The sequence below is a fragment of the Bos taurus genome, chromosome 24, assembly GCF_002263795.3.
Source record: "Bos taurus isolate L1 Dominette 01449 registration number 42190680 breed Hereford chromosome 24, ARS-UCD2.0, whole genome shotgun sequence".
Taxonomy (NCBI): Eukaryota; Metazoa; Chordata; class Mammalia; order Artiodactyla; family Bovidae; genus Bos; species Bos taurus.
In genome coordinates this window covers 679,353-748,058 of record NC_037351.1, presented here as the reverse complement: position 1 = coordinate 748,058, position 68,706 = coordinate 679,353, and the positions used below count along the sequence as shown (strand labels likewise).

The following is a 68,706-nucleotide window of genomic DNA, read 5'->3' as shown; positions in this document are numbered from 1 at the left end:
GGGCAGGTGGGAACCAGCCTGGGATGGGACGCAGCCCTCAGATGTGTAACCAGGGCCCAGAAATGCCGGGGAGCCCGCACCTGGCGGGGAACAAGGGAGGTGGGAGGCACATCTGAGCGGTACCGGCGGGGCCTCCGGCGAGCTGTCCAATTACTGTCCGTGTGGGAGGCAGGTGTCGTAATGGAACACCGCAGGCGCACTCAGCCGCTAATTAGCTGTGACCTTGGGCAACTTCCCCAGGCCTCAGTTCCCCACTAAGGGGGTGGGTGACGGGGTGGCCGGCTCGGAGCAGCCAGGTGTGGGGGTCGGGGGCTAGCCCCCAGGACCCTGGGCCCAGGAGGATGGGGACATGCTGACGGACACCAGACACATCTCACAGAGCTGCTCATGCAAATGGTGGCCCCACGCCAGCCACTGGGGGCCAGTGAGGCCTGCAGACCCCTGGCCAGACTCAGACCTGAGGCCCCAGAAGCTGTGTTCAGATAGGACCCACTGCTCCCAGCTCCAGACTCACCTGCCTGTCCCGCCCACAGGCCCCGATACACCTTCGTGGGGACCTTGACACCCCTTCTTTGCCTCAAGTTGGTCCTCGAAGAAGTGGTGCCTCTGCCCTGGCCTCAGGCTGCCAAAATCGGTGCCCCAGACCCTCAGCGGACAGCAGGCTGGGGATGGGGGTGGGGGGTCACGTCGCCTGCCGTCCTGGCCCCAGTGCCCCAGTGCCACACGTGTGGAGTCCACCCTGCTCCCAAGATGTCCTTCGGAATTGATGTTTGGGGTCTGGCCCAGCCCGTGGACGTGGCATCCCGGGGCATCAAGGTCAGCGTGGACAAGGGCTGAGGGCCTTGTGTGCAGTGTGTCCGCCACATCCAGAGCCTGGGCAGGCAGCCCTCAGGGATGCACCCCACGCCCACCAGGTCCTTTCACGGAGCACAGAGCAGGGGGCCTCCTTGTTCACAGGTGGGAACTTTTCAGAAGCATATTGGCCAGGTCAGTGATCCCGGGTTCTCCCAGGAAGAGTCCTGCTCCATCATCAGTGAGTGGACTGTGCACCTGGCCCTCCCTGCCTCCCCGCCCCACCTCGGGCCAGTGTCCAGGGTCCAGCGAGGACCAGTGAGACCTGGCTTCCTAAGATGGAAAAACTTGTATGGACAACATGTCCACAGCGTGATGGACTAAACACTAGTAACCACACTTCTCACCCGTGAACTTGACATTCTTCCTATGGAACATCAGATAACTCATGGGGTGGACACGGCCATTGCTCCAACCCCAGAACCTGCCTCGGATGCCACCATTACCTCTTGCAGAGCCAGGACTGCCCAGGTGGGCCCTGTCCACAGGCTTCCAGCTGCCCAGGGACAGATGGAGGGTCATGAATTGAGCTACGAGGATGAGGGTGGCCAGGGGACACGTGGTCCACACCCATCAGCAGGAGCAGGGCAGGGATCTCCAGAGGAGGGCGGTCCATTCATCTGCCAACCATTAGAGTCAGATTTTTAGAACTGGGACCCCAGCAAAGGTAATCAACTGCTCAGACCGGCAGTGGCCAAGGCCGACAGACACACAGGGCAGCATGTTGTGGCCCCTTTTTACAGATGGGGAGACTGAGTCCCAGAGGAACCCAGTGCCTGCTTGAAGCGGAGAAGAAAAGAGGGCTTTGTCAGGGGTGAAAGGTCTGTGCTGTAACCGCACCCAGCTGTTTTATCCACTTATTTCTTTGCCCTAAAGGCCATGCTGATGAGAGAGGTGGCTGCTCTCCAGCCCTAACGTCCACAACGCCCGCAGCTGCAAGCGGGGAGGAGAGCATCCGGCTTCTTTAGGCCGGGGGTCAGGGCGCAGCCGGCCCTGGGAACTCGCGGTTCAGAGGCCTCCCTTCTCCACCCTGACCCCCAGGACAGCCCCTGCCTACCAAGGATGCCAGAGAGCGGGTAGGGTTTGCATAGTTTGGCGGATTTTTTGTGTGTTTTTTTGTGTTTTTTTTTTAAACCACTGGGCAGATTCTATGGTCAGACTGAAGGGTTCAAACCAGCAGAGTGAGCCCAGCACAGTTCCTGGAATGTTCCCTCTGTGAATTCACCAGGAGGAACACCTAGAGATTCCATAGTCATGTCTATAATTGGCCAGGAAAATCAACCCCTATAAAGCCAATGTTTTGTTTGAACTGTGCCTTATTCCATAAGAATTTCATTAAAGCAATTACACGTTAATCAGTGTGGCCAGGGTTATGGATGGCACCTCACCTCACAACAGACCCTGTGTACCACAGCAATTAGCAAGCAGCAAACGAGCAGGACACGGCCAACTGCAAGGCCTGCGTAATGTTTTCATTACAGGAGTCGCTAATAATCTATTAATCTCCCTCTAAACACCCAGCAACATGCACACATTCCTTACCTCCAAGTCGGTTCTGTGAAATGGCTTTAGGTAAACAAAACGGGATGCAGGAGGTGGCATGTCAGTGGATGACTTATGGCGTGAATTGAACACCTTTGTGAGAATAAAGCCATAACTAACCCCCAGGAGCAAATTGTCATATCATCAAACAGCTTCCCGCGAAGCGGGCCCTGCAGCGCCTGTCCATGGCCAACGCTGCCTGCCCAGATCCGTCCCTGTGTCAGGAAGGTCCACGCTCCCAGGGACGTCCACCCATCCAGGCCTGTCTTTCTTGAGAAGCCTTAGCCCTTAGTCCCAGCGGACAGGAACTTGTCTCCTCAGCGCCTAGATGACCCCCAACTGCAAGTGAATCCCCAGCTGGGTGCCCACAGAGCTCAGGAAGACACACACGAGGGGTTCATTGTCCAACATCCTTGAGGGTGGGAAGTCCTATGGTCAAACCTGTCAACATCTCTGCAATGAAGCAGTTTTGTTACAAGCAGGACATGAATAAAGACTCAACAGGCCACACTCATCTCTGGATGCTTGTTCCACCTGGACCAGTCACGGCCACTGACTTCTAGGCAAGCTCCCTGCGCCTCTGTGGCAGGTGGGCTTTTGGGCCAGGAGCTGCCCCATCGGATGACAGCAAATTAAATATCATCTGTGGGACGGCCCTCTTCCTCTGTGAGGTCTGAGGCCTTCTGGTCCTTGTTCTGCAACAGCCTGTACTGTCCACATCCCAGCCTGGCCCTGGGTCTGTACGGAAACCAGGACCCCAAGAGCATGGGCAGCCTAGCTCTAAAAGGTCCTGGCCACTCCAGATGCTTCAGGGAAGCCAAGGTGGCCCATGAACAGTGAGAACCCCCCCCCTTCCCCTATGACCCCTCATGTCCTCGCTCAGTCCCAGGTCCTGACCAGCTCACTGCAGGACGCTAAGCCCTCACATGTCCTCGGCTCATCTGGGCCGAGACGATTTCTGAGACGTCCTGTGTTCGATGACCCATTGACCTCAGGGAGAGTCGGCCAGCTGTCTGGCACAATGTCCCTCTCTTGGGACCTCGCTGTTGTTTTCCTTGCAATGACGCTGGGCTGATGGGTTTGGCGACGAGTTCTGGTCAGACTGTATCAAAGGTGAGGCTCCCTGGGTCACCTGACTGCGGCGTTTGTCAGGCATCTCCAGGAGCAGTGACCAGGTGGGAGTAACACTCTCCCTCCTGAGAGGGGGTGGGGAGAATCCACGGAAATTCTTTGGCATTCTTCTGCACAGGAGATGTGTCTGTTCTCTCCCTAAATTTACTTTTTGGCTTAATAATAAGTTTTTAAGAAAGTCATTGGGTAGTCTTCATTAGAAACATAAAGGTAATTTATTTTTTTCTACCAGAAAATGCAGAAAAACGAGTTCTCCTTAGGTGTCCTGCTTGCTGAAGTGGGGTCACCGGTCACCGCATGCTCCGCCCCAGGCACCCTCGCCAGGACTCCCAGGACTCAGAGCCTCGGAGTGAGGAGCCTGTCCTACAGGGGACGTGGGTGACCGCAGGGAGCCATGCCTTCACTCCCCACGGGGACAGGAGCTACAACCTGTGATGGGGCCACCCGCTGAGCACACCCTGAGGGAAGGGGGCCCCACCAGGACCCAGATGTCGGAGGGCGGGGCCTCCCCGGGCTCTGCCCGCTCCCTCAGGGCCTCTCCCCAGAAGCCCTGATGGGAGAACCGCTGGAGGCCCCAGCAGGTCCAGAGTGGAGGCTGGGGGCCTGCTCACCCCAGGGCCTCAGCCCAGGGACACCCCTCATGCCCGCCTACAAGGGAGTTCCCGCTCAGATAAGCAGGCCCCAGGGCTGACACAGGGAAGGCAAGCAAGCCTCCCCCATCCCCGCCCAGACTCAGGCTTCCCAGCCGGGAGGCCCAGCTCCCAGCGACCCTCCAAGTGAGATGGGCTCAGGCAGAGGGAGGGAGCCTACCCAGTGGTGCCCAGTGGACACTGGCCTCGGGACCTCTGGCCCACAGAGCCCAGAAAGGGGTCACTCGGGGTCGATGCTCGGCCTCACGGGGTCCAGGAGCAGCTGTGGGCGGGAGCGAGCGGACACCGTAATCTAATATTTCCCTTCTGGCTGCAACCATCGCACGCTAAGAGCCGCTCTCTCTTAATTAAGCTCAGCTCCCAAATCCTTTTAACCACGCAACTTTAAAAGAAGAATGCATCTTTCCCAATTAGCCTTGTATCTACGAATAATAAGACAGCAAGAGTGTGTTAACGAACTTAGACGAGCTCCAAGGGCCCATCTGCAGGGGGTTTATTTGCTTCAAAGGAAACCAGCATCCATTACACAGAGAGGAGCTCCGGGGCCGCTGGCCACGCCTCCCACATCCTCACCGACTCTGCAGCTCAGACAGAGGCTCAGAGAGCTGGCCGCAGGCTATGGCAGCCTGGGGTCTAGGTTGCCTGTCGGTGTTCAGTTGCTCAGTCACGTCCAACTCTTTGTGAGCCCATGGACTGCAGCACACCAGGCTTCCCTGTCCTTCACTATCTCTCGGAGCTTGCTCAAACTCATATATATCGAGTCGGTGATGTCATCCAACCATCTCATCCTCTGTCGTCCCCTTCTCTTCCTGTCTTCAGTCTTTCCCAGCATCAGGGTCTTTTCCAAAGAGTTGGCTTTTCACATCAGGTGGCCTGAGTCTGCCCTAAATAGCCTCCAGTATATTCCAAATGACATGAAGGTTTTTCTCCCAACATGTGCTAAGGTCACATGCAGACTCTGTCTAAAATAAGTGCCTTTAATTGAAAAAGTCAGGAGAGAATCTTGTTCCAAGAGTGGGATTTTCAAGGTACAGGAACTGGACTCTGGGCCTTTCAAGGGCCACTCCTGGCTCCCGCCTCGGGCCTGAGACCCAAAGCCTGTGTCTTGCCTGTGCCGGGGGCAGGCCTGGGACCAGCAGGTTTCCTGAAACAGGTGGCAGGTTGTGTCCCAGACCACCGGGCACAGGGGTGTTTGGAGCGCCCGCTCCCCACCCCGCCCCCGCAGTGAGCACCACCACCCAGCTCCTCCTCTTTCTGTCCATAGAGCTGAGCGGGTCAGCCACCTCATTCTGAGAATCTGAGCGCCGTGAACGGACTAGAATCAAAGTGGGAAACTTGGAAGAGGAAGAGGCCATGAGCCGAGCACAGTCAGAAGTCACCACCCGTCTCCCCAGCGACGCCAAGTAACCATGACACTGGTCTCAGTCTCGAGAGAAAACTCTAGATTCTCCTTACAATCCACCAGTGGAGGAAACACACAGACACCCCCTCCCCCCACCTCCTGGAGGCCAGGGCTGTCTTAGGTCCTCAGTCGTGCCCAGGTCGGGGGGAGCCAGGCAGCCCTCTGGAGGAGCACCAGGCTGCCAGGCGGGCGCACGAAGGACCAGGCTTGCAGGCCACTGGTGCCGACCACCAGGGCAACCTGACAGACAGACTGAGAAAGTGAGAAGAGCAGCCTCAACCCTGCGTCTGGACACCGCGGGCTCTGGGTGTTTGCACCCTGGGCTGCAGGTTCCACCGCTCAGCTCCTGAGCGGGCAGCGCCCCCAGGAGGGGCTGTGTGTCCTGCGGCCTCCAGGCCCAGCAGACGGGCCCCTCCTCAGGCACAGGAGACGGACGCGGCCGCCGGAATGAAAGGAAAGAGAGGATGCTGAAGGGAGGAAGATGCAAGATCAGCCAGGAAATGGGCCGGCCGGGGTGGTGGGGTGCGGGGGGCACAGCTGGGCCAGGAGGAGCAGGCAGACAGTGAGCTGACCGGAGCCGGGAGGCAGATGACAGGAGAACAGCCCCTGAGCAGGGAGCGGCCTTGGACTGACATGGATAAACACAGCGGCCCGGGGAGCAGACGGGACCCTCTCCTGAAGATCTCAACCTCTTGAGAGCGAAGGGCGTTTGCAGCGCTTCACACCCAGCTCTGACAATGCCCCTGGTTCTCAGTGCCTGCTGTCCCAGAAAGGTGGGGGTGTGGGGCCTGGGCCATCGACAGAAAGGGGGTCAACCCTGAGACAGCCCAGGGTTTCTACACAGCATGGGGTTTTGGGGCTCCCCCCGCACTGACCTGGGGTGTCGTGTTTCATGAACAAGGAACGAGGGTCCAGGGATGCTAAGCCACTTGCCCAAATGGCCACAGGGGTCGCTACCAGGGCCAGGCCCTGTGACCCTTGACCCCTGACCCCAGGGCCCTGGCCTGTCCTCCGTTCCGCTCTGATTTTTTTAGACCACCGACAGCAGAGCAGCAGGGGCTGGGCACGGTCAGGGGTCTGGGGGCAGGGCCGTCTGCACAGAGCAGCACTGCTCGCACCAGCTCCAGGGGTCGCCGTCCTTCCTGAGAGGGCGAGGAAGCCACACCCGCAAAGCGGCGGGGCCAGGGTCCCAACCAGGGTCTCAGATGCCAGGGGAAAGGCCGGCCGGGGCGTTTGCACTTGGCTTTGATGGAGGAGAGGCTGCGGGGTGTGGCTGGTCTTCCTGAGAGAGGAGTTATTCATATTTCCCAAATGGGTCAAAGTAAATAATCTATTGTTGCTCCCTCTGTGAACAAAGACGAGTCTGCTCACCACCCAGGCCTTCCCTTTGGGGCCACGTGTCAGCGGGGACGTTACATGCCGGCACCTCGGGGACCAGGGTGCGAGCATCAGGGCTCGAGGCCATGGAGCAGGCCCATCTGGGGGACCCGGAGCCCTTGCGGCCCAGCATCCAGCCTCCAGCCGCACTGTCACCGCATGGGGTCAAGCGTGCCCTTTAAAAGGGGGCCTGCAGTCAGCGAGGGGGGCACAGGGGGCAAGCCGGCGAGAGCCTTGTCCCCCGTTACCTCCACGACGGGACTTGGCTGTGGCGTCACCGGCGTTGGAGGAGGACCCGCGTAATGTGGAAAATCTTATGTGGATCAATGCGAGTGCGGCCCTCTCCACTCCGGCTGCCAGCGACTTTCTGATGACACCGCAGCTGACGGGACTCGTCTGGAACATGAATCCTCTGGCTGTACGGCAGAGTGCTTTCCATAACCTGGAAAAAAATTTTAAGTTGACAAGTAGATGGGACCCCATCTTGCAGCAGAATGCAATGCCAACGAGAATCCGAAAGCTGCACCGTTATCAGAACTTCAGCAGGGTGGATGCCGACAGGAGCCCCACTGCTGGTCTTAAACACTCTCGTAACTGGAAGGGCTGCTTTCATAACCAGAAGACAGACTCCCACCTGGTGACACCAGTTAAATTTAACATCAGTTGAATTTGGCTTTCGTTGCCTGATGAGACTTCATTTTAAGGAAATCTCATATTCAAACATCTCGGTGAACAGAACATAGAAATTAGAGAATTTCATTGTTTTCCTAACACGTCCATCCTTCCTCCCAGAGTCTCTGGTGTAATTAGACTGTAACTAAACGAGACAATCTAGCAACCTTATACTTCCGAACTGCTTTTAAAAGACACTGCTACAGTGTAAATTCAGGAACATTTTTATTTATTTTAAGCAAAGGTTGATAACCACAATTGTTATTGCAATGACAGATATGCTTGATTTCATGATTTTTTAGCAGCGGGAGGGGAGGGGAGGCAGGGCTGACAGGGGTGCTGGTCCAGGAGCCCCGTCTCTCCTCTTGGGGGCTTCTCAGTGACCTTCAGGCAGCACCAAGTGCCCCCAACACATCCACGTGCAGATGAACCCAGCCCTGGGGGTGGGCAGACGCTGGCTTCTGGAATTTTCCAGAATCACCTGTGTGCAGAGGATAAAGGTGTCCTGTTCCTGGCCTGTGTCCCTGTCAGCCTATTGGCTCTGAGGGCAGACCCCTGCCTGGGGCTGAGAATGAGAACTGGGCGTGAAGGACCCCGAGGGAGCAGTGAGTCCAGCAGCATCACCTTCCACAGTAGGAGATGAGGAGGAATCGGTCCAGACTCTGTGCCCACGGGATAGGTTGGCCTGGCCTGGCCCAGCCCCTGGGCAGGGAGGCAGCCCGGTGCACAAGCTCCCCTTCCATCAGTGAGGCTGAACATGGAACCTCTTCCAGAAGAGTGCCTACTAGATCTCTCCAGTACCGGGAGACCCGCACTCTCAAGGCCAGGTGCTGTCAGAAACCCCCTCATGATGGCAAGTGAAATCAGCCTCAGAATGAGGTAGAATCCGGAGGCTTGAAAAAAGCAAATGTTTGCTGTCATCATTGAGCTGCTGGATCAAGCCATCCCTGAAGCCTGATCCCCTGGACCTGTCAGCTGTAGGGGCTGATCAAACTCCTTAACGATATCATTATAAAAATGAACTTGAATTGACAGTAACCTAACTGACGCAGTGGGTATACATTGGAAGGTAGAGCTCAGTTTCACAGAGCGTTGAAGAGCCTGCCCAGCCAAGTGACGCCTAGGTGAAGTCGAGTCAGGGAAGCCCTCCCCCAGAGCCCCGCAAAGACGTGCAGCTCCACAGCCATGGGAGGATGGCTTTTACGGGGCGGCTGCGGCAGCACCACCTTCCTTCTCCACGGTAGAGATTATGGACTTCAGGACAACAGATCCGCCATGGGAAACCCCGTTTTTATGAGATTCCTATCAACAGCCTCAGTCTTAGTATTACAGAGAATATTTAGGATATTAAAAGCAACAACATCATGCTTTGGGGAGCAAATAGCTGCCAGAGGCCAACAGCGTGTTTGGTAAATGTTGAATCTGCACACTTGTGAAGGAGCTTTTAATTAAAATGTGGAACTCCAGGAGGCCTGGGGTCCCAGGGGACTTTCCAGGGTGAGTATCTACGCTGCTAACATGTCTCATCAGCGGAGAGCTGCTTCTGGGGAAAGAACAAACAATAAACCAACCAAAAGTACTCATGATTGATCCAAGCTTCCCCTTTCAGAGAAAAACCGGAAGTCCCCCTTCCGCATTCCTGTGGAAACCCTGGCAGGTGGGGGGCATGGGGTCGGGATCTGGGGAGCAGACGCCCCGCGGAGGCCCTGCTGCCCTTGACTCACAGCCGGGCCCCCACGAGGAACCTGCACATGCACCCTGGGGAGGTGGTGATTAAACCCTGACTCAGCCCATCCCTCTGTGCTGGAACTTGAGAACGTTCGTTTTTCCTCTTGGAAAAGTACAAGAAAGGCAAAGCGAGATCAAGAAAAAACCCGTGTTTATAGGCATGCTTGGTTCTGCCAACACATTTGGAGATTTACACAGATGCAGCCCTTGAAGGGGACTTCCCAGGTGGTGCTAGTTGTAAAGAACCTGCCTGCTGATGCAGGAGACACAGGAAACATAGGTTTGATCCCTGGGTCAGGAAGATCCCCTGGAGGAGGGCATGGCAACCCACTCCAGTATTCTTGCCTGGAGAATCCCGTGGACAGAGGAGCCTTGGTGGGCTACAGTCCATGGGGTCTCACAGAGTCGGACATGACTGAGCCCGCACGCAGCCCATGATGGAGTGAGGGCCCAGCCCAGGCCTGGACAGATGATCTACCTTCCGCCCTCTCTGGGATTAGGCAGGATTTAAATCAGTCAACAAGGCTGCCTCTTTAAAATCTGGTGCCTTTCACCTTCTGAAAGGCCTCTTCAGGTGGATGGAGCTCCCGGCCACAGAGGCCTGGGGACAGACTCCAGAGAGTTCTCGGAGCTCTTTCATCTCATGACACAGCCTCTGAGGCACACCAGCCCCCCAGGGGCTCCGCTGTGACAGCTGGTCCACATTAGCACTCACACGACCCCCGGGGAGGGAGCTGTCAGCCCCCAGCTAAGTATAACTGCCCCGCGGCCTGGGGCCACAGGCATCAGAAATCACTGTAGTTTTCCACCCACTTTCGGGATCTGCATTTGAGAGAAGCCTGTGTTTAAAGGCCCCTAACAGACAGCTGGCAGCGTGGACGTCCCCGGGCCGGCCTGATGTGAAGCCAGCTTGACAGGCTCGTTGGGTCCGGCACTGGCCATTTGGCCGTGCAGACCGGCTCCACCACTCGGGGTGACAGCCGATTTGTGAGGAGCCAGTGCAGTGACCAGTCAGTGAAGCTGCTGTTTCTAACACCCAAATAAGCAGGTGTCAGGCATCCACTGGAATTCTAAACCGGAGATTTGACCTACTCTCTTATAAAGAAGTCTGAGTAATGAAGAATTGATGCTTTCAAACCGTGGTGCTGGAGAAGACTCTTGAGAGTCCCTTGGACAGCAGGAAAATCAAACCAGTCAATCCTAAAGGAAATCAACCCTGAATATTCATTGGAAGGACTGATGCTAAAGCTGAAGCTCCAATACTTTGGCCACCTGATACGAAGAGCCAACTCATTGGAAAAGACCCTGATACTGGGAAAGATTGAGGGCAGGAGGAGAAGGGGATGACAGAGGATGAGAAGTTTGGATGGCATCACCAACTCAATGGACGTGAGTTTGAGTAAACTCCAGAAGATGGTGAAGGACGGGGAAGCCTGGCGTGCTGCAGTCCCTGGATTCGCAAAGAGTCGGATACTACTGAGCGACTGAACAACAACAACTTCTGCATGCAATCAGCTCCCAGGGATGCAGAGCCAGGCTGGGGTTCAGAGGAGGTCAGGTGACTGGGACCTCAGAGGGTGAAAACCTCGAAGTGACAGCAGAGGCTGAGCCAGCAGAACACCCTCCAGGGAAACTGGTGAGTCCATCCAGCAGGAGGCATCCAGATGGGAGAAGCAGGTGGCGGCCGGGGCCTCTGCGCTGGGACGGTGCTCACAGGGGACGCTCCGATGGCCCTGGGCCTTGAGAACGGCTCCCTGGACAGACAGACAGTGGCTACCCCTGCGGACCTTGGGGGTTCCAGCAGAGCCTGTCCACATAGTCCTGGCCTCATCCTCACTGTATCACTGGGCTTCAGACAAAGTGAGGCAAAGGGGTGCATTCTTTCCTGCCGGGGCCCCTCAATGTGGTGAGGGCCCTGGTAACTGCCCCATCACTTCCCACTGGATGGTGCTGTCCTGCGGGTCTTGTGTCCATCCACCCAGTACTCTGGCCTGCACTCTGGACCGAGGTCAGAGAGGTGGAGCCAGAGGAGCCACTTGGTCCTCCCTGACCCTGATTCCCCACCTTATCCTGGCACCTCTACTCAGGAGCACTTGGCAGTCAGTCTGGAAATCTCGGCTTAACAAGTGGGACACAAGACACCCATGAGGGACCCGTGTCTCAAGGCCCGGCCACCCTGACTTTCACCAACAAGGAAGTTCACAGCAAGCACACCCCCCATCACGCCTCCAGATTCCTCCTCTTCAACAGAATCAGACAAACATCAGAGCAAACGCTGTAATGTGAGAAACAAACTTCCAGCAACAGCTTGTGCAGATAAATGGACACCGTGCAGAAAGGAAAGCTTAACATCATTTCCTCAAAAGGCAGGAAATGTAACCAAAATAGTGTTTACAACAGAAGACACACAGCAAAGACAAGGAGGCCTTGAAATGAGAAATATGGTGACGAATGTCAAGAAAGTCTACTAGAAATTACAGCTGAAAGAAGACAAGATCAAAACTGGGAAAGGGAGGATCAGAAAGCCACAGCGCGTGTCCAGAGGGCCGACACTGGCCACCCGGAGCCCGGAACGAGGAGCAGTTCAGATGGAAAGAAATCAGCAAATAGTGGAGAAAGCTTCCCAGACCTGACAGCACGAGTTTCCAGGCAGAGACCTTGAGGGTCCTGCATAGACCGTCCCTGCAGATCCCCCATGAACTCTGCACTCAGCCAGAAGGAACGGACCTGGGGACCAGGAGGACGCAGGGGGCTCTCGGGCCCCAGAGCAACCACAGGGCTGGAAGTCAATGCAGCACCCCAGGATTGGGCCTCAGGGGGTCCAGCAATAAGCGTCGATTCTCAAGGTGTGGACACTGAGGGCAAGCGGTCAGTTTGCTCAGGCTGAGGTGTCATGATGCTGTTCACGTGACCAGTAGGGAGCGTGCCACTCGGTGAGGGCCCAGGGCTGAACAGAGGGGCCAAAAATTAGTACCTAAAAGACAGTGATAGTAGCCAATGGCTGAGAGGCCAGGGGGCCACTGAAGGTCAGCTCAGAGATCAGGGAGCAAGTGCCCCGGAGAGGAGGAGGGTGGGGGGCGCGTTCAGGGGCTGCTGCTCCAGAACATGCTTAATAAAACTAGGCAAACGCTGACCTGGGGGCGTTGCCTCGGACAGAGTCTTCCCTTGAAGTTCACGGAGCTGGAATGGTGGTGCCATCACGTAACTCAATAAACGCGCCCTTTGTTATCATTACCGTTATCATCAGGGAGCCTTCGCCACAAATTAGTATATTAATAATTAATATCAAATTGTCTTTCTGTGCGTCTCCCAGGGACGAGAAGATGCTGGTGAGGATGTGGAAAGTTCATCTGTCACTGCAAGTCTAATCGCCTCCCAGGTCTTGGTCCAGGAAAACACCATCCATCTGCTGCATCTCTGAGCTCTGTGTCCCGGGAACCCGGGGACTGTAGGGTGTGCAGACGTCCAGGGCATGCAGGCTGCCCACCGTTGGCTGGGTCTGTGGGCAGAGCAGCTCGGGTCCCATGGGAGACACGCAGCAGAGGGGTGTTGACACCTGTGCACAGTCAGCATGCCCCGCGCACACCGGCTGGGGCCTGTCCAGGCCGGCCCAGGTCCCGGTGCCACAGCAGCCCCTCAGTGAGCCGCAGGACCCCTGATCCCTTGTCCTCCTGAGGACAGGCAGCTAAGCTGATGGAATAAAAAGTGCCCAGAAGAGGGGAGTGTGGCCTGTGAGCCCGCCCCGAGAGGTCAGTCCTGTGACTACACGGGCTCCCGACACACGGCTGGGAGTCACACAGCTGCTACCCGTGTGTGTGCGTGTGCACGTGTGTGTCGCGTCATGGTGACACACAGACAGCTAGAGTGAAAGCTGACTAGCTCGGGCCATAGTCTGAGGCCGGGCCTGGACTGCTGTGGACACCAGAGGCGCTCGGGGGTCTCCCCTGCATGGTCATCACTGTGGGGCTGGACCGAGGCGGAACTGCCAAGTGGGGTGGGACCTGGAGGGGCCTCAGGTGGAGGGCCAGCTCCTCCTGCTCACCTCCCTCAGCACGTCGGCGCTCTGTGAGTGCGTCCCAGGAATGCGGTCCTGCAGGTGCACTGCTCCTGGAAACGCCTGACTTACCGGAGGAGAGCCGAGGAAGGAGAAGGAACCAGAGTCCACCAGCAGTGACCATGGGCCGGGTAGGGGACGTGAGGCCGCAGCCTCCACGCCCAGCTCACGTCCTCCCCAGGCAGCTTCCTCAGCCTGAGAGCAGCAGGGGACAGTCACATTGAGCTGGGCGTCCTCATCTTCGGGGACTTCACGAGGCATCTGCTGGAGCCTTGGCAGCCCGTCGCTACCCTTCGGGGGGCCTGTGATCTCAGCCTGGAAGCCATTCGGAAAGGAAGACTGGGAACACAGGGACCCCTGGTGACCTGACGGTGACCAGGTCCCTGCCTGGCCTCGCCTGGAAGGGCGCAAGCCGGGGGGCAGGAGGCTTGACCAGACGAGGCCCGAGGTCGCGGCCCACCTGGCCAGTGTGGTGGGGGACCCTCAGGCCTTGTCCAAGGGCCGTCCTCGCTGTGAGAGACGAGAACCGCACACACATCCACCAGCACAGCTGGCACCTCCAGACCAACAGAGGGGTGAGGGGCCGCGTGACCGCAAGGCCAGCTGGGCCAGGGCCACGGGCGCTCCTCCCGCTGCCGCCCCCACTGCCCGGGCTCGGCTATCCCAGCTGCTCGGTGCAACCCTTGGTTGTTGGCTTCGTGCAAGAGAATACTGAGTTACAGTCATTTAGGGAGAAAAAGAATTAGCTTTTTTGAATGTCCACGTCCTCAAACACTGAGCACAAAATTAAGAAACAAAAGCTGAGGACTACAGACCATCCCAGCTTGAGAACAAGGTCACGTTAGTGACAAACCACAGCCTCCGGAGCCTTCCCGTCCAGTGGCCCAGTGGTTTCCCGGGCCTGAGGGGCCCCGGTTGCTAGCTGGGGACGTGGCTGACGGAGAGGCTGTGGGGTGCTGGGGGTGGGCCAGGCCCCTGTGCCTTGGGAAACCTTCGTGGTGACCCACTGATCACTCCAACCCCAGCGCTGACCCCAAAAGCTTAGCTGAACCAGAAGCCGCTGGCGAGACGTCCCCAGGGCCGAGTGCCCAGACGTGAGGTCAAGAGACCTCTCAATGTCCAGCCCAAGTGCTCGCTGAAGCTTTTGTTAAAATACTGGGGTTTTTTCTCAGAAAAAAAGAAGGCAAACTCATTGTAGAAACACGGGAAAGTATAGAAAAATGGAAGGAACTGGGGATCACCAAGAGCCTCACTTCGGAGAGGACCGGGGTTAATGCCCCTGCATGATTCCTCTCAATTGTGCATGTGTATGCGTGTGTGAATGTACATGCATGTGTGTGCAGGTATGTGTGTACATGTGTGCATCTATATGTACGACTGTGTGTGTGTGCATGTGCGTGCACGCAGGCAGGCATATATGTGTGTGTGTGTGGAGGCAGGACAACCGCTCAGTGCAGCCCGGGCCAAAATCCAGCCCCAGACATGGGGGCATCCGTCGCGGGTCTGGAGTGCTGGCTCCCAGAGCCCTTGCAGGGGCACTCTTTCCCACAGCAGGCCCATTCTCCGAAACTGTGCTTCTTATGAGCTTAAGGACGCCACTGCCGACAACACCTCACGGGGTCAATGTGAGGGTGGCTGACCTTTCCTGGGAGTCAGTCCTGGATGCAGAATTATTGACCAGAGGGCAAAGATGTTTCAGGGCTTGTGGCACACAGGCCAGAGGAGCGACCTCCCTTAGGATACGACTGTAGGGCTGCACCCTCTCATCACGAGGGGCCCCTGAGCATCTCAGGCACCCTGGACCCCCAGGGACCTAAACAGCCCCCCAGACCACTGAGTTGGCTTTTGACCCTGCCCAAGGTGCCAGGACACAGGACGCAACCCTAAGACGGCCAGCACACTGACCCTTGACCCGGGCCTTCCCGGGGCCTGGACTGCAGTGGGGGTGGGCGAGGCGCACCTCTGCCAGAGGAGGAGGGTCAGCCTTGGGTCTTTGCTGGGTTCCAAGGACTCTGAGTGCCTCCTGGGCCCGCTTGCAGCATCGCCCCCTACAGCCCTCAAGCACCTCCCACCCATGGATCATCCTCATGGGGCCCCCCACCCTGTACCCACCCCTCCCCATGGCCCCCTCTTGACCCACCCCTCCCCATGACCCCCTGCACCCACCCTTCCCCAAGACCCCTTGCACCCACCCCTCCCCATAGCCCCCTGCACCTGCCCTTCCCCATGACCCCCTGCACCCACCCCTCCCCAAGACCCCTCGCACCCACCCCTGCCTAAGACCCCCTGCACCCACCCCTTCCCATGACCCCTTGCACCCACCCCTCCCCAAGGCCCCCTGCACCTGCCCTTCCCCATGACCCCCTGCACCCACCCCTCCCCAAGACCCCTCGCACCCACCCCTGCCTAAGACCCCCTGCACCCACCCCTTCCCATGACCCCTTGCACCCACCCCTCCCCAAGGTCCCCTGCACCTGCCCTTCCCCATGACCCCCTGCACCCACCCCTCCCCAAGACCCCTCGCACCCACCCCTGCCTAAGACCCCCTGCACCCACCCCTTCCCATGACCCCTTGCACCCACCCCTCCCCAAGGCCCCCTGCACCTGCCCTTCCCCATGACCCCCTGCACCCACCCCTCCCCAAGACCCCTCGCACCCACCCCTGCCTAAGACCCCCTGCACCCACCCCTTCCCATGACCCCTTGCACCCACCCCTCCCCAAGGTCCCCTGCACCTGCCCTTCCCCATGACCCCCTGCACCCACCCCTCCCCAAGACCCCTCGCACCCACCCCTGCCTAAGACCCCCTGCACCCACCCCTTCCCATGACCCCTTGCACCCACCCCTCCCCAAGGCCCCCTGCACCTGCCCTTCCCCATGACCCCCTGCACCCATCCCTCCCCATGACCCCCTGCACCCACCCCTCCCCAAGGCCCCCTGCACCCGCCCCTCCCTAAGAACCCCTGCACCCCCTCCATGCCCCCCTGCACCCGCCGCTCCCCCAGCTGCTCCAAGGGCACCAGACATCCTGGGAAGGCCCTCTTGCTCACATGCTTTCCCCACTTTCCAGGTTACCTTTGCCCTGTTGTCCTACTTAAACCCGCATTCCTGACCCCAGCACTTCACTCTCCTGGTTTCTTTCCTCTGTAGCTCTCTTCCCACCTGACAAACATCTTCTTTGCCCCAGGCCAGTCTCCTGGACCCGAGGTCCCCATGGTGTCCTCTGGTGTGGCTGCTGCTGCAGACAGAGCCTCGCACATGTGGGCCTGGATTGCTCACCCAGGCGCCATGGGCCCCCAGGGCTGTGCCCTGCCAGGGGCAGAGCCTTCAAGGCCCTGGGATGGGGGTCCTGCCCTCTGTGGTCTCGCACTGGGCCAGTCTCCCCTCCTAGACACCACCTCTCTCTGGCCCCTAGGTGACACTGGTTGGCAGGGGACAGCGGCAGAGGCCTCGGGTGGCTGGGACAGAAACTCTGCTGTCTCTAACCCTTCAGGAGGGGATAGGATGGTCCCCCAGGGCCCCAGGGCCAGCACGGGCCTCCACTCACGTTTAGTCCTACATGAACCAGGCAGCAAAGCCAGCTCCTCCTCGAACCTGAAGCCAACAGAGCAGTGACAGGGGCCCGGGGGTGAAGAGGAAGAAGGCAGGGAGACTGGAAGCTGGGCAGGGCACACCCCTCTCTCAGTGGCCCCTCTGCGGCGGGCCCCTGCATGGACCCTCAGGGGAGAGCTCCAATCTGGGACCCTGGGACCCTCCTGAGCTGCCAGAGCACAGCTCTGCTTCAGGCCCCAGCACCCACGCTCAGACCTGAAACCAGTGTCCGAAGTCAGGGATGTAGAATCGCGCCTTGAATTAATTTTTGTTAATGTTGAATTTCAATCATGTTTGTCTTTTTATGTGTGTTTTTGGTGTTTCGAGCTTTTAATCCCTTTGGGGTTGAAAATTTTCAAGACAGAATGGAACAGAGGATGAGGAGAATGTCTTGTGCTGGGACTGACCCTCGGAGGGCCCCGAGGCCCAGGCACTCGCCCCCACCAGGGGTGAGTCACCTCCCCGGACCCCAGCCCGCAGCCCCTCACACCCTTTATTCCCGAGGGTGGCACAGTCGGGCCCGAAGAGCAGTGTGTGCCACACTCGTCCGCCAGGCTTCACGGCATTTTCCTTACACTGAAGCTCGAGAGAAGGTTTCCACAGGCTGGGGAAAAGACCAAGTCCACTCAATGCTCACTTATACTGGTATTTGTAAACACCTTTATTAGCACCGTGCGGTCCTAAGAGTGTGTAGGACACTCTAGGGATTGTAAACGTCTAGGGGACATCAGATCAACGAACGATCCGAAGCAAAAGAACAAAAGTATGTCAAATAAACTACGTGAGAATTCTGACACTGAAAAAATTCCAAAACCTAAAGGAAGATGCGAATGTGGGACAAACACGAAGGCGGGGCAGGGCCACATCCTGCCTCTGTGGTGGGTCTGCACCGGCGGGGGCTGGGCGGGGGAGCCTCCCCGGGACACCACAGCGGCAGGAGACGCAGAGCGACTTGTATTTAGGGCAAAACTCTTAGGTACAAGGCTCAGGCCAATCGCAGCAGAATTCTGCCTTCAGGGAAAGTGACTTCCGTGCCGTTCCAGTATCTAATGCACGTGAAACAATCTTCAAGAGCACAATGTCACACTGGTTTTCAAAGTTTCTATTGGCGTCCAGTTGCTTTAGAATGCCGTGTGGCTTCCACTGCGCGGTGCCGCGGGCCGCCTCTCCCTGCACATCTCCCCTTGCCATGGACTTCCTTCCCGCTCGGTCACCACAAGCACCGAGTAGGCTTCCCAGTGCTCACAAGTCACCTCTTCAATACCTACTAGTGTGTATGTGTTGATCCCAATCTCCCAGCTTCACTCAGCCTCTTAAAAATTCTGCCTCCTCCCCCAAAAAAGCCACAGGGTGAATGGTCATTTAACTCTACCCCTTGCTTGCATTTCTGAGAAGCCAAAGGCCCGAGGGGCCCTGGTAGGCCATGGGCCCCTGCTCCCGCCTCAGCCAGGGCTGCCTCCCAGAGGAGCACCTCCATGCGGGGCTCAGGAGAGCGGGCAGGGGCGTTCCTGGAGGTGTGTGAGCTGTCACAGGCCAGGGCCGGGGACAGGAGTCAGGGTGCCTGGGCCAGGACCATGGGTCAGGGTGCTGGGGCCGGGACAGGGGTCAGAGTGCTGGACCAGGGGTCAGGGTGCCGGGGCTGGACAGGGGTCAGGGTGCTGGACAAGGGGTCAGGGTGCCGGACCAGGGGTCAGGGTGCCGGGGCTGCACCAGGGGTCAGGGTGCCGGGGCTGGACAGGGGTCAGGGTGCTGGACAAGGGGTCAGGGTGCCGGACCAGGGGTCAGGGTGCCGGGGCTGCACCAGGGGTCAAGGTGCTGGGGCTGGGACAGGGGTCGGGTTGCTGCGGCTGGGATAGGAGCCGCCGCACTCTGAGGTGGGATGCAGCCCCTCCTTTGTGGCCCCGGCCCCCCGGGTGGAGCCCCTGAAGGCACAGCACTCCCACCAGGCATTGCTTGGTTTATATGACTCCACACCTGGCCTGGGGTCACCCAGTGCCACGCTGGGCCCACCTTCCAGTTGCAGCCCATAGGGTAAAAGCGCAGCAGCTGAAGGCATGACCGCAGACCCTGTTCCCGGGAGGGGGCCAGCTTCTGGCCTCCTGAGCTGTGAAGCTGCGTCTGCAGGCTCTTGCCACTCAGAGGAACTGCTCCTGGATGACATCCGTGTGCACAGGAGAGATGGAGCCTACACGGGGCGGGCTTGTGGCTGCCCGTGGCCTCTGGCAGGAAAGTGCCCTCCAACTGCTGTGATGTGGGCAGAGGCTAGGGAGGCCCTCAGAGAGTGTCCCCCACCCCCTAAGAAGACAGCAGGGCCCCCAGGCTCCCATCCGCACCAGCATCACAGCAGAGTGTGCAGAGGAGCTCCATGGAAAGCTCGCCGGTGCCTCTCTAGTCTCTGACTCTGGGCGGACTCCAGGCCTTTCTTTCAAGGCTCTGCAGCCCCCTCTCCAAGCCTCCTGCTGGCGGCCTAGCCGCTCTGCTTCCCCCCAAGCCAGAATCAGAGAGAAGGTGGAATGTGCGTCCACCTGGGGTTGTCACCAACCTTGTGCACAAGGCTATCGGCTCTGAGTGTCTCTGTTCAGAAGTGAGGTGGTTCTGTCCGGCTCTAATCTCCCCTGGCAGCCATCTGGACTGAGGCAAACTCTGCCAGCGTTTGGACTCTGTACATAAGAAACTCTGACCTGAAATGTTTTTATAGGCTTAAAAGTTTCGGTGAAAACATTTCTTGAGAAGTTTCTGTAAGAAAAGAGCATTTATTTTGGTTCCGTGTCTGCTGGCAGGTTGCCTGGCTCTGCACCCCCCAACCCCCGCGCCGCCCCCCCCACCCCCGGCTCTTTGTTCTAACTGGGCTTCCCAGCCTCTGATCAGCAACTTGGGCTGAGAAGTGGGAAGGCCTCAGAACGCTTCCCTCCGCCGCAGCACCGCGTGTCCCCAAGACTAGGCAGCCCTCTGTTGGTGGGGGCAGGCCCCAGCCCAAGTCGGGCCAGGACAGGGGCCTCAGCCGGCGGGGGCTCCTGCCAGAGGAGACACTCCCACTGGGAGTCTGAGTGGGAGGAGAGGGCAGGTTTTATGGGACTTGGAAAAAAAGAATGACAACCACTTAAAATATGTCACAAATTCCTTTCATGAGATGGACGGATTGTGGCCAGCCACACTCTCGGAGTGAAAGGGTGGGGAGAGGGTGAGGGTGAGGACGCGGCCTCGTCACACGTCCAGGACAGGCGGCTGTGCAGGGCGCTCGGCTTTTCCCCGGGGCCTGCAGTCCACGTCCTGGCGGGTCCTCAAACACCCGCTGCGAGTGCTGGTCCGGGAACCTCACTGTGAAGCTGGAAAGATGCATCTTTGCTGCCTGAAGATCGAGCCTTCCGAGCAGCCCTATCAGAATACAATGACACCCAGCTGTATTTTAATGTGTGACTCCATCTCTCTCTAAGCTACTTGTGACACAGGTTTGTTAAACAACTAATTCAATACAGTGTACTGTCCCCTCAGTCGTGTCTGACTCTTTCAACCCCATGGACTGTAGCCTGCCAGGCTCCTCTGTCCACAGGATTCTCTAGGCAAGAACACTGGAATGGGTTGCAGCTCCCTCCTCCAGGGATCTTCCCAACCCAGGGATCGAATCCGCATCTCTTGTGTCTCCTATATTTGCAGGTGGTTTCTTTACTATTAGTGGCACCAGATACACCTGTAATGACTGTTTTTGACATTGATGACCAATGTCATCTTCAAATAAGTTTTCTGCTAATAAAACTCTGTGATGAGAGAGAGACCTGAAGGGGGAGAAGGGGGCTTTGGAGCCCTTGTCAGCTCCCAGCCCAGGCCGCATCCCTGGCTGTCCCAGTGTGTAAGCTCCTCTCACCTGCTCCTGCGGGCATGGTCCCCTACTCCTCTGCAGCGCCCACATCCTGGACCCCACCCCCAGCTCACACAGATCCTGCTCTTGAGTCTCGGGTACCGCCTGACCTGGGTTCCAGGTTTTTCATCTCAATGACTGGTGAAGACTATCAGACCCCTGTCTAGATTCAGCGGAGGGTAACGCAGAGAGCCTTCAAAGGCCCCAGGTGGCCCCAACCCCCAGGCACCTTCTAACATCCTCACCCCAAGCCTTCCAGCCCTGCCGCCCCATGGCACCAACCACCACCCTCAGGTTTTGATGGTTTGATGCGGCAGCCCTCACAAGGCCACCAAGACACTCACCTGAAGACCCCCTCCCCCGCCGTCCTGCTGTGTTACAAGCAGGGCACTCCTGCGTTCTCTGTAACCTAGAGACAGTCGCCTTGCGCAGGGGGCACTGGCCGGGGCCGAGCACAGGAGTCAGCGCCTGAGGTCCGTGCATCTGGCGCAGGCTCTGCTTTCTGCCTGCACTGGGCCCTTCACACGCTCAGCCCTCCATGCCTTCCTGGTCCTCCCAAAGCCCTCTCACTCGCTCTCCGGCCAGACAAGAGCACGGCTCTCCTCAGCCCCAGCCTTTCCTCCCCTTGTCGAGCAGATGGGGCTTTGCCATTTTCACCTGGAGGATACTGACTACAGAAGTAGAGATCCCCTCTTGCACACGTCCTTCTAAAGGCAAATTGTGCCCCACTGTGGTGACAGGAAAGAATGCAAACCAGGGAGCCTCACTGCCACATGCCTGTGCCACTGGCTCGAGGTCTGACGGCAGCTGCAGGAGGGGAACTCACGGGGGATGGGCAGCCGCCTGGCTTCTCTGCAGAACCCTGAATTTTGCAACAATGATAGATTTTGTTAGCTTGTTAATTCCTTCAGACCAGGTACTGTGTTTATTATTTAATTTATTAATTCATTCATTTGCTCTTTATGCATGTATAGCACACTCTCCAGCATGGTAGGCAGACACTTTACTAGCACGAGAATAAACCCTTTATGGAATATGATCACCCAGTTCAACATTTCATTCTCACAAAGGCAATTACTGCATGAATCCCCCTCTTCAAACTTGCAACACTTTATGATGAGAAGAAATGCTTCTTCATTCCAAGTGTTTTCCCCACAAAAAAGCTGGCAGTTGCCACGACAGACGAGTGATGTAGGTACTTGTATAAGTGCACTGTTGTGCTGCGGTGGAAACAAACCTAAGAAAGAACAATACAGCAAAAGAAAGCCTGGAGTCAGAAGACCAAAATTCAAACGCTGTTTCTCCAGGGACCAGTTAAGTTGCTAGCTTCTCTGGAAGTCAGTTTCCTCGTCTAGGAAACAAGGATGATGAAACCTCCTGCCTCTCACGATGTCATGGAAATGAAATCAGAAAGGGGGTGAGCACACCTTGAGGACAACTTGAGGGCAGGAAGCTCACTGCAAGGAGGTGAAACCTGGACGGAGAGCTGCTGCAGAGCACTGAGCTGCTCAGCCACTCCGTATCACTGCTCAGGGTATTTCCAAATCTTGGTTTGCAGCTGAGCCTGGATAACTGCTGTCCTGCCCGGTTCCAGCGTGTGCCGGCCACAGTCAGGACCCCGAGCACACACAAGTGGCCTCTCGTTCTACAAGGGTCGACTTCCAACTGGCTGTCCAAATGACTGAGGGCAGCTCTCCCCATCTAGGGCCATCCCAGAGCACAGAGGAAACCCAAGGCCTCTTACTGCCAGGCCTGGGAGGACGAGGCAAATAACCTGGGATTACTCTCCCTGACCAGCACGGGGAGGACGCCCCTCCAGACATAAGAGGATCTTTCATTTCTGGAAATGAAATTTCCCCTTCTCATGGTGGATAGGGGTTCTTCCTGAATCCTCCCAAACCTCAGCACCCTGAGTGCTCACACAACTTTGCCATATTTACACAACACTTGTGCTATTTAGTTACTTAATAATTTTCTTTGAATTAATTTTAAATGTAATCCTTTAAAAAAAAAAAAAAAAAAACTTGTCCTTGTCCTAAGTAAAATGCGACCCCAAGGACTGCAGCCTACCAGGCTCCTCCGTCCATGGGATTTTCCAGGCAAGAGTACTGGAGTGGGTTGCCATTGCCTTCTCCGGAATAACATCATAGGCTTAATGTATTTGTTGTATTTTTTCTATTACACATTCAGACAAATACATAATAACTATGTAATGAGTAAATTAAAACATGTCTGTCCCTCAGTTCAGTTCAGTTCAGTAGTGTTCGACTCTGCAACCCCATGGACTGCAGCACGCCAGGCCTCCCTGTCCATCACCAACTCCTGGAGTTTACTCAAACTCATGTCCATTGAGTCCATGATGCCATCCAACTATCTCATCCTTTGTCATCCCCTTTTCCTCCTGCCTTCAATCTTTCCCAGCATCAGGGTCTTTTCAAATGAATCAGTTCTTCGCATCAGGTGCCCAAAGTATTGGAGTTTCAGCTTCAGCATCAGTCCTTCCAATGAATATCCAGGACTGATTTCCTTTAAGACTGACTGTCCCTACGCTACCTAAAAAGTCTCAGCGGTTCCATCTGGGAAAACCTCTTGAAAGAACCCGGTTTGCCTTTGGGTAAGGGCCAGAGGGCGTGGCAGGGCCCTGACACCCAGCGCGGGAGCGCCTCCGTCCCCACCCCCATCCCGGCACAGCGCGGGACCGGACTTCGCAGAGAAATTCGCTGAAGGAACGTCTCCATCTAGTGGCAGAGACCTCTCATTACAGCCGGAAGGCAGCTCTGGCTAAAAGGCGCCAGGGGGTTCCTTTCGGGGTGACGAAAAAGTTTAGGCATGAGAGTGCGGGTGGCTGCTTACCTCACTGAATATACTAAAACCCTCTGAATTGTACACTTTAGAGGGATGAATTGCCTGGTAAAAATTACATCTCAATTTTCAAAAAAAGAACGATTATGGGAGGATTCGATATGAACAGAAGGAGAAAACACCGCCTGTGCCTTCTTCTGGTGAAATTACATTATCTGAAGCGTGGCAGCGAGGGCGTCTTTTTCTTCGCTCTGTGTCGGGATGTGAAGTTTACATCCAGGGGCCACAAGTCTTATCAGAAATCGATTCTTTCATTCGTTTGTAAACCACGGCTATAGCTCCTATTAAACACAATTTTTCCATGATTCCTTTAGCTGATATTCTAAAAAGTTGTCTAAGGCCGTTTCACCCTAAAAAGTGCTTTCAAGCGGCAATTACACAGATCTGAAATGTGCAGCCTGTGCCTTCACAGTCACTTCACAGAGGAGTTGGTGGGTGTGGTTAAATTATGATGTTTTATTCTAAGGGGAGGCTGAGAAACATCTGCTCCTTGATGGAAACCATGTGTTGCTGCAAGACACTACGTCAGGCAGTTTAACACGATGTATCCCTTACAATTACAAGTGCTAAACAGAACACATTACAGAATTCCCACTCATGTTCTCCTCACACACCAACTCAAGAATGTTGCCCTGTAACTCGTAGGGGATTGATCAGTGCAATTATTTTGTAAAGGTCTTTGTCAGTGGATTCAAAATAACCAGAAACAGTAATTATTATTATTTAGGATTCAAGTGTTGATTTTCCAGCTGAGATGCAGCCTCAGCCTCACGCGGCTACAGGTGTGGATGAAGCAGATAGCAAACCCTTCTGTGTGCAGCACGTTTTCTGGGAGGGCCTCTCACCCTGCCGGGCACATGCTCCCACTGCAGTGCGTAGGAAGGTGGTCCCAAGACCTCCAGACAAGCCAGCGTGAGCTCAGTTCCGCCCCAGCCACAGCTCACGTCCTCACGCCCTAAGCAGGTCTCCCTCACTGGGAGGCTTGAGAGAAGGTGCTTCCCCAGCCCACCTGCTCAGAGGGCTTTGTCCCCAGCCCACCCCCACTCCCCCTCAGAGGGCTTTGTCCCCAGCCCCCACCCCCAGAGGGCTTTGCTTGCCCCACTGCTGCAGGAGCAAGGCAGCCCCTCCAACCTCAGTGCCTCAGCCAGAGCTGTCGGGACAGGGGAAGAAGCCGGGGCAGCGTCTGGCAACAGCTCTGACAGCCCCAACTCCAATTCCCCACCCCAGTCCTGCTTCCCCTCCTCTCCTCTCACATCTCATACCCTGAGGCCCATGTGCACAGTCTAGAATGTGCAGGATGAATTATTTAGCCCCAAATGTCGTTAGTTCTCAAGTTGAGAGATCCTGAGCTAGACTGGCCACGGAAAAAGAGAGGAGACAGTGAGCAAAACTGGTAATGAAAGGGGCTTTCACGAGAAACCATGCCTGAAATAAAGAAACGTTAAGATGAAATGGACAAATCCTTAGAAAGACACAAATGACCACAACTGACTCAAGAAGAAACAGAAAACTGGAACGAACCTACAACAAGTAAAGAAATTCAACTGGTGATTTTAAGTCTTTCAACAAAGAAAAACTCAGTCCTATGTGGTTTCAATGGTGAATTCCATCATACATTAATATTTTAGAGAAAAGCCATGAAATTAAAAGATGCTTGCTCCTAAGAAAAAAAGCTATAACAAACCTAGACATACGTTATTAAAAAGCAAAGACATCACTTTGCTGACAAAGGTCATTAGAGTCAAAGCTATGGTCTTTCCAGTAGTCATGTGTGGATGTGAGAGTTGGACTGTAAAGAAGGTTGAGCACCGAAGAATTGATGCTTTCAAACTGTGATGCTGGAGAAGACTCTTTAGAACCCTTGGACTGCAAGGAGATCAAGCCAGTCCATCCTAAAGGAAATCAACCCTGAATATTCTTTGGAAGGACTGATGCTGAAGCTAAAGCTCCAGTATTTTGGCCACCTGTTGAGAAGAGCCGACTCATTGGAAAAGACCCTGATGCTGGGAAAGATTGAGGGCAGGAGGAGAAGGGGACGACAGAGGATGAGATGGTTGGATGGCATTACTGACTCAGTGGACATGAACTTGAGGAAACTCTGGGAGAGAGTGAAGCCTGGTGTGCTGCAGTCCATGGAGTTGCAAAGAGTCGGACACGACTTAGTGACTGAACAACAACTGTTGGGGAAGTCGTATTAGGAATTTATATTTGACTGTGACTCTTCGGGCTGTTGTGTACAGTGTCCTCTTGCATGAGGGCCAGTGTCAGTTTAAGGACCCCACAAGCCACTTGGCCAAACAAGATGGGTGCTGAGATAGTAATAGCATGGAGTAGCTTCTACTTTATAAGAAGACAGTATATAATACTTACAACGTACAAAATATGCATTAATCGACCAGTCGTGTTATCAGTAAAGTTTCCAATCAACATTAGGCTTTCAGCAGTTAAGTTTGGGGAGTCAATAGTTATACACAGATTTTTGACTGCACAGAGGGGTCAGCGTCCAGTCCTTAAAAAGTCAAGTGTACTATCATCAAATAACCTGAAATGAAATTAAGAAAATAATTCCAAGTACAATAGCATCAAAAAGAAATAAAGCACCTAGCAATGAATGTAAAAAAAAAAAAAAGTTCAAGATTTATTCACTGAAAACTATAAAATACCACTGAGAGAAATTATAGAAAATTTAAATGGAGAAACATCTCACGCTCACAAATTGAAAGATTCGATATTATTTATATGTCAGTTCCCTACAAATTATAGAGGAACAGAGCAATCATTATCAAAATCCCATCATGTTTTTGTAGAAATTGACAAACTGATCCTAGTAAATATGTGGACATGAAAAGGACCTAGACAGCCAAAACAATTTTGACAGAGAACAAAGTTGGAGAACTTACGCTATTGGATCTCAAACTCACTATAAAGCTACAGAAATCAAGATCAGCTGGTGTTAACATAAGGACGGACATAAAGATCAATGGAACAGAACTTGAAATTCTAGGATGTTCATGGTCTGTACCGTAAAATTTAACACAAAATAACATTTTAAAGAGTCATTGGAGAGAGATTTCTTCCTATTAAGGAGTCTCTCAACCCCATAGCTTACTCTCACGTCTGTCTTGTGCTGGATTCAGAGCAGGGACCGGCGGGAGAGGACTCCAACCCATTCTCTGCTGTGAATTACACGAACATGATTGTCTTGGGACCTGCTTTTTAGAAACTCTCTCTCCAGCAGCTGTAATGGAAATTTGGTCATGAGATGAGAAGCAAATTAAGAGGTAATTTGTACATAAAATCATGTGGAATTCATGCAGGAACATTACTTCCTATCACACAACATCGTACTTTTTATTAGGAAAGTTTTCAGATACGCAAAAATACCAACGTTCCTGATATCCCTCTCATCAGGACAGAACCTACCTTGTTCAATCACACTTCCCATTCAGTAGGCCTGATTGTTTAGAAAGAAATCCCAGGTATCCTATGATTTCATCTGTAAATATTTCATCACACATCTTTAAATGATAAAGGTTGCCCTTAAACTGATACTCAAATCACCAGTAATCTCCTATAGGTGGAGAAGGAAATGACAACCCACTCCAGTATTGTTGCTGGAGAATCCCATGGAAGAGGAGCCTGGTGGGCTATAGTCCATGGGATCGCAGAAGAGTTGGATACGACTTAGCGACTGAACAACAATAGTCTCCTACAGGAATTGAAACAGTAAAAGGAAGCCATCCTCTGTAAGCTGCACAGACTCTGCCTATAAAGTCTCGCTCTCTTTAAACAGCCTTTTTACACCCATCTGATGATGTAAAATCAAATGAGTCTCATGTTCATTTCTCCAAAAATAGTAGACTTTCCCGAGCAGCACAGTCAACAGCAGAGCATGCCATGGCCAGGAGCCTGCTGTCCCAGGGGGACACAGCAGAGCCCGCCGACGCACCCCCTTCCATGGAGCACACTGGGTCCAGCTCGGACCTAGGAAAGCGGACCCTCAGTCCAGAACAAGGGCAGACTCCCTAGCTCTAAACCTGATAGAGAAGTTTCAAGTGAAAACCTCTGGCTTTGAGATGTGAATCAGAGTCACTCATCTTTTCTCAACATCTGACTTGAAATAATAATTAAAAAAATTAAACCCAAGCCATGTGGGAAGGGATTCCCAGGTGGCTCAGTGGTAAAGAATCCACCTGTCCATGCAGGAGATGTGGGTTTGACCCCTGGGTCCAGAAGATCCCCTGGAGTAGGAAATGGTAACCCACTCTGTATTCTTGCCTGGAAAATTCCGTAGACAGAGGGCTGGTGGGCTACAGTCTATGCGGTCGCCAAGAGTCAGACACGACTGAGCAGCTGAGCACGCCTGCACTCGAAGGCTCGAGTGTAACTGCCTCCAGGCCGCCTCTCCCCACCGTAACAGACAGTGTGCCAGAAAGATGCCGGGAGACCAGTGCTGCTGACCCTGCCACTAGAGTCGTCCCCTCATGTAGGTGGTGAGTGCTACACTACTCTGGCTTAACCAAGGGAGCACTGACTCTCCGCTCCCACAGGCTTGGCTGCACAGACAGCATTTTACTGTGGCTGGTCCAGGAGACCCAAGGGGATGCCACAACATCCCCCTTTACTGGGGAGTAAGACCACAGAGAGAGCAGGGAGACTCTCCTGATCACCCAGCTCCCTGAAGAAAGTCGCTCCTGGGAAAGTCACTGTTCCCTTCCCCCTCCCTCCCCTTTCCCTCTGGTTTTCTCCCTTTTCTGTATTTCAAGGCACTGGTCTTAGAGGAGTCCTGTGCTCACTGCCCCTTCTGTTTTGGTGAGTGGGGCAGAGGGAAAGCTGCAGATGGAGAAAGCTCATGTTAGTGGGAGAGCACTGTTGACATGTCCAGGGGCGGGGGCGGAGGAAGAGATTCCTGGGAGGAGTCGGGGGAGGGGAGGAGGAGGGGGGAGAGTAGGGGAAGGGGGGAGGGGAGGGGAGAGAAGGGAGAGGGGAGTGGGGGGAGGGGAGGAGGGATCACTTCTGCCATGTGATCCAGTTAGAAACAGAGAAGAAAACCTAAGAGTTTTCCACTTTGGGTGGGACAGCAGTCTGGAGACTTTAGGGGCCCCACACTAAGAACACTTAGATTTCTTCTAGGACATGAATTTCCATGACAGCACGAGGTTTGAAGGAAGCAAAGGACATCCTGAAAGTGAAAGTTGCTCAGTCATGTCCGACTCTGCAACACACAGACTATACAGTCCACTGAATTCTCCAGGCCAGAATACTGGAGTGGGTAGCCTTTCCCTTCTCCAGGGGATCTTCCCAACCCAGGGATCGAACCCAGGTCTCTAGCATTGCAGGCATATTCTTTACCAGGGACATCCTGAAGTCTCTCAAACCAAGGAAATCCTAATGAGCTTGACCCAGGGAGGGAAGTCCAGTTAGAAAATACAAGAAGCAGAGTGGCCCTCAGGGGACTTGCCAATATCACAATTACTGATTATGTATTATGCAAATATTTCATATATCCACCATATGGGTGGACCAGTTTCTTTTCATTGGAATGCAGCTCTTACATAATAATTACCCCAAAAAGTAAGCTGCTGCTGCTGCTAAGTCACTTCAGTCGTGCCCGACTCTGTGTGACCCCATAGACGGCAGCCCACCAGGCTCCCCTGTCCCTGGGATTCTCCAGGCAAGAACACTGGAGTGGGTTGCCATTTCCTTCTCCAATGCATGAAAGTGAAAAGTGAAACGGAAGTCGCTCAGTCGTGTACGACTCTTAGCGACCCCATGGACTGCAGCCTACCAGGCTCCTCCATCCATGGGATTTTCCAGGCAAGAGTACTGGAGTGGGGTGCCTTTGCCTTCTCTGAAAGTAAGCTATGAAATCTAAAAAAAATGGTGAGAAACAAATTGGTTAATATGGTGGTAGTTTAGTCACTAAGTCGGGTCCAACTCTTGTGACCCCATGGACTGTAGCCCCCCAGGCTCCTATGTCCATGGGATTTCCCAGGCAAGAATACTGGGGTGGGTTGCCATTTCCTTCTCCAGAAGATTTTCTTGACCCAGGGATTGAACCTGCATCTCCTGCATTGCAGGCAGATTTTCTACTGACTGAACCATCAATTGGTAAACATAGGTTAAAGAAAAACAGTCTATAAAACAATGACTAATTTGGGAGTTGTAAAAAATGCAGAATTAAAATATTAGATAATTATAGTGTGTACATCTGAAGAAGAAGAGAGGTATAGTGTTTTGAGATCTATATGTTGTTTGGAAGGAAAGTGGAAAATTGACTTTACATTTATTAAGTAAGGAATGCAGGTTCTTTGGGTTCCTGAACCCAGTTGCAATGTGTGTGTGTGCAGGCCTCCCTACATCAACAAGCAATTCTTGGATGCCAGCAGGATATCCAGGAATCCAACTCAGTCCTGATCCTGTCTCCCTAGAGACAAAATCAGACTCTACAGCTTAAAGGGCTCAGTCCCACAAGACAGCCCTCCACTTCAGAATCCAGTCGAAAGCCCTGGTTCTGTCCTCCTTACAGACTCAAGATCCCGAGGACCCCTCCAACTCAGGATGTCAATCACAAGTCCAGTTTTCGCATGCACTTCCGACCAGCTGGCTAGAATCAGAGGTTCCCACAGCCCCCTCCTCGGGTTGGATTAATTTGCTACAACAGCTCACAGCACCTGGGAAAACCTGTTTTCTTACTGGATTACCAGTTTATTTTAGAAGGATGTGGCATTGGATGGAAGAGAGACACAGGGTGACACATGGCAGGGAAGCGGGGGCGGGGCGGGGGGAGGGTGGCATGAAGCTTGCATGTGCCCTGCAGGTATTAATATAAAACTTGGAAAGGAAGTAATTAAACAATTATTTGTAAATGATATGAAAACTCCAAAGACTCTACTGATATACTACCTTATTAAAGTAAATGGATCATTGCACAAAAACCCACTGCATTTTTATATACCACCAGCAGTCAATTAGAAAGTATCAATTTTTAAAAGTATCATGCATGAAGTATCAACAATGAAAAATAATGGACAAAAGTGTCAACAACAAAAAATAAAGTAACCAGAAATAAATGTAAAGTGAAAGAAAGAAAGAAAGTGAAGTCACTCAGTCGTGTCCGACTCTTTGCGACCCCGTGGACTATAGCCTGCCAGGTTCCTCTGTCCATGGGATTCTCCAGGCAAGAATACTGGAGTGGGTTGCCATTTCCTTCTTCAGGGGATCTTCCCAACCCAGGGATCGAACCCAGGTCTCCTGCATTGTAGGCAGACGCTTTGTCCTCTGAGCCACCAGGGAAGCCCTGGAATAAATGTAACCAATATACAAATCCTACATGCAGAAAATCATAAACTCTTATTGGAAGATTTTAAAGGGGGCCTAAATAACTAGAGTGATATACTGTTTACAGATGGAGAGATTCAAATCACAAAGATGTCTCTTCTCCCCAACCTGAATTATAGATTCCATGTAGTTCTGAGCAAAACTCTTAACAGGTATAATCAATAAATTTGACATATTAATTAAAAAATTTATGAAGCAATGACCAAGAATAGCCACAAAACTTCTTCCTAAATAAGTAAACTACTATGAGCAATTGCCCTCACAAATAATACGCCTTATTATGATGCTATAGCAATGAAGACAAGGCAAGAACCCAAAATAGAAAGTCCAAAATAAGCCCATGTATTTATAGAGACTTACTGAGTATCCGAGGTGGCACTGCAGCTCAGTGGGAACAAGATAAGCCTTTCAACGGCAGTAAGCTAGTAGTAATAACCAGGAGAGCTAGGATAACTGGTAACCCATATGGGAAAGAAGTCATATCCCTGCCTTACACCATGTACAGAACATCCATTTCTTATTAAAGACTGAGCTGTGAAAGGCAAACTCTTATAAAATTAAGGAGTAAAAAAGGAAGCTATCTTTATACTCTCGGGTTAGGGGATACATTCTTAAAATTAAAGACTTCTGTTCTCAAATGACCATGAAAAATACAAGTCAAAAACTGGTGGATGATATGGGTCACATAAACAATAAAAGATCTGTTTCAGGAACCACAAGGAACTACCACTGCTGAACAAGAGAAAGACAAACAACCCAACAGAAAAATGAGCAACAAACTTGAATAGACATTTTGCAGAAAACACAAAAGGCAAATTTAAAAAAGAAAAAATAGGAAAAGATACTAAGTCAAAATGGCTAGCAGACAAATACAAATTAAAATCACAACTTGATTTTAACAATTTTCATTTAGATTGGCAAAGATTAAGTAGGATAATAGCAATTCATTGAGAATGTGGTGAGAATATAAGCTGAGACAACAATTTTGACATATCTCATAAATCTGAACACTTGCATATCCTGATTCAGCAATTCCACATTTATGTACATATCCTCAGATTTCAACTCATTATACTAAGAAACATGCAGAAATATGTTCATTGTAGCAATTTCCATATTACCAAAAAGGGAAAACAATCTAAATGTCCTTCTATAAAATAATGGATAAATAAATCCTGTCATATTCCCCCAATGAGCTATTATATAGAAGTCACAATAAACTGTACCCATATAAAATAATACAAATAAAATTTGGATATATAGTGATGAATGAAAAAACCATTTACAGATTTAAAAACATATGATGCATTTTAATAAACATCAAAAACAAGCATGACTAAACAGTATCTTTGTGCATACATTTATACAAATGCAGCAAAACGTCATACAACAGGAAAAAGACAAACATGAATTTGAGGATGGCTGATACCTCTGGTGGGGAATCAAGGGGATGAGATGGGATTGTAAGGAGCACGGATGTAGCTATAACGATATTGGTCATGTTCAACATTTTGAGACCACGGATAGGTTCATTTTAGGATTACACTGTCTTTGGTATGTACATAATTTACAGTTTTTAAATGAGGGGAGGGAAGAACAAAGGGTGAGAGAAATCCAATTGAAGACCATGACAGGTCTATCCTGGAGATATAGAGGGTTTGGTTCCAGACCACTGCAGTAAAAATGAATATTGCCAAGTCTCACAATTTTTGGCTTCCCAATGCATATAAACATTATTTCTACATTATACTGTAGTCCTTTACAAGTGTCTATTTAAAGAAAAAGTGTAAATACCTTAACTTAAAAATGCTTTATTGTTAAAAAATGCTAACCATCATCTGAGCCTTCAGTGAGTCGTAATCTTTTTGCTGGTGGAGGGTCTTGCCTGGATGTTGATGGCTGCTGACTGATGAGGGTGGTGGTTGCTGAAGGCTGGAGTTGGTGTGGCAATTTCTTAAAATAAGACAACAAGGATGTTTGCCACATCAATTGACTCTTCCTTTCATGAACAATTTCTCTGTAGCATGCAATGCTGTTTGATAGCATTTTACCCACAGTAGAACTTCTTTCAAAATTGGAGTCAATCCTCTCAAATCCTGCTGCTGCTTTATCAACTAAGCTTATGTAATATTCTAAGTCTTTAGTGGTCATTTCAACAATCTTCACAGCTTCCTCACCAGTGGCTTCTGTCTCAAGAAACCACTTTCTTTGCTCATCCATAAGAAGCAATTCCTCATCTGTTAAAGTTTTATCATGTGATTGCAGCAACTCAGTCACATCTTCAGGCTCCACTTCTAATTCTAGTTCTCTTGCTATTTCCACCACATCTGCAGTTACTTCCTCCACTGAAGTCTTGAACCCCTCACAGTCATCTATGAGGGTTGGAATCAACTTCTTCCAAACTCCTATCAACGTTGATATTTGGACCTCTTCCCATGAGTCACGAATGTTCTTAATGGCATCTAGAATGGTGAATCCTTTCCAGAAGGTTTTTAGTTTACTGTGCCCAGATCCATCCGAGGAATCACTATCTATGGCAGCTAGAGCCTTTCGAAACGTATTTCTTAAATAATATGACTTGAAAGTTGAAATTACTCCTTGATCCATGGGCTGCAGAATGGACATTGTGTTAGAAGGTAGGAAAACAACATGAATCTCATTGTACATCTCCATTAGAGCTCTTGGGTGACCAGGTGAATTGTCAATAAGCAGCAATATTTTGAAAGGAATCTTTTTTTCTAAGCAGTAGTTCTCAACAGTGGGCTTAAAATATTCAGTAAACCATGTGGTAAAAAGATGTGCTGTCATCCAGGCTTTGTGGTTCCATTTATACAGCACAGGCAGAGTAGATTTTGCGTAATTCTTAAGGGCTCTAGGATTTTCGGAATGGTAAATGAGCATTGGCTTCAACTTCAAGTCACCAGCTGCATTAGCCCCTAACAACAGAGTCAGCCTGTCCTTTGAAGCTTTGAAGCCAAGCATTGACTTCTCCTCTCTAGCTATGAAAGTCCTAGATGGCATTTTCTTCCAATATAAGGCTGTTTCATCAACATTGAAAATCTGTTGTGTAGTGTAGCCACCTTCCTTAATCATCTTAGCTAGATCTGGGTAACTTGTAGCTTCTGCATTGGCACCCACTGCTTCACCTTGCACTTTCACATTATGGAGACGGCTTCTTTCCTTAAACCTCATAAACCAACCTCTACTAGCTTCAAACTTTTCTTCTGCAGCTTCCGCACCTCTCTCAGCCTTCATAGAGTTGAAGAGAGTCAGGGCCTTGCTCCGGATCAGGCTTTGGCTTAAGGGCATGTTGTGACTGGTCTGATCTTCTATCCAGACCACCAAAACTTTCTCCATATCAGCAATAAGGCTATTTCGCTTCCTTATCATTCGTGTGTTCACTGGAGTAGCACTTTTAATCTCCTGCAAGAACTTCTCCTTTGCGTTCACAATTTGGCTAACTGTTTGGCGCAAGAGGCCTAGCTTTCGGCCTATCTCAGCTTTCGACATGCCTTCTTCACTCAGCTTAATCATTTCTAGCTTTTGATTTAAAGTGAGAGATGTGCGACTCTTCCTTTCACCTAAACACTTAGAGGCCATTGTAAATATTAATTGGCCTAATATCAATACTGTTGTGGCTTAGGGAACAGGGAGGCCAGAGCAAGAGACAGGGTACACAGGTTGGTAGAGCAGTCAGAACACACACAACCGTTTATCAGTTAAGTTCCCTGCACCCCAAAACAATTACAATTGCAACATCAAAGGCCATGAATCACAGATCATTGTAATAAATAAAACAAATGTTTCAAATGTTGTGAGAATTTACCAAAATGTGACATTCAGACACAAAGTGAGCAAATGCTGTTGCAAATATTGGTGCTGTTAGACTTGCTCCATGCAGGCTTGCCACAAACCTCCAAGTGGTAAAATAAACAAACAAACAAAAAACACGATCTGGGAAGCATAATAAAATGAAGCAAAAGTATGCGGATACTGAGTTGTCTCCCTTCCTTAATTGTGTCAGTTTGTGCTTCATGCACCTGGGGTGGGGGGTGGGGGGCTCTTGCTGTTGGGACAGGTGCTTCTGTCCAAATCTCATCAGAGAAAAAGCAGCTCTTCAGAAATCGTATCAAGAAAGACCTTGAAGGCCTTCGCAGACGACCTCGCCCACTGCTCCCGGACTGGATCAGCTCGTCTCCGCGGCGGCTCCCGCTGTCTGCGGGCAGTGCACCAGGTCTCCCAAGGCGGGGTCAAGGCGAGGCGGACAGTATGGTGAAGGTCCAGCCAGAAGAGACCCCAGAACACGCACTCCAGGGCGAGGAGGGGACCTGGCAACCAAGCCCCAACCCTGCGCCGCACGGGATACGCTGGGCCAGCGGTTCACGACGCCCGCTCCGCACGCCGAGGTTCACAACGCAGCCCGGAATCCCGGGGCAGCGGCACGCCGGGCCTCGCAGTCCAGGACGACCGGCCTCAGAGGGTGATGGGAGGGGTCGTGGGATGACGGCCGCTGCGGCGTGCCGGTACTCGCGGCGCCAGACCGGGCGAGAGCCGACTGCCGGGTCTTCGGCCCCGCCGTCCTGAGACGCCAGCCAGCCCTCGGCGCGGAAAGGGCGGCGGGGCGCGCTGCATACTGGTACTTGTAGTTCTCCTGGCACCGGCCACGAGCCGGCGCTGGGAGCTGCGGGACAGACACCCCTGTTGCATGCCGGGACTCCCGGAGCCAGACGGGGACTCGTGATCCCGCGGGGCGCGCTGGACGCCGGGACTCGTAGTCCCAGGACGTCCAGCTGCAGTGCCTGACGCGATTTGCGGCCCGGGGGGCCCGATTTGCCTGCCGTCGCCAGTCCTGGATGCTGGTGCTCACGGGGTGGACGCGGCGAAGGGGCCCCGTTCCTAGCAGGCCCAGCCCCGCCCGCGCCGTCCAGGCAGCGGCCGGTTCCGGGGACCGGCCTGGCCTCTCAGGTCCCGCGTGGCGTGCGTCCGCCACGGCCCTCGGCGCATGCGCGCGCGCGGCGACACGTGACTCCGCACGCTGTCCCGGAAGTCGGCGCGGGACGGGCGGCGGGTGGAAGCCGGTGCGGGGCTGAGGATCGCAGCGTTACCGCCGTTGTCCCCTCCTGGGCCGGGGTCGCCCGCCCGCGGCGAGGGACGCCGGGCCCTGATCGTCTGCCGGCGCCCTTCCGCAGCGTCTCCGCGTGGCTAGGATGGAGGCGCCGCCCGGCGGCCGCCTTCCCTCCGAGGGCTCCCAGCCGCCGGCCGTAGCCGAGGTGCGCTGCCCCGGCCCCGGGCCGCTGCGCCTGCTCCAGTGGAGGGTAGCGGCTGGCGCTGCCGTCCGCATCGGCTCCGTGCTGGCTGTGTGCGAGGCCGCCGCCTCCACGCAGCCCCCCGGTCCCGCCCCTGTCCGCACCGGCTCCGGAGGCTGCGTGCGCGCGGAGCGCAGGCTGAGGTCGGAGCGCGCGGGCGTGGTGCGAGAGCTGTGCGCGCAGCCGGGCCAGGTGGTGGCCCCCGGGTGAGTGGTAACGGGGAAGGAAGCCAGGTCTGGAGGGAGCTCTGGGCCTGGGCCGGGAGCGGGTCCTGGGCTGGGCACTGGGTGGGAGAGGGTCTCCCGAGCTGCCGCTGAAGGGGCTGCGCTCGGGGAGAAGTTTGGAAGGTAGGGCGCACAGCTGCGCCTCTGCCTGTTTTTCTAAGGCTGGATGACAGTCCCTGCTAGTCATCTACTGATCGGAGGCAGCAAACTTAAAAAAAAAGCCATGTGTCACCGAGATTGCACTCTTTGAAAGACAGTTGCGTTCTTTTCTCTCTGTGACAGGTGTCTCCACCCAAGACGTTACGTTTGTAAGTTAGGAAAACTAGGGGTCATAGCGCGTACAGGAAGAAGCAGGCGTGTTTCATGCTTGTTGTCACAGCGTTAATTGTTGAGAGGCATGCAATTGTTCAGGTCATAGTAAACCTTGTGAAGCGCGGTTGTAAAACCTGGCAGTTCTGCTGCATAGCTCAGGAAGGGGGTGCGGCTCTGGCATAGGTAGGTCAGGGCAAGCAGTAGTGTATCCTTCTACCATCGGCTCTTGCTGTTGTACCCAATGTTTTAAACTTGTGAAGGGATTTTTTGTTTGTTTGTTTATAAGTTGACCAGTGTTGTGCGCAAAGTTGTGTACACATGACTGGTGTGGTTGTTTCCATTGCAGGAACGGAAACCTGGTGCAGGTGAGCATCCCTGCCTCCTGTTCAGTGGCTGGGGTGCCGTTTCCCTCTGTGGGGGCGCCAGTGCCCTGGGCGCTCAGTTCCCTTTCTCCCCACCCTGGCCCTCCCCTGGAGAGGTGGGCACCGGCCCCTGCTCCTCTCCTGGTGGCGCAAGTTCATCCTCTGGCTGTTGAACATTTTCCACATGGTTCCACATGGCTAGAGCCTGCCTGCCTTGCAGTCCTGGGCACCTCATCCCGCATCCATTTCTCTTCTCTCATCTTTGGAGGCAGAGCCAGGTCTTCAGCCTTCTGTACCTGCCGCAGAGTGCAGGGGAGGTGGCTGGGCTGCACTCTCACTGGCCACCGCCAGAGCCATCCGCCTGGCCTTACGAGGGAGAGGCTCGCTGTGTGTGACACCCCGGTGTGCTTTCAGCATTGCTTTGAAGTCAGATCTTCCTTGACCATTGCCTGGGCCCTAAGGAGCCTGTAAACCCACCACCTGAACGATGGACATGCTGCTTGATGCTGCCGTTTGACTGGGTAGAAAACCCCTGAGGGAAAGACCTCTGCTCCATGTTGTTCTGTTACTCTGACTGCACGGAAATGACCCCAAGGCCCAGGCAGGCCGGTTACTGGTCACAGCAGCTAGCGAGCCTTCACGTGCAGCCGTCCTGCAAAGCAAGGGGAGCCCAGGCAGGTAATGCCGCCAGTCAGCCCAGCAGCTGGCCTAGTGATGAGTTCCCAGCTGTGGGTAATTTTCTGTGTGTTTTTGGTGTTTCAGGTCTTGGGGTATCTTACTGCAGTGGTTTGTCCCGGGGCCTTTTGAGACTCTGACCAGTGGTAGCATTTCTCCTGGAACTCAGGTCTGAGAGGGTGTGTAAAGCACCAGCCCAGAGCCAGGCTCTGTGGCCAGAGTTGTCCTTGGGTCCATCATCGCTGTCATCAGCTGGCCTCATCCTGACCACACCAGAGGTGGTTCTCCGGCAAGAACAGTTCCAGGAACTTAGAGAACTTGTCTCTGGATGTAGTGGAAATGGCAGACGCTCTTGTGACATGCGATGGGATTGCGTGTTTTTGTAGCGCTCACACTGTCAGGGAGAGCGAGGATTGTTCTGACCTTTTAGACAGAGGAGGAGACGAGGTCCTAGCAGGTTCTGACACACCAGCCCTGTCCCTGCTGGGCTTCCCCGGGTTTTCTCCACACTGTTGTCTGCTTAGGCCGCATTTCACCCGGAGCATCCCTGTGGGGGAAGTAGACGAAGGAAGAGTCTGTTTCTGTCCTCGTAACGCATATGTGGATTGAAATTATTTTGATTTGGAAATATTCTGACAAGGCACTGTTAGCAGAAAGTATTTCTGTTAATTATTTGTCCTTTCTTTTCACTTGTCTACTTTTTTTTTCAATTCATGTGGATACATTGAAGTCTCCAAAGGAAAGGAAAATATACACATAAAATAATCAGAAAACAAGCCTGGTGATGGATAAGGACCGGCACAGGAGGAGGCTGTGTAGGTGCGTGCTTGCGTCTTTTCTTGACGTCCAACTAGCATTATCTGTGCCTGGTAGCTTGTCTGTCTGAATCTGCTGTTTGTATCAGGATTGTACAGTGGTGATGTTTTTAATTCCTTCATTTCTTCTTCCTTTCTTGGTTGGCTTTCTACTGTAAGAAAAACTAACTTATTGGCGTGGACTCATGGGTTCTTATTCAGTGGATTATAGTCCATTCCAGTCACTTTCTCAACACTCAGATTATCCTGGACTAGGCAGCAGGCACCCTTCCAGGTCCTGTTCCCTGACACAGCCCTGGAATCAGCCTTTCTCACAGAAGTCCTGCTTCCTTTCAGTGCAGCCCTGGTCTGGACGCCTCGCCCCCCAGTGCTCTTCAGTAGCCAGACGTTTACCGCTCTGAAGAGGCCCCTTCGCCCCTCACCCGTCCGACCTGCCCAGATCCAGCACCTGGCAGCACCCCGGGACCCGCTCCCTGACACAGCCGGTGCGCTCTGAGCTCCCCGTTAGAGCAGACACAGAAGCCTGAGCACAGAAGCCTCCGAAGAGCTTGGTCCTTGTGTGTTGAGGGGAATACCTTGTGTGGGGACCACACTGACACCTGTCCCGTGGCCTCTCTTCACCCACCGGGGAGGTGGGCCTGTGTTGGTGGCTGGCTTGCCATTCTGAGGCTCGTCTCCTTGGTTGAAGTGTTTCTAGAGTTCACAGCACATCAGTCCCTTGACTGTGCAGTGGGTTGAGGGTAGAACGACCCTGCCCATGGCAAGGTCTGCAGAGCTGAAGAGGGAGGGCATCTCGTGCCAAAAGGCCGTGGCTGTTGCTCCTGTCTGACCCCCTTTCCCTCTCTGGGGACTGCATCTCTTTGGGGGGATATTTTTTAAGCCCAAGCAGAGATGCCCAAGTCAGCTGGACAGACAGTGTCACACCCAGCTCTGACCCTGGGGGGCAGATCTGGTCCTGTAACTTACAGAAAATGCAGTCGGCCCTCCCTGTCCACGAGTTTCCCCACCTGTGTGTTCAGCTGACTTTGGGTCAGAACATCTGAGCAGTGAGAGTAGGGATTCAGAAAGTTCCAAAAAGCAGAGCTTGAATTTGCCGCATACCAGCAACTGTGATAGTGCTGACCTTGTGGTGGGTGTCCCCAGTGACCGGGAGACAGCCAGTGTATACAGGAGGACGTGTGCACACACCAGGCCGTTTTCCGTAAGGGACTAGAGCATCCCCCGACTCTGGTACCTGTGGGTCCTGGGAGCAGCCTCCCGCGGATACACACAGGTGACTGTCAGGTCGGCTTCCCTCTAATGTGGGCTGGGCGTTCCTGCAACTTACCCGGCAAGTGTCAGCCCGAGCCGCACCTGCTGAGAGGAGTGGCGTGTGGGGGCCCCCTGGCCCGGGAGCCCACCGGCCGCTGTGTCCCTGTGGCCTCATGGGCAGCAGGTCTGCGGGGCCTGTGACCGCAGCGTGAGTGGCGTCAGTGAGATGGTGGATGAGCAGTCACTGTTTCTCCCCCGCCCGCCACCTGTGGGTGTCCCAGGAGGCAGGCGGCAGGCTGTGTGCAGGTGCCACAGGGCCCACAGCGCCCCGACCCGTGAGCAGATGCTGGAGGGCACCCTCAACTTGGAGCGGAGCGCCTCCGTCTGCCTGCCAGCTCCACTGCGCGGTCTCAGGCGCATCCTGGGCCCGTTCCCCCCTTGCGCGCAGGAGGGTCCCTGGCAGGAAGGGATCCTCCCCATCCGCCCTCCCTGTCATGCAGTTGGGTCCCAGGTGGGGGGCGGGGGCCGTGGCAGCAGTGGCCTCCCCCCAGAACCGAGGACTGAAGCAGGCGGGACCCCACGCCGGCGCTGCTGACGGGCACGGTCACCTGGAGGAGCTGTGTGTGCTCAGGAAAGGGGCTCATCCACTCCCCCAGCCTGTCTAGGGTCAGGGAGAGGGGGCAGTTTCGGGGAGGGGTTGAGATGGCGCTGATGGTGGCCCCTCAGGGAAGGGGCCGTGCCGCCAGCCCAGCACAGGCCTTGGGGGGGACATGGCTGGGGGCACGGGGAGCCGGGTCATGAACAGCAGGGATGGGGCGCTGCCCGGGAGGCGGGAGAGGCCTCAGAGAGTCTGTGAGGATCAACCCGAGGGCCCCCCATGCTGGGCGCCCGGGCCCACGCCCGCCGGGTTGGGAGGTGGGACCACGCTGGCCTGCCTGGCACGCTGACCCACAGCCATCAGGTTGCGGAGCTGAAAGCCCCGCTTCAGAGACCGCTGCCAGGCCACCAGGGTTTGAGGTGAATATACAAAGAAAATAGCAATTTCTGTGTTTATGAAAACTAGGAATGTTAGTCCTGTCAGAAAAATTTAGATTAATCACAGCCTTTTCCTAGACTGGGAATGACTACGGGAGACAAGAATCATTTATTATCTGTCTGTATTTTAACGAGTTGTTTCTTGTCATATTAACGTTTCGGTTTTTCTAAGCTGTTTATCAGAAACCATAGGAGAATCCCATGTAAGCTTCTCATGCGTTTTGAGACAGTTTTCTGTTATCTGACAGGACATCCTGAGTCCTTTCTGTTGTTCCGTAGGTAGTTTTGCTGTGTTTCACGTGAAGGACCCACGGAGGGGAAAGCCCTTCACTTTATCGCCAGAGAGATGGCTCGGGGGCGGCGTGACCCCCTGCAGTCCTGGGGCATCCAATAAGCCCAGGGGTTGCAGCTCTTGCTGATGTGTGCTTGTTCTCCCCCGTTTCCAGGGCAGTCCTGGTGCGCTTAGAAGGATGTAGTCACCCCGTCGTCATGAAGGGCCTGTGCGCCGAGTGTGGCCAGGACCTGACCCAGTAAGTGCTGGCGGCTTGGGAGCAGCGGGGCCTGTGGGGGCGAGGGCCAAGGGCTGGGTGCAGGCGGCGGCCCCGCTGTCCCCCACACGCCACGGGCTGGGCTGCCTCCTCGGGAGGCGCATACCCCGGTGTGGTGGGAGGAGCTGCGACGAGCCCTCCTCCTTGTCCCTGTGGGACTGCCGTCCTGGACCTGGCCTGGACTTCTCGCCTGGGCGTGTCTCAGCCTGGGCACGTCTGCCCCCGTGGTCGAGGGTGTCCCTGGTTCGCGCGTCTGGAGCCGTGTGGACCCTTCTGTTTCTCACACTGTGGGCCTCTGGGACCGTCTTTATTTTCAAAGGAAACTTTGTGAGTGTGACTTAGTCTTCCTCAGTGCTCCTGTGTTTCCAGATGGGGAGGACACTTCAGCACTAGGCCCGTGGTGCACGTCTACTAGAATTAGGCCAAGCTGAAGTCCCCGTGAGTTAGCGAGCTAGAGCCCTAGCCTCAGCGCCCCTCTCCCCGCAGGCTGCAGAGCGAGAACGGGCGGCCGCAGGTGCCGCTGTCCACGGCCACCGTGTCCATGGTGCACAGCGTCCCCGAGCTCATGGTGAGCTCCGAGGTAGGTGTCCTGGGGGGCCGGGGCTGGGAGGGTGGTCCTGGGGGCACTCCTCAGTCAGGGTGGGGGTGGGGGCGGAGGGGGCAGGCCTGTTCTTGTCACTATCCCAAGTGACCACAGTGCACGGATGGTCCGTGTGAAGCAAGCGGCCTGTCCGCGGGACGGGGGCTGTGCCTCTCCTGTTATCTCCCTGCCTTTGGGGTGGGAGCTCTCCGGGATGCTTCCCCCAGAGCCTGGGCTCAGAGGGGAAGACAGCCTTGGGCGGGGAGCCCTGGCCGCCGGGCGGGGTCGTGAGCTGGGGGCACCGGAAGGCCCCTGCCTGGGAGCAGGGCTGTGCAGGAAGTAAGCGGTGTCGGCTAAGTGGTGCTGGCAACGTGGGCGTGGGGGCCCAGTGCATGCTTTCACGAGCAGACGTGCGCGTGCTGCAGGGAGGTCTGGGAACAGAAAGCTTGCTCTTCTACGTTGCGAGAGTCACGTGGCTGTGCTGGCCAGAGGCCTCCTGATGCTGGGTCAGGGCCCCCACGTGTGCGAGCCTCACCAGGACAGGGCACTGGCTTCTTGTCTTGTTGAGGGAGCCCTGGAGCTCTGCGTCTCTGTAAGCTGTCAGTTGAAGCACTGTGCTTGTAAACGACACAGGCCTACTTTGTGTTTTGTGGAAAAGACAATGCCAGAGACGTGATTCTGACTTCTCTGAATTACTGAAATCTAAGCATAAGTACGTAAGCGTATGTTTAAGACAAAACAAGGAAGTCTGAGGTAGAAAAGAGAAGGAAGTGTTCCCGCTGTTTCTGCTGTAACAGAATAGCTCTTGGCCTTTCTGCATAAACTCTTTCGGGAGCACAAGGTGGGATTCCTGTCGCTCATCAGGACGGCCGCAGCCGCCCCGCGGCTTACAGAGTCTCAGTCCTCCAGCACCCCGCCCTGAGCGAGTCCGTATAGACTTAGCCTCTTGCCTCTCCCCCCCGCCCCGATCACTGGTCCACATGTAACCAGATGCGGTCACGGTCAGACTGGCTTGAGGACATTCGAGCAAATGGAACGGGCTTCAGGCACCAGGGCATCGGCTCCGGGCTGCTGGGCGCGTGGGTGCAGCGGGCACCCCCAGCTTCCTGTTCTGTTTCCTGAGAAGACGGAGCGTCACCTTGTCGCCACACAGCCTTCCTCAGTCATTTCTCTTTGCCTCCCTGGCTGTAGCAAGCAGAAAAGCTGGGGAGGGAAGACCAGCAGCGACTGCACCGCAACAGGAAGCTGGTGCTCATGGTGGACTTGGACCAGACGCTGATCCACACCACGGAGCAGCACTGCCAGCAGATGTCCAACAAGGTGAGCGCGGGCGGCACTGCCGTCCTGGGAAGGAGCCTGGTGTTCCGCTTAGGAAGTGAACAGGCTCTGCCCCTGAGCTCACGGCCACGCTGGGGGACAGTGGAGAGCTGGTGGGGGCTGGAGTGGACCCTCTCTCCCACAGAGCAGTGCAGGTGTTCGGATGGCTAGTGTTTCTGTGTCGTGGAATCTTCTGTCCTGTGACAGCTCTCCATGCCGTCTGTGCCATCGCCTGTGGACATGTCTCAGGGTTTCCTTATCACGACCACCGCATTCATGGGCGGCAGAGCTGGGTGGCAGGGGTGGGGTGCCGGGGTGGCAACTGCAGCCACTCGGGGCTTGTCTGCTGCGGAGCCGGACATTTCGTTTCATAAGAGTTTGAACGGTTGCATCACACCCACTTGCATGTGTGGTAGCAAGGTGTCCTTGGGGCCGCGTGGACCATGCCCACTGCCGGGGGCTTTCCTGTGCCCTCCCGATTCCCCACCACCACAGCTCCCAGACCTGCGGGCAGCACTTAGAGAGGTGGGTTGAACCCTTAACCTCAGATACCCTGACTTGGGATTTGAGGATTTTTCTGTTGCAGTGTCCAGACGATTTACCGCTGAGCGTGGGGCTGGTGGTGGGGGGGGGCGGTGGTGGTTGTACCATCTTGACTCCCAAGTGTTTTACCAGAGTAGCCCTGTCGTGAACAGTGTGACAGATTTATAGCCAGTGAAAACTTAACAATGCCTCGGGTCATTTCCTTTTCTTTTTGAGTTTATTATTACTGGGAAAATGAATGATAAACAATTAAAAGGATCAGAGTTTAACTTTCTAAGGAGAGTAGACTTACGTGCATGTTGATCATGTGTGAGCAGGTTGGAGTTACTGATCTCATCTGTCTCCTAAAGATGGACCTGTTTTTGTGCTGTAAGTCAGTGGAGTTGCATTTTATAACCGTAAGGAAGTTAGGCTGAGTTGTGTGGGGCTCTTAGCTTACCTTCCTCTCTGGCCCCGGGAGGCACTGTGGATAGACCCTGGAATCTGCGGTGGTTGGCTACCTGCCCTGCGTGAAGTGACCCACCCAGGGTGCTCGTGAAATGGTTGGGACGTGAGTGTCCACCGGAATCCTGAGACACTTAGTGAGGCCTCCGGTGCCCGGTCCTCAGACAACTAAGGCGCCATAGTTGTCACAGGAAGCTATCACAGGTCACCTGGCTATTGTGGGCAGTCGCTGTGATTATCCGGAGTACTCACCCAGGCGGTTAATGCAGGAAAAGGCTGAGCCCCCTTACAGAGTGTGAGAGAGGAAGGCGTTTGTGTGGCGCGGCAGGCTGTGCTGCCGTGACTTCCCCCCCCATAGCCCCCAGCCTGGCGGCTGTCACCTGCCACATGTCAGCGCTGCCCTCTGACTGGGCCTGCTCTCTGCAGGGCATCTTCCACTTCCAGCTAGGCCGGGGAGAGCCCATGCTGCACACACGCCTGCGTCCCCACTGCAAGGAGTTCCTGGAGAAGGTGGCCCGGCTGTACGAGCTGCACGTGTTCACATTCGGCAGCCGGCTGTACGCGCACACCATCGCAGGTGAGCAGCCCATGGGGTTTTGTCCCACTCTGGATACTCAACGGCCGGCGTGTGGGTTTGGCTCCTCTCCTTCTCAAAGGTGGGTCCTGCAGATGGAGGGAAGGTCAGAGGCTCTGCCTGACTCGGCCTCGGCCCCGTGGTAGTGGCTGGGGCGCGGGCAGGCCAGTCCTCCAGAATCTCTGCTCTGCTCGGCCAGCAGTCACGCTCCAGTCCCAAGTGCAAGCCCCTGTCCCTCTGTCAGCTGCACGCCGCCGGCCCCTGGAGAGGCTGGTCAGGATCACAGACGCTCGGGGAAGTAGGAGCTCTCTATAAGAGCTTTCTTATACAGGTAGAGACCCTCGGGGCTGCCAGCCTGGTCACCGGGGACATGTCTGTCTCAGTAGACAGCAGTCGGCGTGGGTGTCAAGTCTGTGACCTTGGGGTCCTGTCACAGAGGGCGGGGGCTCTGGTGGGCACTCAGTGAGCCTGGGAACAGCTGAGCACTGGTGCCGTGCGTGGCTGGGCAGGTGCTTCCTCGTCCATGTCCATGCAGTCCTGCTGTCAGGGGCGAGTTTCAAAGCACTGCCTGGATGCCCTGCTCTCCCCTCTGCTGTACGAACACGACGGCCCAGGACATGCACAGGCCACGGGCCCCTCTCGGGAGCCGTGGCATGTGTGGGGTCCCCGTGCTGGTTACTGGCAGGCCCTGGGCTCCTGGGGCAGCACTGAGCTGTGTTCACCCCACCTGCTGAGCCAGCAGCATCTGGGTGGGGGCTCTGTCAGCATCTGGACCGATCCCCTTCCCCTAAGGGGGGTGGGCTCCGTGTCTCCCCATCTCACACGCAGTGGGACGGCAGCGCGTCTCAGACATGTGACCGTGTCCTGTTTGCTTTTCAAAGGCTTTTTAGATCCTGAGAAGAAGCTGTTTTCTCATCGAATATTATCGAGGGATGAATGTATTGACCCGTTTTCCAAAACAGGGAACCTTAGGTAGGTACCTGGCTGTGCACTTCCGGTTGTAAAGTCTGCATCTGGAGCATTAGGCTGCGGGTTCCGTATCTCCTCTCCCTGTCCCCAGCGTTCACTCTGGCGTGTGGATAGCCACTGTCTTCTAACTAGACCCTTCCCTTCCCTGCTTTCCCTGAATGTCCAGGCAGCAGTGGCTCCTGGGGGGCTCAGGCTGGAGCCTGGGATCGCACATGTGGGAGTGAGCACGGGGTGAGGGCGCGAGCGCCTGGGGCGGAGCGCCTGCAGCCCCCTGGCCGCCCCTGGGGCCTTGTTCCTTCAGGGCCTTGCGTATGCTGACCCTGCCGTCAGCGTCCTGCCTCCTTCCACCCCACGGGCCCCTCCGGTCCTGGCCCCCGACCCCTCACTGAAGGCCTGTTTTATATTGCGAATTTCTTGCTCAGCCTGTATAAGGAATTTCCCTGTTTTCTACCTAGAGAGAGGCAGCCTCCCCCCGATAAGGGGGTACATACCCCTATCTCGGGTGTGGTCTTTTGGCCGGTGTTGGTGACCCTTAGCTGACATTTCGAGTTTCAGGTTTAGGATGTCCTATTCACGTCTGTAGTACATAAGAGAGCCTGGGAGTACTTGTCCGGAGACAGCGCTCGTGTTTACAGGTTGAGCATCTGGATGAGCAGATACAGGCACAAGGGAAGGTGTGATGCTTGTCAGGGGAGAAGCTGCCTGAGGACGGGGTGTCCAGGGACAGGGCTCCTGGCAGCTCCAGGCGGGGGTGCTTGGTGAGGCAGGTTTCTGGCCGCAAGCTGTTCCCTGGTCTTGCTGGAGTTAGATGTGCTGAAAGCATCACCAGCGTAAGTCACTGTAGGCACCTTGTGCCGTGGAAACAGACGCACGGAAAGTCATTCCGGACATGTGAGCCTTCTTCCTGCCTTTAGTGGTAGCTGGAAAACCTGAGCAGTGGCAGGCGCTTCTGCTGGGTTTGTTCCTCAGGCCTGGAAGATGGGCAGGAAGCACCATCTTCTGACTCTCTGTCTTCGCACTTGCTTGTCTGAATGTCGGCCTTGGGGGCAGAAACAAGGTGACGAGACCCCAGAGTGGGCCTGTGTCCCTCGGGCTTTCTGGACCCTTGCTCCCCTGGCACCCCAGCATCACTGTTCTGTCCTGACGTCACGTATGTGCCCAGCTGAGACGTGAGTGGGGCTCTGTCTCCCGCCTGGAGCCGGTAGCTCTCACATGGCGCGGGCCGATGGCCTGCTGGGTCAGGCCGCGGCCGGGCCTGTCGGTCCACGCCAGCTCCCCCAGGCAGGGCTCTCCCCAGCCCTGACGCCTCACTCTGTCCTGCTCCTGCCCGGAGGAGCGCCAGACACGGGAGGAGTGTTAGCAATCTCAGTGTCACTTTCTCTGGAAATCTTGAAAGTCTTGTTTTTTAAACAAGCCTTTCCGTGCAGCTCATGCCTGGTTCTGGTTAGCCTGCTCTCCCTTGGTTCCACGTGAGAGACAATGTAGATGTTCGGCGGGTGGTGACTTCCATAAAGGGTACTAGTGATGCATATTTACTTCCAGAAATCTCTTTCCCTGTGGAGACTCCATGGTTTGCATCATCGACGACCGAGAAGACGTCTGGAAGTTCGCCCCCAACCTGATAACCGTGAAGAAATACGTCTACTTCCAGGGCATTGGGGACATCCATGCCCCGTCTGCGCCCCGGGAGCCCCCAGCGAGGAAGAGAGGTGGGTGGGCCCCTGCTGTCCCTTCTCAACTGTGGCTACTGCTCCTTCCCAGTTGTTTTTGGTTTTGTTCCTTTATTTGTGTTTCAGCCTCAGAGAGGCCCTGTGGGTTTGTTTGTTACACTGATACTATGTGGTTTCAATGTAACAGTGTTAGCCTGAGCGTCTTTCCTGTTGAGTTGAGTGAAGAATGCTACTTGACTTAATGCATCTGAACTTGCCCCTCTTCCTGGTTCTCCCTGGAAAGAACAGCGGGGCCCAGGGGTGTGGTGTGGGGGCTCCCGCAGAGGCAGGGCCATTGCACCCTGCCCAGACCTACACGGAGCCCCTCCGGCCAGTCGAGCCCAAAGTCTGGAGAAAGTTTGAAGTTTCGGTTTAAAGTGTTTCTGATAATCTTTAGCTTTTAAATTATTTTGAGAATACAGTTAACTGCTGCACTGGCTGAAGCAGAACTTTGAGGCCAGGCAGAGGGGAGGGAGGCCCCAGGGCGACCCGCACGGCTGAGGCACGGGCCTTCTGACCGTAGCCTGGGAGCCAAGAGCGGTCCACACGTCTCGGACCCTGTGGAGCCCCTAACCCAGTGACCAACGAGGCAGCCAGCCTGGAGCAGTCACCCGCTGGCCGCCTCCTGGTGTGTGCCACCGTCCAGAGGTGACTGGAACCGCAGGCACGGGCTGGCGGGCAGTGTGTCCACAGGAGGCTTCCTGTTGCTCGCTGAGTAACGGTGGCCTTGTCTTCTGTGTCCTCACCTGGTCGATCGTCCTGAAGGTGCAGACGCCGCAGAGCAGCCTCTGTCCATCAGGGACCCCGAGGAAGGAAGGCCAGCGTCCACGGTGGAGAGTAACGGCCTTGGGAGGCCCGCCCGGGAGCTCAACGGGGGCCCGGGCCCTCGGGGGTGCTGGCCCTGCCAGGAGGAGGAGAGGGGCCCCCGGCCCACTGCCCGCACCCCCTCCGCTGACGGCCGCGGGACTTCGGCAGGTAACCTGCCGCGCGGAAAGACCCCACCAGAAAAGAGGCCTGTGCGGGGTCCAGCCGGCCCCGACGCGGACCCGGACGTGCCCAGCGACAGCGGGAGCAGCAGCGAGTCCGAGGGCCAGCCCTCGCCTGCCCCCTCCGACGGGGAGAGCGGGGAGAGGCGGACCCGGAGGAAGCCCCAGGCCGCCCGCGACGCTGGGAAGGCCATGCTGCAGGGAGGCCCCCCAGGTCCGGCCGGGGAGCGGCTCGCGGGCGCCAACCACTGCGGGGAGCCCAGCCCCGGCGTGCCGGCGGACGCGCAGGAGGACGGAGAGCGGGATGGGCTGTGCGCCCTGGGCGGTGGCTGCGCCGACCGCAAGGAGGCCGAGACCGAGTCCCAGAACAGCGAGCAGTCGGGCATCACGGTGGGTGAGTCCCTGGACCAGAGTATGGAGGAGGAGGAGGAGGAGGACGCGGACGACGACGACCACCTGGTGCACCTGGAGGAAATCCTCTCCCGCGTGCACTCCGACTACTATGCCAAGTATGACCGCTTCCTCAGCGGCGAGAGCCCCGAGGCCCCCGACATCCGCAAGATCGTCCCTGAGCTGCGCAGCAAGGTGCTGGCGGATGTGGCCATCATCTTCAGCGGGCTGCACCCCACCAACTTCCCCGTGGAGCGCACGCGGGAGCACTACCATGCCCGGGCGCTGGGCGCGCGCATCCTCACCCAGCTCGTGCTCGACCCGGACGACCCGGCCCGGCCTACCCACCTCATCGCCGCGCGGGCCGGTGAGTCACCCCCAGCCCGCCCGCTGGTGAGCGCGGGGTCCAGGTGTCCCCGAGGCCTGAAGCGCCCGGCCCTGCCCTTCCGTGTCCCCCACCCTGAACCCCAGCAGCCCTGAGCCCCAGCAGCCCCGCCCCTCTGTGCCCCTGCCCCCAGCCCCAGCTTCTCCCCTCTGTCCCTGCCGCCCCCGAGGCGCCCTGCCCCCCATCCCGTGGCTCTGAGTGGATTGAGTTTGCCTGCAGGCACGGAGAAGGTGCGCCAGGCCCAGGAGTGCGGGCAGCTGCATGTGGTCAACCCCGACTGGCTGTGGAGCTGCCTGGAGCGCTGGGACAGGGTGGAGGAGCAGCTGTTCCCGCTGCGCGATGACCAGGGCAGGACACAGAGGTGAGCTCCAGGCGGCCCGGTCCCCGACGAGCAGGTGCGGGCGGTGGGCCTGCTCAGCGCTTGCAGCCCGCGGCTTCCCATCTGCGGAGACACCTGCCTGTCTCTCCCCTGTCCCTGCTGAGCGGGGTGTCACCGATAGCCCGTCTCCCTGGTGCCACCTGGAGAAGGAGCAGAATCGCTGCTTCTAAGACACCAGACAGCATTCTGCCATGATTCCTGGTTTACAGGTGTTTTGAGGCTGGGAATGCTCTGTCAAGTCCCGGGGTGTCTGCAGAGTCCAACATGGAGGGAGGTGGTGGCTGGGGGAGGGCAGGTGCGGAGGTGTGTGGGCCGCGGTGTTGGGGGAGAGGGCTCACGGGCACCCCTCTCCATGAGAGCAGGTGCTGGGTTTACAGGCAGGGCTGCAAACAGCCTGAGAGACAGCAGTGCCGAGAGTGCCGGCCTGTGTCCAAGGCTGTGGCAGAGCCCCAGGCCTGACCAGGAACCACATGCCCCCTGCAGAGTCATGTCCCGGTGGGAGGGGTTGCCGGGGTCCCATGGGTTCCAGCCCCTTACACGGCCCTCCTTCTCACCCGTAGGGAGGACAGCCCCGCGTCCTTCCCAGACAGGCAGAGCCTGGTCCCCACCGCCCTGTTCCACCCGACGCCTGTGCACCCGAAGGCTCCGCCTGGTCCTGAAGTCCGGATCTACGATGCCAGCACGGGCAAGCTCATCCGCACAGCCACCTCGGGCCCCGGGCCGCCTGGCGCCCTGCCCCACGCAGGGCTTTCCTCCTTCAGGTACTCCATCTGCTCGCAGGGAGCCACCCCTGAGCCATGGCCGGCTGCGAGGAGCAGGCTGCGTGTGGGGCAGGCCTGGTGCACAGTCTCCCGTCTGGTGTGGGGCTGGGCCGGACAAGGTGTGGTTCCGCCTGGATGGACACGTGGCCCTCCTCTGCCCAGGATCAGTGAGGGAGCAGGAGGCAGCCCTGGCCCTCCTGTCTTGCCCTGCCGGCTGCATCCCTGAGACACAGGGCTGCCCTGTCGGGAGCAGTTCCCGCCCTGCACAGACACACGGGCCTTGGAGACTGTAGGCTGTGTGTCTGTCCTGCTGCTGGGCTCCAGCTGTGGACAGACGGATGCACTCACTGGTTGAGGCCAGTTTCAGTTAGGTGTTGGTTGGTGGTTTTTTTTTTATTTGAAACTAAGAGCATGGTCTGGAGAAGGCAATGGCACCCCACTCCAGTACTCTTGCCTGGAAAATCCCATGGATGGAGGAGCCTGGTAGGCTGCAGTCCATGGGATCGCTAAGAGTCAGACATGACTGAGCGACTTCACTTTCACGCATTGGAGAAGGAAATGGCAACCCACTCCAGTGTCCTTGCTTGGAGAATCCCAGGGACAGGGGAGCCTGATGGGCTGATGTCTATGGGGTCACACAGAGTCGGACACGACTGAAGCGACTTAGCAGCAGCAGCAAGAGCATGGTCACTGATAGAGCTTTGATTTTTTTTTCATGACGACGTGACATTTAATCATTTAAGTAGATGCGTTGTGAGCCTGTGTGCTGCTTTTGTTCCTGTGGAGTTGCTTTCCGGCTGGGTTAAAGGTCGTGGACATCTGTGACTCTGATAAATGGGGGAGTTAGTTGTTGTTTCGCCCAAGGCTTGTTGAGCTCCGTGGTCCCGCCCGGCAGCCTCCCGGCCCTGGCCCATCTCGGGTGCACGGCTACGCTATGACGCGTCTCTGGCCTCTGCAGCCCTGTGGACCCGCCTCCACCTCACTGGCTGTCATCTTACACCCTGAGTTGATGCTTCTTCCTGGCTGGCTTTTGGGAGTTCTGCCCTGGTCCTCCTGGGTGGCGGTCGCTGTGAGAGGGCTGCATCACTGCCTGGGTTCAGGAGACGCTGGTCCCGTGCTGCCAGCCAAACGGTGCTATCTCCTCGTCCGTGTGGACACGTGGCCTGCTGGGGTTTTCTTTGCGGTGATCGTTGTGTTCTCTGTCAGGTCCTCCCTGACGGAGAGCAGGTGTTCGGGTGGTGGGTTGAGGGCCCTGGAGCTGCGCTGGCCTCAGTGCATGTCTATGGAGGGTGCGCCGTCTGGACAAAAGCAGCCCAGTGTTTCTATAGTAACTCATGCGGCTTATCCTAAACAGCGTTTGGGTTTTGGGGTGCAGCTCTGTATTCTGTCATCCCAGAAGCTTCACGGGGCTCTTGTTCTGTGAAGCTGGTCTTGTCGCTCCTCGCTCTCCACGCGTGTGTGGCATGTCCTGCTTGTCGCCGCGTGGCGCGTGCTTGCTATGCACTCATCCTTACACCGAGCTGTTCTCCGAAGTGTTGCAGTGAGCTCCATCTCTGAGGTTCCTCCTTGTGAGGGTGAGCCCAACAGGGTGCTGGGCTCACCTCCAAGCGCCCAGCTAGGCCACCCCCTGGGCCATCCACCCTTTCCGGTCCTGTTTCCTGGAGGTAGCGGCGTGTAGCCCACGGGTGTGCAAAGGGCAGGGTGGGCTACACTCCCGGGGGCGGCGTGCCGGCCACGTTCTGATCCGGAACCCCAGGGCAGACCCGATTGTGACCGGACACCACAGCCGTTGGGCAGTTGCTTCCGTCTGATACTTGTTTGGGAGTCTTAAGTCTCAGACCTCCTGCTTTGATGTTCTGTTTCTGGGCTAAGGTGCCAGCCCGCAAGGGGCCTGGAGTCAGAGGTCCTTGGGGAATATGGACGGAGTGCCTCTCACACAGGATCTCCATGTGCAGGTCACTGCTGGGACCGTGGAGGGGAGAGCAGCTGCTGTTCAGAGCCACCGGGCTGGGGCACGGGTCCAGGCTGCCTGTGTGGCAGGCACGGCTCCATGGGGTCACTGGGCTGGGGCCATGAGCAGGGTGCGAGGTCGGGGCCACGGCAGCATGCCTCATATGCGTCTCCCAGTGGGTCAGCCACTGAAACAGCTTCTTCTATGCCCTTTGTTAGCTGTATGCTGCAGGTTGTGAATGTCTTGTTTTTTATAGTATAGGTTTTCTTTGGAGATGATTGTAGGGGAACAGGCAGTTAACAGAAATGACAGAGAGCCCAAGGACCCTTTAACCATCTCCCCCCAGTGGCCACATCTCCAGACCTGCAGCCCACATAGAGCCGAGATGCCTGCCCTGACGGTCCAGACCTGGAGCGGCCACCCCTAGCCTCCCTGCCCACCCCCACCGGCCCCCTGCCCCGCTCAGCCTCCCGTGCACAGCCCCCCTGGTCTGTGTCCGTCCCTGTCCTGTCGTGCGAGAGCGCAGGTTGGCGGGCTGGCGCCGCGTAGCTCTGCCCGGCTCAGCTTCCTGGAGACTCTGCCCCAGCGTCACTGTGTCGACTGCTCAGAGGGCGTCGTGGTGTAAGGTGCGGCAGTTTCTGTGACTGTCCACCCGCTGAGGACATCAGGGGCATGTCCAGCTCTAGACTCTGAGCGACAGGGCCGCTGTAAACGTGTGCATATCTCTGTTTCTCCTGGGTTGGCCATGGGGGCTGCTGTGGGCTTGCTAACACCAGGGCGGGGAGTGGTCTGTGGCCGTCTGACCCCCCCAGTCTCTGTAGGTGGCGCAGGTGTTCCCACCTGGGGAGTCGTGCAGGCAGCGTGGGATGCCGAGAGCCTGTGGGAGCGGCGGGGCTTAGGCAACTGGTGGTCGCCATGTTAGGAGACAGAGTAGAGACGTCTTTAAAATACTTACTTCTCATTCTTTTTAAGACAGCAAACCTCTGTATGCTAACACCTTTTTAATGAAGAGCAACTATTTTCCAGTTCCTTGGTGCTTCAGATAGTAAAGAATATGCCTGCAGTGTTGGAGACGCAGGTTCTATCCCTGGGTCGGGAAGATCCCCTGGAGAAGGAAATGGCTACCCACTTCAGTGTTCTTGCCCGGAGAATCCCGTGGACAGAGGAGCCTGGAGGGAGGGCTACAGTCCATGGGGTCACACACGACTGTTTTCCAAGTAGAAAAGAAACGTATGGAGAACCGTGGCTTGTTTGCGTTATGGGGAATCTCTGGCTGATGGAGGGCAGGTGCCCTCCTGCTGTTCGCCCACCCGGTGTGACTGCCATCTGGCAGGGGCACCTAAGGCGGGAGTCGTGGCCAAGCTCGTCCTGTCCCTGGAGGAGGGAGCGTCTTGGCGGTGCCTGTAGGGTCCTGGGAGCCCCGGGCCTCCGCCTCCCGCGGAGGACACTCGTGTTCCTCCTCTCCTGTTCTGGACCTGGAGGGAGGCTGTGACGGGCGTGTCTTTAGTAAAAGGATACCGTTGCCGTTTTTCCACGCTCATGAGAGCTGTGGTTATTGACGTGACCTGATGTGGGACCGTACGGAGATCTTGTGGCTGCTTGACCTCACACGGAGGGCATATCCCCCCGAGCTGGCTTCTGGGCAAGTGTTCACCCTCCCTGTCCACCCCGCCAGACCGGCGCTGAGTGGTGTGGTTTGTTGGTGAGAGAGGAGGTCAGTGTCTGCTTTCAGCCCGAGGACAGGAGAGCCTGACCTGCCGCATTCTGGCTGGACCTGCTGGGCTTTAGTTTCGTAAATACAGACTGATGAAAGCTGAGTAGGCACCACCCACAAGGCAGTGTGTGTCTTCACAGCTGTGTGTGTGTGCTCTGTATGTGTACCCCGGGTGTGTATGCTGTGTGGGTGGGGGTGTGTGTACCTCAGGTATGTTTATATACTGTGTGTGTGTGTATACCCCGAGGGGGGGTTGTGTGTATACCCCGGGTATATGTATATTCTCTGTGTATGTGCACCCCAGGTGTGTGTATGCCCTGTGTGTGTACCCCGGGTGTGTGTGTGTACTCTGGGAATATGTATACTGTGTGTGTGTGTGTGTGTGTGTGTGTGTGTGCACTCCCTGGGAGTGTGTGTGGGTTTACCCTGGGTATGTTTATAACCTGTGTGTGTATTTGTACCTTGTATGTGTGTGTGCCCTGGGTGTGTGTGTCCTGTGTGTGTGTGTACCCCAGGTGGGTGTGTCTGTGCGCCCTGTGTGTGTGTACCCCAGGTGTGTGCATACCCTGTGTGTGTGTACCCAAGTGGGTGTGTGTACCCTGGGTGTATGTATACCCTCTGTGTGTGTGTGTGTGTGTACCCTAGGTGTGTGTGTGTGTGTGTGTGTGTGCCCTGGGTGTGTGTACCCCAGGTGTGTGCATACCCTGTGTGTGTGTACCCCAGGTGGGTGTGTGTGCATTCTGGGTGTATGTATACTGTGTGTGTGTGTGTGTGTGTGTGTGTGTGTGTGTATGTACTCCAGGTAGGTGTGTGTACCCTGGGTGTATATATACCCTGTGTGTGTGTGTGTACCCCAGGTGGGTGTGTGCACCCTGGGTGTATGTATACCCTGTGTGTGTGTGTGTGTGGGTGTGTGCACCCTGGGTGTATGTATACCCTGTGTGTGTGTGTGGGTGTGTGCACCCTGGGTGTATGTATACCCTGTGTGGGTGGGTGGGTGGGTGGGTGTGTGTGTGTGTGTGTACCCGAGGTGGGTGTGTGTACCCTGGGTGTATGTATACCGTGTGTGTGTGTACCTGTCCTGAGAGTCAGGCTCGGGCCGGCTGTCCTCATGGGCTGTGACTTCCCTTTCAGGGCGGTGCAGCCACGCCCCCAGCAGGTGTTTGGTGATGACCTGCCAGACAGACAGGATGGGGAGCAGCCTGGTCCTTCACGGAGGAAGCGCCAGCCCAGCATGTCGGAAACCATGCCGCTGTACACGCTGTGCAAGGAGGACTTAGAGAGCATGGACAAGGAGGTGAGCCCACGCTGCCCTCTGGCCGCGGGGGCGGCTCGGTGGGGCGAGACTGGCCAGTGTGCGGGCAGTGCAGGAGGCAGCTTTCTGACCCCGCCTGGGGACCATGGCGCCCCGCCTGTGGGCTGTGGGCAGCTTCTCAGAGGAGACTGCAGGCTCTCTTACAGTCCGGGTGCTTTGTGTCTGTGGACGTGTGGTTCTGTTTGGAGCAGTGAGCGCTGTCTGTGAGCACAGGAGTCCTGCCTTGCCTCCCTTTGTGGGCATTCTCGCGTTTCACGGGAGAAATGGAGGCCTTCAGCTTAACAAAGAGGGTGTATTACGTGTCGAGGCCTTGTGAAAGCGGTAGTCCCTCAGTCGTGTCTGACTTCTCGTGACCCGTGGACTGTAGCCCACCAGGCTCCTCTGTCCCTGGAATCCTCCAGGCAAGCATACTGGAGTGGGTAGCCATTGCCTTCTCCAGGGGGTCTTCCTGACCCAGGGATCAAACCCAGGTCTCCTGCGTTGAGGCAGATTCTTTACCATCTGTGCTACCAGGGACGCCTGGAAGACCCTGTGGGCCCAACAGCAAAGCCAGCCCTTGAACTGTCGGCGCAGCGTGTGTGTGCTTGAACTCGTGGGTGCGTGTGCCTTGTCCCTTCTCAGCTGCATGTGTAGGTTTGCAACTGGAGATGTCGCTGGTCTGAGCCCTCCGCCGTGGCTGTGGTCCCTGCTCAGAGCTGCTCTATTTGGGGGCGGGGATGTCCTCCTTCACCCCCATCGCCCAAATTTCATCAGAGGGTTTTTAATCCTGGCCGGGCCAGGTTCCAGGGCCTTCCTCCAAGGCGTCCCCACCGTCCACTGTGTGTCCACGACTTCTGCAGGGAAGTGGGCCCCTTAGAGCCGTGGGGTGCACAGGTGTGCAGGGCACACACCCAGGACGGGGCTCCGAGGGCACTGGCCGTCATCCTGGGCGCTGGGCCTCCCTGACTCGGGGCTCCGGCAGAAATGGTGACTTGTTGGGTGTTGGAGTTCTTGGTGGGGGAGGGAACACAGCCCGGGCCACCCCTTCCCTCCCGGGCAGACCCCACATCGGAGCTGCAGGAGCTGCTGCATGTCCTCCTGGAGCGGGCAGCACTGAGACCCGCCCTGGGGAGGGGCCGCCGGGCGGGTTCCTTGGGATAGTGCTCCATTTGTGCTGACGCTCGGCCCCTTGTCAGGTGGACGACATCCTGGGCGAGGGCAGCGACGACAGTGACAGTGAGAAGAAACCGCCGGAGGAGGAGGAGCCGGGGCGTGGCCCGCCCGAGGCCCTGGGGGTGCCAAGGGGGCGCCGGCTGGAGAGGAGCGCCGGGGACAACCGGGGGCTCAGGTGAGTGCGGGCCGGGCGCCTCCCACATGGTGAGCGCGCGCCATCCTGTTGGGTCTTCCCGGCATCGGGGACCCTGATAGGAGGGCTGGGAACCCTGAGGGGGTCCCCAGAGGGCAGAGGCCTCCCTGCTTTCTGAGCAGGAGGCCGGGTCCGGCTTCGCTGTTTGAGCACCGGTGGGTGTCTGCATCTGTGTTTTCCTGGCCGTCTGGTCTGACTCCCAGGCCGTCCTGTAGGTGAACTGACCTGAGGAAAAAGTGCGGCCCCTTCAGGCAGGCACAGGCCAGTGCCCCACAGCAGGCGGAGGTGGCACCACGCCCTCCGCTGCAGAAGCCCGCTTGGCACACTGTGCTTCCCCGTTTTCTAGGAACGCTGTTCCGTGAGTCAAGGAGAGAACTGTGAACTCTGTTCTGGGTGATCGGCTACACACGATGGTTTGACTCCGTGTTCTCGCACGTGGGGAGTCCCGCCGTCAGGGCGGAGGGTATGAGGGGTGCAGGCGTCGTGGGCCCCGCGTCTACACCGGGCGTGAAGGCTGGGGAAGCCCTGTGCTCCATCCCTCAAGGGCTCAGAAAGCTGCTTTTGTCATGAAACACACTCAGGCTTTTCAGAAACGGTCGAGCACATGAGGTCTGGATAAGCTTTTCTTGGAGCGTGCCCTCTCACCCTGTGGTCCTGACCCGGATTGCATGCCCCGGGACCCTGGTGCCAAGGTACGCTCCCCACATGTGCATCTCTGAAGACGCTCAGAGCCTCCATTGTGGCTGGGCCGGGCGGGAGCCCACCCGGGAGGTGGCATTCGCTCAGCTTCGGGGCCCCAACTGCCTTCCACACCACAGAGCAGGTGCTCCTGGGTTGCTCAGCTCAGGGTTTGCCAATACTGCTGGATCAGATCAGGTGTTTCCTCATTTCTGTACTAATGGCCCATGTTTCCAAATGAGACATTCTTTTCAGGTCCTTTTGTGTCCTGGTAGCAGCAGGCCGCTGTTCCCTCCTGATGCCCTGTTCCTGGCACACTGCCCTGTCCTCCCACCCCCCCCCGTCATAACCTCCACTTAATGCCCACGTGCACGGAAATAACCATCTCCTCCACTGTGAGTGCAGCTGGGACAGCGGCGGAATACAGACCTGTCCACACAGACACACGCGTGCACACACGTGCACCCGACGTGGCCTTGATGGCGAACTAGTGACCTTACCAGGTGCAACACTGCCCTTTTATTTTTGCCAAAACACCCAGCGAGGTGTAACCAGCAGTTCAAACATACGTGCTTTATGGATTTTGTCTAATCTGGGTTAGGTGTTGATACAAAATAACAGTTTTTTATTTAGTATTTACTAAACAGCAGACTTTAGGTGTGGGTCTACATGCTTTTCCACAGCAAAGTGCTCAGACAGCGGACCCTGGGGGAGGAAGTTTGCATGCGTGTTTGTGTCCTGTTCACGTTGTTGCTTTATTCTACATCAAATTTGAGATGACTCTCGGGCCTTAAATTTTCTCCAAATTAAATCTGTTAGCGTTTCCCTAGGGAACTGTGCAGCTGGTTGTGGAAACAAAACACAAATATTGCTTGTTCTGCTGGGAGGAGAGGAAGCTGGTCTCAATTATAGGCCTTTATTAACCATGGCTTGCAGCTGTTTCCAGCCTTTGAGGTAATTTAAGCACTAAAACTCAATTGTGTTGGACGTGAGATTATTCCAAACAGCGTGTAACCGGGACTGAAGGCTTGCCTGTTCCACCAGCGGGCACTGCCTCTGTGGCCTGACTTTCATCCGGGGCAAGCCCGCCTACTGGACCCCACGGTCCCCGAGCCTTCCTCCTGTGGAGCCCCCAGGGCTCAGCAAGTTGGCGCTCGTCTCTGAGCGGAGGCTGCAGTAGGCTGTGGGGTCGCCCCTCCTGGCCGGCTGCTGGCGTCTCCCTGGGGCTCACATCTTCCCGGCTCTGAGTCCATCGGGGCCGTGGCCCTGAGAGTGGAGGGGCTGGCGCCCCTGCAGCAATGTCTCCAGATGCAGTTGAGAAGGTTTTATCGACAAGTAGCCCGGAGTACCCTTGTGGGGACCTGTGCTTCTGCCCTGGCGCCCTGCCTGGCCCCATCTGCACCCCTGGGGGCTCACCGCTGATGGCCTCAGCTCCTCATTGAAACACCCTGGGGTGCATGAGGGTCTCTGCACCTCGTGTTTCTTACTTCCGGGAAGGTTGCCCACCCCCCCACCCCACCCCTGGTGACTCACTGGGGGTCTCCCAGCACACAGAGTGGAAGGTGGCCGAGGAGGAGCTGGAGGGACAGTCCATGACCCCAGGGTCTCGCTGCAGCTGAGGCCGTGCAGCTAGGGTGGGGCCTGGGTCACCACCTGCCTGGTGGCCAGCATCCACAGTTGAACAGGACCCGCCTGGGGCTGTGTGTTCACTGCACACGTGTTATTGCTGTGCACATGTGCACACACACGACCTCCAGTTCTGTCCCTGGGAGGTGGTACCCCTGTGAGGAATGTGGTTATTGGGGTTGTTTGCAGTGGTTTGAACGATAAAGAACTAAGCAGTCTTTCAAAACTGTTTCTACGTGTCATTTCTAAACATATCTGCATGTTTACCACTCGACAAAGGGTAATAATCTGGGTGCTTCAGATTAATCACACTTAGTAACACCTTCTGTTCGAGCATCTCTGCACGTCCAGAGTCAGCCTGCGGTGTGGAGGCCGGCCCGGGGCCCCCCGTCTGCTCTGATTTGGTTTGAGAGCTGCAGCCCTGCATCCACGCCTACCCCCACCCGGCGCCCGACCCCAGCTTGGCTGGCGCCTTTCCTGGAAGCATCGCAGGGACCCACTTGGCCCCATCCTTGTGTCCAGGCCCCGGCACCCTCCCCTCTTCCCAGCCTAGCCTCCTCAAGGTGCGAACGGGGCCTGAGAGAACGGGTTCTTTCCCGTTGACTTTCCCTTCCCTGGCCCCCCCTGCGGGGCCCAGCGCCCAGCTCCAGCTGTGGGCACTGACTGGAAAGGCGGCTGTGGCCTGTGGCTGTGCCCTGTCCCGAGTCAGCCTGTCTGGGGTGGGTGCAGCTGCTGCAGGGCTGTTTCTAGGGTGAGGCAGGATGCCCTAGGGGCCCGCTGCCCTCCCAGACCCGGCTGCTCCGCGAGGCCTCTGAGCTCAGGCCCCAGAGACCCACAGTTCACGTGTCTCCTCATCCCACCGCCTTACGTTTCTCTGTAAGTGACAGCATAAAACAGAGTGGTTTTTTAAACAGAGATGCGTCTCACCCCAAGGCTGTTCTGCCTGCAGCTCTTCTGCCTGCAGCTCTTCTTGTAGCCATGACGACAGAAGAGCATCCAGAGTGATGCTTTGCTTACCTGGTGCAGAGCAAAGTCCGCGACTTAGACGCGTGTGTCCGGCGCCCGCTCCTTTTCTGGGATGTGTCCCTCTGGGCGGGGCTGGAGGCGCAGGATGTGGGGGACTCTCAGCCTCTGAGCTCAGTGTGGGGGAGTGTGACCTCGCGGTGGGGGGCGGTTCTGGGTGCCAGGCTGCAGGCGTGTCGGCCGAGGAGCTGAGGGTACCGAGCTCCCATCCAGCGCCCACCCCGCAGCACCTCGCTGGATGCAGCTGGGAGGTTGTCCGGGGACGTGTCTCCTCACAGGGAGACGTGCCTGCTGCACGTCCCGGCTCGGGGACTCGCTTCCCAGGGCCAGTCCCGCTCCCATGCAAGGCCCAGGGCCTCCCCCCAATCCTGCCAGCCTGAGGGGTGAGGTGCTTCCTAACTGCACCTACGTTTCACTTTCCAATTAAGTCGCACTATTTTTTTAGTGTTTATTGTCCTTTTTGAGTTTTCTCTTTTGAGGGAGTCGGTGGTGGTTTTCTGTCTGGGGCGTGTTTCTCACGATTAGATCATTTATTGTCTGTTGTAGAAGCATTTTTGTGGTAGAGCTTGAGTAACAGACGACGTCGTCCTGTGTGTGGCTGCTGGCCGTGCCTTTTGTGGCTCAGAGAGATGCACTTTTGGTGGTTTTCTTCTTTCTGGAAGGTTTTCCCAAACCAGAGGTGTGTGTCAGGGGATGTACATACTCTTATAAAACTGAAGTTTCCTTTTCGATAAATGGTGCTCCAACAATTAGATGTCAAATGCAAGATAGTCTTGGCCACAGTCAGAAATTTATCCAGAAATTAACTCAAAATAGATTATAGGCCTAAACCATGAACCTGTCTGCTGGCGACTGTCCCCATGTCCCTTTCCAGCAGCTTGTCCCACCCTGCCCTCTCCTGTCCTCGGGCGTCACAGTCACTGTGTCACCTGCTGTGGGTCCTGGCCGTCAGGGCTGGGAGCGTCTCACGGTGCATCTGCTTCTGTTGCAGGGGCCACAAGAGGAAGCTGAACGAAGAGGACGCGGCCAGCGAGTCCAGCGGGGCGTCCAGCTGCGAGGACGAGGAGGGGGGCAGCTCGGAAGCAGACGAGATGGCGGCTGCGCTGGAGGCCGAGCTGGGTGACCTCATGTGACCTGGGACGGCCCGCAGCTCACCCATGGAAGGACGTGTCTGTTTGCAGAGCTCCACCTGCAGAAACATTATTTTGCAGAAATAGGTGTTTTTAGAAGTTTTACCACAGGAAGGCCAACTTGTTAAGGACAGTATCGTGGGGAGTACAGGCCACGCCACAGACCGTCGTTGAGCTCAGCCGGGCCACACGGCAGGACTGAGCGTGGGGTCTGTCATCAGAGGCGGGGTGTGGGCTGGAGCGTGGGGTCTGTCATCAGAGGCGGGGGCACTTGTGCCGTTAATGCCACAGCACGTCACTTAGGATGAGGCCTGGGGCCCCGACGAGACTCAGGGGATGGTGCGCAGGAGCCCGGCGTCCTGGCTCTCCTGACGGAAGCGGTGGCGCGCGGGGTTTAAGTGAGGCTGCGTGGCATGCACACACCTGCGCCGAGCGCGGATGGGCCGGGGCGCCCAGCGCACTGTGGCCCGTGGGGGCTGCTGACACCAGGTCCCGTGGCTTCGCGCCCAGGCCGCCTCCTCACTCCCATGGGCATCGGGACAAAGGCCAACGCCTTCGGCTCCTTTGTGAGATCAGATGTAAAGTTTTGTATATCTATTTCATATGTGACCCACCAAACAGATTTTTCTTTCATTTAATAAAAGTCTTTTTTGTAAGCCTTCTTCCCTGCCCCGTACCCTCCTCACAGGGTCCAGCCACCTGCCGCCCCACCCCAGTGCCAGTCAGGGAGGTCGTGGGCAGAGACGTGGGGAGGTTCATGGGTGAGTGAGCAGGGCCTTGGACATTGGGATGGAGAAGCAGGGTCCTCCCAAGGTGGCCCATGGCTGTTGCTCGTTCTGTACACACCAAAGCTTTAGAAAAGCTAAGGACCGCTGCTGTTTCTAATAGATTTATGAAAATTAGATCCAACACCGAAGGAAAGCAGAGCAATTCTGATCCTAGGAGCTCAGAGCTGACAAGGCTGTAAAATTCATCAAGTACGGCTTGTCAGCCAGCAGCATGGACAGCGTGGTCCTGTTCCCAGGATCTCGGGTCTCACCTGTAGGCCTGTGTGCTCAGATGGCTCCAGTGAGAGCCCGCCTGGCACCGCTGACCTGAGACCCCAGGTGCTTGCCTCCGGCCTCCACACGCAGGGCAGTACGAGAGCGATTTCACCTTCGTGCCTCCCCTAAGACGGCCCTCTGGCCCTTCCTGGTGACCCTGGGTTGGCCTACAGGTGGAGGCACGGAGCCCAGGAAGGCCTGAGAAACCTGCAGGCCTGTGGAGCAGTGCAGAGCCGGGGCCTGGGGCGTCAGCCAGTCTGAGGCATGGATGGGCGGCAGCACTGCTGAGCCACCAGACGCAGAAAGCGGGCCTGCTTCCACTCTAGGTCAGCAGCAGGGCAAACCTTTCTCTTCCTATTTTCTGGGGTAATCACTGGTTAAAGGTGAGGGCTGGCTATGGCCGTATCCTCACATGCAACAGTTGGAAGTAACAGTCACAGCTCCAGTGGGCTTGTCTTCCTCTGTTGACTCACTTGTCTAGGAGGTGAGGTGTGGCTTCAGGTACAGCTGGGTCCAGAAGTCCACCAGATGCTCAGGTGTCTGGGATCCTGACTGCCCCGCCATGGTTCGTCCTCTCTCCTGGATCCTGACTCCCTCCCCGCGGTTTGTCCTCACACGGATCATGTGTGCACAGACAGAGGCACAGCCTGGTCTCTAAATAAAGTGTTTCCATTTTGAAACTGCTGCCCAGGACTTCCCTGGTGATCCAGTGGTTAATAGTCCACCTGCCAGTGCAATGGACAACGGGTTCTGTCCCTGGTCTGGGATGATCCCACGTGCCTTGGGGCAACTAGTCCCATGCGCCACAACTCCTGAGCCGGTGCGTTCAGGAGCCTGTGCTCCACAACAGTGAAGCCATCGCAACGAGAAGCCCACTAAGAGCAACGAAGACCTATCACAGCCAACAATAACTAAATATTAAAAGCCCTATTTTAAAATGCAGCCCAGGTGGAAAATTTTTTAAGTAATGAAACAAAAGGCACCCAGGGTAGCAGTCAGAGCCAGCACTTGGGGCTCTTTCCTGTGGTCATGTGCCTGGCCTTTTAAGATAAATCTGATTGTGACCTTTTAACATAGACACTGAGGGCAGAAGGAGGAGAGGGCGACAGAGGATGAGATGGTTGGATGGCGTCACCAGTACAGTGGACATGAACTTGGACAACTGTGGGAGATGATGAGGGTCTGGGACGCCACGGGGTCACAAAGAGTCAGACACACCTTGGCCCCTGAATGACAACATCAACCATCAAAGATGGAGAAGGAAAATGGCTTCAGTCCACCAAGTCCACCCACATTAACATTTCAAAGTGGTTTTTTTTTTTTTTAGTTTCTTACACTGTTTTTATAGAATTAATTTTTAGAGCAGTTTTAAGCCTAGAGGACAGCTGAGGGGAAGGTTCAGAGGTTTCCTGTGCATCTCCCCTGCACACAGCCTCCCCTGCTGTCTGCTTCCCCACCAGACAGGACATTTGTACAACTGATGGACCTACATCAGTACATCATCACCCAGGTCCACAGCTCATGTTAAGATTCCCTCTGGATGTTGTACGTTCAGTGGGTTTGGACAGCTGTGTGATGACATGTATCCATCACGATGGGTTCATTCAGAGGCTTTTCGGTGCCCTAAAAATCCTCTATGCCCCCCTGTTCCTCCCTCCCTCCCCGGCCCCTAGACCACTGACCTGCTCACTGTGTCCATAGTTTTTCCAGAAAGTCCTGCGGGTGAACGTTGGACACATGGGCAGCCTTTTCAGATTGTCTTCTTTCACTTAGTGGCACGCACACACGTCTCCTCCGTGTCTCTTCACCAATAACCAACGAAGGCGGGCTGCCAGAGACTCGGAGAGACTCCCTGGCTCCTTCAAAAGGTAGTTCTCAGGAATAGCCAGAGAGATGGAGCAGAGCGCACTGGCGCAGTTTGAAGACTGAAGCATGTCAGCCAATCCCGGTGCGTGGGCTTGCTTGGATCCTAGTTCACACAAACTGAACGTGCACACGCAGCATGACAACAGAAACTTTAAATGTGAACAGATGTCAGATACAGATGAATATTGTTCACTTAGGCGCAGTGCACCTCTTTCCAGAGCCCCCTTTTAAAGAGAATGTCCTGAAATATTTATGATAAGTGACATGATGCTGAGGTTTGCATTGGACAGTACGAGGCACAGTGGGAGAGCTGAGGCTTGGAGGGGTGCGAGGTCAGCGCTATTTTCAGGAAAATCTCAAGGTCTGCCTACTTTGCGTGTGTTTGGAATGTTCTGTAATAAAAAGTGACAACACTATGAACAAAGTCGCTCAGTCTGAGTCTTAAAGATGCACAGAACAAGGCCAGTTTCTTCGAGGTAGAAGAATGGCTCTGTGGTCCCTGCACCCCCGGCTGCAGACCCACTGGCGGGCAGCCGTCTACCCACTGTCTGCCTCCATGGGGGCCTTGGGCCTGAGGTCAGCAGTGTCTGTGGCCCATGCTGGACACACCTCAGTGCACGCCTTGTCCTGGAGAGCTTATGGACCCCATCTAGACACATGCACGTGCCACGGCCCGTGTGGGCTAGCACTGTATTCACAGGAGATGGCTTCCTCAGGCTCCAACCTCTAACAGCTGAGCGCCCGCCGCGGCCTGGCACCAGCAGGACCGCCTGAGTGGAGAAGAAGGCCCCTAAGGATCCGGCCTTGGAGTCTGAGCTCCGCACAACAACGCGGGCTGACAAGGTCACCGGGTGACATGCCACCTGAGAGGCCAGACCGAGCTCCAGAGCGCTTTCTGGGCAGCAGCCTCTTGGCCCTTGCGGCTCCCCTGAGACGGCCGCGTTCCAGAGAAGCAGGCCCAGATTTGAAGTCAGGGACAGCGTGGCTTCCTGCATGTGCTGCGGGGAGGGGAGCCCCTGGGACTCACAGTCAGGACATATATGTGTTTATATATATGTACGTATAACGTATTTAGCAGTAGTTTCATTTCTGCATCAGAAAAAGTATACACATGAAACCCACACGTGTGTGAACTTAACTGTTGTTTGCATTTGCACTTGCTGCATGGTAAACACATACGTGTGTGGAGAGGAGAACAGTCCTTGGACCCGGCCACACGCAGAGCCCGGGCCGGCGGCCGGGGCGGGGACGGGCCAGGGCAGTGGGGGCCCTGACCCTCCATGCCGGTCCGCAAGCGCTCCTCTCCGCTGCTGAGTCACTCTGCCGGTGCCGAGTGGAAGAGCAGACGAGTGGACCCTGGAAACAGCTTGGCATTGAGCTCTCGCCTGAAATTCCTCCCATGTGTTGGCTATGCCAGCCCAAGGAACATCCCTGGATGCCGGCAGCTCACGCCAACAGCACACCCTTCGACACGTGTGTTAGAAAGTGTGTGAGCTGGCAAGGCTGAGCCGGTGATGGGGTGACGGTATGGGGCAGCCCCTTCCGCCAAGGGGCCTGACCTTGCCGGACCTGGAGCACTGACCCAGGCGGCCAGGATGACCGACCTCCAGGACAGCAGTTAGGAACCGATGCATCTCCTGTGATACGTTGCTTCACGGTCGGTTCAGAACGTTCATTTTAATAACAGCACGGCCTGCAGGCTGCCTGCACGCTGCCTGCACGTCCCTGTGCAGATATTAAACTGCCAAGGTTCGTCATCAGTGACGCTCTGCGGCCTGTTCGGGGAGAGACCTCAGCTCTGCTGGTCCCTTTATGACCTCTTCAGCGTCTTCCTTCGTTTCATAGAATCAAATCAACACAGAGCTGCCCGGGGTGCAGAGACGGGAGGCCCAGTCTCTGGAATCTGGCTGCATGCGGATGAGTCGTCCGGGAGCTGGTGCGATGAGCCCAGGCCGGGGCGGCGTCAAAGACCGGTCCCGCAGGCTCCAGGTACAGCTGCCCGCTGCAGACCAGTAGCAGCCCGCTCACCCAGGTCAACCCTAACGCCAGACGGGCCAACGTCGTCTTTGCTCTGATTTTCACCTGCGTTCAGTGCACTCACCTATACTTCCACACAGACTGAGCAGACCTCAGGAATGAAGAGAAACCCCTCTGTAATGTGGTCACAGCGTGAGATCCGCAGCCCACATGGAGGGGTGACCCCAGCCCCGACTGCAGACACTCGCTCTCCTGGGTCTCACTCTGAACAGTGACCTAGACAAACGTGCTGCTGAGCGCCAAGATGCTGTGGGAACGGCCACCATCAGGCCTGAATCACGCTGGCCTTCCTAGACCTTTCCCACAATCTCCACGCAAGAACCAGCCTGCGGTTCATCAGACAGCAAATGTCCGGATTCTGGAGCCAAGTGAACCCCCACCACACACACAGACACACACACAGACAGACACAGACACACACACAGACACACACACAGACACACAGACACAGACACACACACAGAGACACACAGAGACACACACAGACACACACACAGGCACACAGACACAGACACACACACACACACACGCAGGCACACACTGTGTCCCGGATGAACACACCACACGTCATGCTCCGGGCTCGGTTTGCAGCCATGTTCTGGGCTCTGCCTCCCCCACCCACTGATCCGTCCTGGCCCAGGGCTGGGCATCCGGGGCCTCCCCTGAGAACTGTCCTGTGCGTCTCCCCATGGGCAGCCCCCTGGGTGCACACTGACGCTCCGTAAGGGACGGGGCTGCTCCCTCTGGGCTCTGCAGCCACTGCCCTCACTGCCCTCCAGCTGCACCCTGTCCAGGGCAGAGCAGGGGCATCTGCTGGGCAAGTGGGGACCCCACGCCCTCCCCTCCATCTCCTCGGGAACGGGGGCGGGACAGCGGCTGAGGGTGAGAGCAGGGTCCACCTCCAGGGAGGCCCATGGAGGCCTCTGGGCCTGAGGATGCCCCGCAAAGCTCTGGTCTCGTCGGGGTGTGCCCACGTGGGCACATCTGCTCCTGTGATGAAGATAGTGACTCTGGGGAGCTTTCAGTTGCGCTCTGGCTATATTTGGAAGGAGTGCAGGGCACGATACATCATGAGGGCTCTTTCTATGTGTTTCATACCATTTGTCTTCTAGGACCTGCCTGGTATCACTCTTGAACCAGTGGGCTGTTGCATTTCCTTCTAAAATCTACACGCTCAGCTTTATAACGTGGCCAGTGTCCAACTTGACAAAAGAGAGGAGTCTAAAGCTAGCAGCATTGGGTATTTTTCCTCCCTACTGAACTGTTTCTCTAATTGCTTGGCTGTCTTGGAGGCCCTGCCAGGCTGTTGGAGGAGGGCTGGGAGCCTTCAATCACTGCACGGCGCCTCCTTGGAAAGCTGCGGGGCGTCTTTTATTTTTGGTTCTGGTAATCTCTGGTTCGTAGGTGTTGACGGATGGGGAATTTTCCAGTCACTCCACAGCAAATACAGGAAAATAAGTGAGCAGGGCAACTCTTCAAATACTGGACCCTGCCTTTGGAGCCTCGGTGATGCCATAATGTTCCCAAGACATGTTGGTGTCCACCAAGGGCAAGTCGGCCATGGACGCCCCAGGGCCACTGACCCCAAGGGGGTCTGTCTCAGCACCAGGCCCGTCCCCACGAGGGGCCGGTCTGGCCAGGATGGGTCCCTGAAAACCACTTGGAGGGACACATGAGTGTCCACAGTTAACCTGAACAAAGTGACAAGTCCTGGGCAGTTTCAAAGGCAGCACATGTTGGACGGCTGGGTTTAGCGTCACCCGGTGGGTGGTGCGGCTGTGGGCTGGGAGGGGCTGGCCCCTGTCCTCTCAGCCCTGGCCTCTGGTTGGCCGGAAACCGGGCTGGCCCCGGTTCCTGCCCTGAGATCGCTGTGGGAGCCTCACTCCGTGGTGCTTGGGCGGCAGGGGTGGGCGGGGGTTCAGGGCTTCAACCAGGCACCGGGAACTGCAGGCTGAGCCTAGAGCTGGGGCCCCAGCAGACCCCCGTCCAGGTCACCTGCAGGGATGCACACGCCTCTGCAGGACGAGAGGCGTCCCCAGGGCGTCGCTCACCTGCCATCAAGTTAGGGCCCACCGCTGGGTTCGGAGCTGGCTGGGGAGGCTGGGGCGGCAGGGGTGTCCAGCTGAGACTTGGTGGGAGCGCTTAGAGGACCTTCCAACGTTCTTCACGTAGGTCTTTGCAAAAAGCAACTTCCGGTCAACACCTGTTACCTTGCTGTCAAAGAGTAAAGCTTTATACCCAGAGCAGACTTGGAATCAGCATCCTTGCCTGTTTCCAAGGAAGATTTTTACTCACAGTTCCTCACCTGGTAATTGTATTTCCCACTTCTGATAACAAGTGGGGAAATTTACACCGT

General features: G+C 55.9%; 2 protein-coding genes across 8 annotated transcripts; one reads left to right on the top strand and one right to left on the bottom strand.

The window, feature by feature from the left end:
* Window positions 1-32,782: 32,782 nt before the first annotated feature.
* Window positions 32,783-34,754, bottom strand: LOC101902808 (tigger transposable element-derived protein 1). Its single transcript, XM_005223943.5, has one exon. The coding sequence runs from the start codon at window positions 34,655-34,657 to the stop codon at window positions 32,885-32,887; it is 1,773 nt and encodes a 590-aa protein (XP_005224000.2). The 5' UTR covers window positions 34,658-34,754; the 3' UTR covers window positions 32,783-32,884.
* Window positions 34,755-36,099: 1,345 nt separating this feature from the next.
* CTDP1 (CTD phosphatase subunit 1) lies at window positions 36,100-62,065 on the top strand. Of its 7 annotated transcripts, none has more exons than XR_009492678.1 (14): window positions 36,100-36,569; window positions 41,484-41,567; window positions 42,072-42,165; window positions 43,357-43,485; window positions 44,896-45,046; window positions 45,925-46,015; window positions 47,555-47,721; window positions 48,487-49,464; window positions 49,702-49,843; window positions 50,422-50,622; window positions 55,422-55,584; window positions 56,778-56,929; window positions 57,294-60,953; window positions 61,266-61,350. XR_009492678.1 is itself a non-coding variant. In XM_024984613.2 (14 exons), exons 2-14 carry the CDS (start codon window positions 38,721-38,723, stop codon window positions 61,405-61,407), a joined length of 2,529 nt encoding a protein of 842 aa, XP_024840381.1. In that variant the 5' UTR covers window positions 36,495-36,569; window positions 38,667-38,720; the 3' UTR covers window positions 61,408-62,065. The 7 variants fall into 7 exon arrangements, 5 of the variants coding, with proteins under 5 accessions (XP_024840383.1, XP_024840379.1, XP_003587804.3 ...); XM_024984613.2 differs by lacking the exon at window positions 57,294-60,953 and adding an exon at window positions 38,667-38,755 and having other exon boundaries at window positions 36,495-36,569; window positions 61,266-62,065; XM_024984614.2 differs by lacking the exons at window positions 36,100-36,569; window positions 57,294-60,953 and adding exons at window positions 36,603-37,939; window positions 38,667-38,755 and having other exon boundaries at window positions 61,266-62,065.
* The last annotated feature ends 6,641 nt before the right edge of the window (window positions 62,066-68,706 follow it).

Coding starts and splice junctions, on each gene's coding strand:
- LOC101902808 (XM_005223943.5), bottom strand. CDS start 34,657: ATGGCCTCTAAGTGTTTAGGTGAAAGGAAGAGTCGCACATCTCTCACT.
- CTDP1 (XM_024984611.2), top strand. CDS start 36,265: ATGGAGGCGCCGCCCGGCGGCCGCCTTCCCTCCGAGGGCTCCCAGCCG. Junction 43,486..44,895: donor GCCAGCAGATGTCCAACAAG/GTGAGCGCGGGC, acceptor TGCTCTCTGCAG/GGCATCTTCCACTTCCAGCT. Junction 56,930..61,265: donor GGGGACAACCGGGGGCTCAG/GTGAGTGCGGGC, acceptor CTTCTGTTGCAG/GGGCCACAAGAGGAAGCTGA.